The 72,089-nt window shown below is 34.8% G+C and overlaps 1 protein-coding gene across 1 annotated transcript; it reads right to left on the bottom strand.

The window, feature by feature from the left end:
- Window positions 1-41,432: 41,432 nt before the first annotated feature.
- On the bottom strand, window positions 41,433-42,911 carry LOC306638188 (dnaJ homolog subfamily B member 6-like). Its single transcript, XM_079101372.1, has one exon. The coding sequence runs from the start codon at window positions 42,824-42,826 to the stop codon at window positions 42,101-42,103; it is 726 nt and encodes a 241-aa protein (XP_078957498.1). The 5' UTR covers window positions 42,827-42,911; the 3' UTR covers window positions 41,433-42,100.
- Between the last annotated feature and the right edge of the window lie 29,178 nt (window positions 42,912-72,089).

The raw sequence follows: 72,089 nt of genomic DNA, 5'->3' as shown, positions 1-72,089 counted from the left end.
TTTATTCTTCACAAACAATGTCTCTGTATTTCAGTCTCAGAGTCATGTAAGACACTAAGAAAATACATTCTGATTTCCCTAAGACATGTACAAGATGATTATTTTTTATGGTTTTTCCAATAGTAGAATTACCTTGTATCATACTGCTTTATTTCACAAATACACTAAAATTAGTATTTGTTCTTAAGAACTTGATCAGTCTGTTATTTAAAATTCTGGTGATTATCTCATAACATTCAAAGTCAAAAATAATTATGATTACATGTGGACAAGATGATATTTCCCTCCAGGTCTGATTCCTACAGTTACATTTGTGATTCACAAATATATTTCCAATATTAGAATTGGAGTAGAAGATGCAGGCATTTCTTCCTTAGAAAATTTAATGATACTCTAACTTTTAATCATGAATAGCAGATGTGGGAGTGAAACATTTATCTCAAACAATAATAAACAATCAGGATCTAAACCTGGATCAAAAGGCACTAAAAATAACATCCTATTTTACTTATGAATCTACTTTCTAGAAATATATCATAGAGGAATATTCATTTATATAAAAGGACAAGGGTTAATAATGAAAGCATTTAATATTGAAATATTTATAATACCAACAGATATAGATTAACTAAATATGCAATTAGTGGGAAATGATTTTGGAAACATGATATACGTTATGTTTAATATCACTAAAGAGCTGAAAAGACATGTGTGGGGACAAACACCAAGAAAGGTCTGAACTGAGTAATTTTATGCTGTGAAGTACATAAGAAAAAAAGAAATAAGTAATTTTATAAGGATGATTCTTTAATGCGAAGCTGCATGTGAAGACAAATTTGCTATTATATGGTTTTGACAATGGAAACTGATAAAGATATACTTTAGTGCAATTGTAAGGAGCAGAAATCATTGTTATAATGTGTTATATTATGTAAATAACTCATGATCTGCATGCCAAATAACATATATTTATTGATTCAAATTGAAGTTAGGTAAGTTCTTGTCAGGTCAGAGGCAATTATTTTAATCCATATCCTTCTTAATTCTAGGAGACAAATCAACATTGTCATGAAAGTTAAGTGTTCAGTAAGCTTCCATCTTTTAGTTTTGATTTTGCAATGTCAGTTTCATAAATTCCAACTTTCTATGTCACATAAATAATTCTTGAAAGGAACATATGCTGCTTGTCTTACAAAGGTTCAACTGTCTGTTTCTGAAGCTTTTCTGTATAAAGCAAAGCTATGTAGCAAGTTATGTAATTATAGAAGTGGCATTTATGACTGCAGGCATTCAGTATAGTGTAATCATATCATGCAGGGTGATATATTAAATGTAAGGTTAGACAAAGGAGGCAGGCTATACTTAAAGTCAACAAGAGGCCATCAACCTAGGAAAAGAAACAGTGACTATGGCATGAATTATGAGAACCAATGATGTGAAATATTCTTTCAATCAACCATTAATAACTTGTGAAAATGTCATTAAAGGGATAATTTCAGAATGGCAATATTTATCAAGTACAGAGAAATTTGTATAGCATTCATCAGATTTGAAACAGAGCTGGTGTAGTTACATTGACTATTGTGAAAGAGCACTCAACCATAAAGGCTTTTACCACACCTGCCCCTATAGCCCCCCTTTTTATTTTTTAATTTGATATTTTGTCAAGGCGAGTACAGAATATAATTGACAACAGTGAGTTCTAACTCACTGTGAACTTGGTCATGACATTTAACCTAACAAGACTTAAATATTTTCATCTAGGAAACAAAAAGAATTAAAGAAATGTATTTTATCTTTTAATAGCTCATTTTAAAATTAGGATACCTCTTTTTATTCATACTTGTAGGATGCCTCTTGTTTTTCATTACCCTGGATAGTTTTTTTCTTATTCTTTTTGAGGCTTCATATATATACATTTTTCCATTTGTTTAGTAACTAACCATAAAATAGAATTAAAGACAGGGTGGAATATCAAAAGTGTTGCATAGGGGATACACCTGGATAGTCTGGATATTTAAGGCGAAATTAAAAAGAGTATTTTGAAGGGAAAAAAATGAAATTAAATGGCAGTTAGGACCTAAGAGGGTTTACACTGTGTATCAGAACCGAAGTTCCTAGAGGTTCCAGTCACATTCCAAAGCAGACCAGACGTACAAGCAATTAACATACATATTTCACAATGTACATAATAATTTGCTTCTGCCTACCACACCGTATAACATTGTCCCAACCACATAATGAGCCCAGACTACCTTGATTGGAAGTAGTCATTCTTTTCCTGTACTAAATGGAGATAACCTCACAAATTAATCTTTCTAGGAAGAGGAATATGACTCCCACTTTGTGCAACACAAAGAACACCTGTAGCTTCCATTGCCAGAAGTGTTTGGTTGGAAAGGATTTACTCCCTGATGCAATCTGAGGTCAATAGCTTCTCCAATTTATTTTAAAGATGGAATTTTCTATCTAGGGTTAGGGCTAGTTGAAAAATTGTGGGAGGGAATACAATGCTCCTACCTGAAAATAAATAAATAAGTAAATAGATATCAAAAAGTCCTAGATTCTGTACATGTTACATTATATGGCAAAGAAGAACTAAGAATGAGTTTTCAGACAGAATTAAGTCTGCTACTCAGCTGAACATATTATAGAGATTATCCCGTTGGGCCCAAGGTAATCACACGGACTTTTTGAATGTGAGAAAGATGGCATAAAGCTGTCAGATCATGTGACATGAAGCTGACTTCTCCCATTCCAATCCAGAAAGAAATGTTTCCCTGCTGACATTTTCATTTTAGCCCGTCAACATGTATTTTGGACTTCTGAACTATATAATGATAAAATAATCAATGTGCGTTGGCTTAAGCCATTGTGACTATGCTAATTTGTTATAGCAAGTTTAGGATACTAATATAAAAGACTAAAATTTTCTCAGAAAAAAAGTCAATTTACATTTGACAATTGCAGCAGGGAAAACAATTCTCTTCCTTATGTTTCTTGAGCAAAACCTGATTCTGCTGAAGCTGAATTTTCCCTGCATTCAAAGTGCTGAACTAAATCAGCATGGATTAACCTAATTGGAGACCTAGATAATATTAACTACCATGTCTATGGTTCTAACTGTAAAGAACTGTACTTGCATCTAAACTACATCAGAAATACATTTGAATACATACTGCCTCTCTTCTGATGCACTTACTCTGCATGGGATGTTCCTGGAGTCTCTCCTACTCCGTGTCTTAGATGTATTAGAATGAAGATGTCACGTGAAATTAGGTTGTGATGAGAATAAACATCACATCTCTTTTCCCATGGCAGTCATGGCTGCATCCTGGAAATTAGCAAAGCTATTGTCCCTTTGACACTGTTAAATAGAAATTCAGGGACTCCAAAATGGCAGAGTTGGGGTATAAGAAAAATGTCCCTGGAGGACAACACAGGGTGATGAGTCATGTCCCTGTTTACAATAAGTCCTCTATCTTAACAACTACCTCCACTGAAGACTTATTGCCTGTGATAACTCCTGCCACAGGTTTGGTATTTTTAAATGACCGATGCGGGTCAAGTGGAGAGTATACTAATTACATTTTCTAAAGTAACCAAAGGAGAAAGTTGGACACTATTATAATCTGGTATTTAAGCTAACCAATAGGAGCAAATGTGTTAAGGTCTTCAATCAGGTCCACATAGAATTTCTCACAGCTCCACATATAACAGAGCAATTTCCAGATACGGGAGCCTTGAGCTGCTCTCTTGCTTGGCCCACTCTGCTCTGCCTTATGGAGTGCTACCTTCTCCTTCACTGTACTTTGATGTTTTCCTATATGTCTTGCACAATTCTTTGGGGCACCGAGGATCTGGACCCCAAATGGACACTCCAAGGATAACAACACAGGGCATGAAAGAAGCCTAGGCTGAATCTAGGACCTGTGAATGAGTACTTCTCTTTGATCAGATCAGTGATATATAATTAAACACATAAGCAAGAATACTCTGACAGGTGCCCTTTAAAGACTAAGAAAAACACAAATAACTATGATAAAATATAAAGTAGAGTAAATTCATATGAAACAACAGGTAATGCAAGCTTAAATGATTGAGATAATGGATACCATTGCAAGCATTTTATAGAATCAGGTTCTCCTGTTATAAAGTTGCTATTTTGAGGACGGAAATAAGAAAGAAGCCCTCATTTTACATGTGAAGAACATAAAGTTCAAAGAGACCAAACATCTTGCCCCAGGTTATCTATTCACAAAGAATGGATCAGAGACTTGACACAGTCTTTTGATATCAAATCAAGTTCATTTTCTTATATTCTTGATGCGCACATTACTGACATGAATTCTTCACAGTAGAGTATTGCACAATGTTTTATGATTTGGGTGAAATTACTTGGAAATTTGGGACTTGAGAGTAAAACCAAACTATATTAGAATTCTTCATTCTTTCTTAGGAGTTCCATAGTTCTTTCAGTTCAAGCGGGATTCAGGCATGTAAAAAACAAACAAGGAATATTTGCTCTTTGAATACATACAAAATAACTACAACATAGTCTTTTGACTCAACTAATTATAGAAAAAGCTTTTTCTCCATGTTTCCCAGTCTGTTTTCTTCACAAATTTAGTCATGAAGGTGCTCTTTCTTATGTTTTATTCTTGTCCCTTTTTGCTGGATCATCATTGGACATTTAGAATGTCTGCTCAGAGTGCTCTTTCATAAATCAGCAGTCCTTCGACCTTTCAGATTTGGATTGATTAAACAGTGTCATTGTCTGAAACCTTTACTCAGTGATTATGTTATTATCTCTAATTTGGACAATTTGGATGACTATCCTTCTCCTTAAGTAACCTAGCATATTTATATATATATATATATATATATATATATATATATATATATAAATGCTGTAGGAAATATAACATGATTCAGAGAAGATTTTTCCATTTTTAGAACCAGAGAGATATATTGCTTGTAAGAAAACTTTTTCTTAATAAATAATAAAGAAAATAACTTCAATTTAACCATATTTTATCAAAGAGTTTGCTTTATACTAATATAAACTGTGCTTTACAGTATTTTGAGATTAAATTTTTCTCAGTTGACTGAAAAAAAAAAAAGAAAGACAAAGAAAACTTGCAGAACAAGTTCTAAGAATTAGATCATGATTCATGTATCTATTTTCTCTCACAGATCTGGAATGTTTAAATAAAGTTAATTGTATTCTTTTAGATATCGTTTTTGAAATGTTCTTACATTTTTGTTGGTTCAGGTGGTTAATTTTAGATAAGCATGGGAAAAATACTTCATCTCTCAAACATTTATTTTTTATCTTCCTTTATTATAGACCAACCTGAAATATCCTCCATTTAACACTAATTTTTGAATGATTTCAGTTTACTTTAAAAATATTTATTCAGAGTTCTCTTAAAAACATTGTTTGCTAATGCAAACCTATGCTTTGCATTTGTTTGATTATGAAATTGTGCTTATTTGTATCCTCTGAAATTAAAGATTTTCATCCAAAGAATATGAATAAAGAATGGCATATTCCATTTCATATGCCTTCAAGAGATTTCAAATCAAAATCAAAGTTGGGTATCCTTTCTTCAAACTGTCACTAAAACTGCATCTACATGAGGACAGTAATGTAACCACTGTTTACACAAAAGTAATCAGGACTTTCCCACTTTCAAATAAAAACTAATTTGAACAAGATAGTTCCAATGAGGAGAAATGTTCAATAGTCAAAGTTTAAGTTGTTTTGAAAGAATACTAGATGGATTTTTATAGTAAAATTAAAAACAGTGGAATAGCAAAAAGATGCAAATGACTGTCCCTGTTTTAAAAGTTCCTGGTTACCTTGCCATCAGTAACTGAGCACTTACATTTTGACTATCAAGTGCCTTGGTGTCCATTCCAAGCTGCAAAGCTGAGTATACTCTAAGTAAATTCACAGAATTCCAGATCAACAGAAAAAATGATACTGGAGATGGAAACTTCCTACCAGATGACAAAAGAAATAAAGTGGGGTCAAGGTTATACTTGGGATGAGAAAAGGGGGCATTTGCCCCTAAGGGAAAACAACATGGATTGGGAGAAAACTCAGGGTGGCAACTGAGCAGAGGCCAAGGACCTGGCTTTTTACTGAGGAGCTGGAGTGGGTTATCAGGGTCTGGTATGTTTCCATTGGCCCTGACTATGTTTTGTTTCATTTTATTTTGTTTTGTTTTATTTTAGAATTTCTTCTTTATGGATGATGCTTTGAGACATGCCCCTACACTTGGTCTCTGTGATCTATGTGGTCTATTTGATTAAGAATAGGAGGGAGAATAAAGGCACATTCTGTACACTGTTGAGCGTGGGTGGGGATAGGGAAAGATCTTAGTAGTTAGTAGTTTATGCATTAAGGCTGGAGAGTTTCTCTGCCCTTTTGTCCCTATCTCACAGTTTTCCAAGTGACCCAGATCTGGTTCAAGATTGTGTTGACAACTTTTGTGCAAAGGATAATTTATGAGAAGTCAAAATGCCTAACTTGATATCATTTTTAAGGAATAACATAGAACTTCAGATATCTTAAGGAATCTTTATACCTTATAGAACTTTAAAGTACTGACCCAAATTGCCTTAACTTCCCTCAAGGCATGACTAAATTTTTAGACAGGCTTCTAACATTCCTGAGGCCTCTGACTTCTCTTTTCTTGGAGCATTTAATTCAGGAAACATCATTTCTTTCTCTATTCGTTAGACATGAAAAAAGTTGCTTGCCGGATTTTCAACCCAGGGATGTCTTTCTCAAGGATGCTTTGGGCACCTTTCAAATGGTGATTAACAAGGAAATCTCCAAGTTTCTCTAGGAGAGAAGGAGCCTAACTTCAATTAGCCCTCACCGACGACCTAATCACAGAGAAAAAATATTTTCAAACTGAAGAGTGACTCAAGTTGTTCCACACAGCTTCCTCTACAATGTCCTCCAGAATTCTTCATCTAGCCCCCACCAGTGCTTAAAAACTCTATGGTCAGGTATTTCAGCAGCATCAAGTTCAGATTCAGGTACGGTACTTCTTTCCCATGATTGTAGCCTCGACTGAGAACTCCCTCCCTTGTTGAACACTCAGTCCTGTTTTTACTCTCATACTAACCTAAAATTTCTTTCAAATGTGTTCAATTTCCTGCTGTCACAATAATTTTTGTGAATAGTATTTTTAGGGAAATTAGCAAAGTCTTTTTGGCTCTTATTCTAACACAAATACACCCTGAGAGCCATGTGAATTAAAGAAACTTCTTGCATTTTAGTAGTGCTTTGAACCTCTCAGAGTGAGTTCATGTTTCAGAATAACACCATTTGACCAAAGAAGTTAAAAATCCCTCCAAGCCCACTTGCAATGCTGGGTGAAAAGATAGTTCTATACCCAGTCTGAGTCTAGTAAGATCAGGCAAAATTCATATTTTTTTTTAAAATTGGTCTTGGACTTGAGGAGTTCAAAGGTATTTCAGAGGTAAGAGATGAGCTACAAAAAATTCTCCCTGGGGGCAGCTTATTGATTACTTTTTTATTATTATTTAACCTACACTAAGGTGAAGTAAACTTCCTGACTAAATGAAAGAGTATGAAAAAATTGCCAATTTTTTTAAGTGAAGAAAATGTGACTGTTTACCTCTAAATATCTCTAGACAACCTTCATATATTCAAATAGCAGAAAATTTTCATCGAGAGGAAAATTTAAGCCAGAGATGGAACATAAATCCTATAAGCAAACAGTAAAGTGAATGGAGGTGGGGAGTGAGTAGCAGTGGTAATTAGAAAAGCAGTACTATTATAATGAAGAATGACTAATTTTTGAATCCTTTCAAAATCTCTCAGGATTTTTTTCATTTCTCCAACTCTAAAAAATCTTTTCCATCCAGATTTTTCAAATGTTATTGTAAGGATAGTAACCTAAGAAGTTGGTTACCAAACTCTTTCTGTGAAACATGTTGCATGAACAAATATACCTGTGTATTTGTTCTCTCACCTGGCTTTATTACTAAGGAAATAGACAAATAATATCAGGTGTGAGAAAGACATGCTGAGCAAATAAAAGGGAAGTCTAGTCATACTGAAATCACAGCCACAGTCTCAACTACTGTTTTATTTTATTATAAATGCCCTTTTCTTCTATTAAAATATGGGAGCTTATTATAAAACCATTATTTTACTTATGAAATTATACTAGAAAATTAATAACACATTCCACAAGTAAAAAAAAAAATGACTATTTTATTTTCTATTTCCAAGCAAGCTAGGTATTTTAAAATAAAGAATATTATTAATCTCATTTTCCTCTAAAAAATGCAAAGGTTGAAAATGTTTCTTCCCTTCTAATAGCCAACACTACCAACACCACTGTTACATGGAGAATAAACTTCAACAAATGTGACGTGACTGTATTTAGCTATACCAAAATAGCTCAGATAACTAACTTTCTAAAGAGAAAAGATTTATCTAGCTCACACCTTTGAAAGTTCAAAGTCCAAGAATGTGTGGGGGTGGGAGGACATTTTTTTGGCCTCTGGTGAGAGAAGATGGTGGCGTATTACAGTAGGAGTACTTGTCAATGTAAGCAGTCACATCTTGGACCACAGCAGAAAAAAGCAGACATGTGGGGTCTCACCATCTCTTTTAGGAGCACATCCCCAATGACCTAATGATATCCCAGTAGTTCCCATCTCTTAAGGTTTCTACCACCTCCCATTAGTGCAACTCTGAGGAACCTTGAACATATTGGCCTTAGGGGAGCATTCAGTGTTCAAACATATAGTGAGTGACCTTCACAGAAGATGAATAAGTGACTATTACTATCCAACATTCACAATTTGAAATATAATAGCCCCTATTTTTCTGGTAAAATCACTATACTTGACTTTATATTAAGGAGTTAAGTCAATTTCAGAAAATTAAATAGCATCACTGATTATGTTTAATTTAAAAGCAAACTCTCATTTCCATTCATTATTCTTTGTCACATGCTCAGTCTTAAAATGATAGAACTTTCTTAGTACTAAACTTGCCCTTTCCTTAGAGTTCATAGCAGGGAATGTGCTAACCTTTTCCTTAGAGTTGGTAGCAGGGGAAGTGATAATATTTGAAAGTAAGCAAAAACACATTCTAAGGAAAGCTTGGTAATCAAATTTAGTAAATATAAATAGGATGAAATGTGAATTAGTTCCTTAAATCTGCTCACCACTTAGCAGTTCCTTGAGTGACTAGGGCTAAGGACACCTAAAAGACTTCAAGCAAGGAATAAATTTCTTTCATGAGGTGGACACAAATCAATGATACATGGCCTAAGAATTTAACTTGAGCAATTAAAGTTTCACGAATGAGTTTGAGTCTAATTAAAAATGTATAGACAAGACCCACCCTCTTATTGGTAGGTGTCACCAAAATAGTCTTGAAGAGAGTAAATTAAACATACAGAAATATTTAGCTTAGAACAAACACCCTGGTGACTTTTTGCACTAAGGTTAGGGATGAGCTAGATCAATGCATAAATTAGTTGAACATTTGACTTCCACTAAGTTATTTATGTTGGACTACGAATTGAGAAAACCTTAGACTTAGGGCCCAGTTCTGCATATGAGTAACTATGAATCCTTGAAAGAGTCGTCTAATCTTTATAGGACTCAATTTCTTTCCTCTGTAACACAGAATCCATGATGGATAATCATTAGTACCTTTGCAGATTTACCATGCTGGTGGAATTTAAGCACAATGTCTTCATTGCAAGGTTGGAAACAAAAAAAGGAGATGTTGACTACAACTAATTATATATGACAAAGAACTTAATAAATGAGTTCGTTCCTTATTCATACTTCTTGGGAATTACAAGCCTTTATTTTTGGTACAGGAAAGGAAAGAGAAGTTGGTATGAGAGCTGTAAAAGTAATGTAAAAGTAATCATTTTTATAAAATAAATAACAAAGACTTATTAATAATGTCATACGAAAAAAAATTTTCAATTTATGTTGTAGTTATGTATTCATTATAGTCCACAATTGACAGAACTAGAATTGAAGGATATGGTTATCTACCTGTCCTCCTGCTCTATTACCTGGCCCTACCCACCAAAAAGGCCTGCCAAAAGTAACTCCTCCCATGACCTGGCTCTGATAAACTCTATAAAACCCAGACTCTCATAATGACCAACTGCCTTTTCTCCCCTGGAAGTTGTGCCCTTCCAATGCTGAATGCATCACTGGTCCATGTTGTCTGTTTCATTTTCTTTTTCTTTTTGTGTTCTCTTTCATTTGGTTCCCTAACTCTGAACAGGATATTTTTGGCATTCTTTTTGACCCTCCTCATGCCAACAAACCTCCAGTTTTTCTCCCTCTCCATGAGATCTCTGAATCGGGGGTCACTTTCGGCCATTTTGTTCCCACATGCTATATCAGTCTTCTCATTACAGAGGTAAGATCCCTTCTGGTCTCTCACAGAGGCACACTACCCGGGACCCTCATCTTTTTCTTTTCCAGACCCCTGTGGTCCTCCACCATTGAGATTGGAGAGAAGACATTCTCTCATTCTCCAGTGGAACTGTCCAGGTTGAAATGCAAAAGAACCAAAGTAAAGCTATTTTGTTCTGACCTGATTCCATTGTATACTTGCTTCTAATGTTTTCCTTTCAGACTCCTGAATCTGTTCTAAGTTTACAGTACAGTAGGACCTTCCTGCATCCCTGACACAGCCCAGACTACAAAAATGACTCAGAAATGTATAATCAAAACTTTTCTCTCGTGTAATCAAAATATCTGTCTCAACAAGGTCTTTTCTGACCTACATGTGCCTCAATTGCTCTTGTGTTTTTTGTGATTCTTTCCTTTATAAACTCTGTACTCCCAAAATTCAGGGCTGGGAGTTCTTTGAGGAGTTAGACAGGTCCCAGCCACCACTACCTGGCATGCTTTTTCCCTTTCAATTTGGCTCAGTATGCATGGTGGTTTGTAATTCTTGCATACTCCATAATGAGGTGACAGAAGATATCAGGGTATGCCCTGATCTCAACCACCACACCCTGGTCAAATCTCTCCAATATGGGAGCCACCAAGTTCATTCCACTGGACTCCCCCTTAGGTGACCTCATTGCTTATCAAAAAACCTGGGTTCCTACCCCTATCTGGCCACAATCTAAATTAGGCAATCTAGGTCCATGGCCTGAATTTGGAATTTTTGATCTTTGACCCCCCAAATCCTCCAAGATTTAGACAATTTCCTCCAACAAAATAGCAAATGGCCCAAGGTTCCCTACCTCCAAGGGTTTTATTTTTTTTTTTTACTTCCATTCAAAGCCCTCATTATGCCAACCTTACTCTGCTCTACAGTTCTCGTGGACACCCCACTCCATAAGCCCCCTAGATCAAGTCCTGACCTCTATCCCTCTTCTTCATTTACTGCCCCTAAAATAGCAGTGTGTCCAACCAGCTTTTGCCCAAAAGGTTGTCAGAGTGTATCTGTGCCACCCACAGTGAGGTGTATGTGTTGGGGAGAGTGGAGTCTGTGTTCCGATCAGTCTACCCCTGGCAGCAGCAGCTTATGTGGCTCAGTCCTGCTTCCCTGCTTCCCCTCCACAGGATCCCCTGTCCATGCCACGTGGCTCAGGCTACTCTGAAAGTTACTACAACCTGTACCCAACCAACCCAGATGGGCCTGCACCGTGGGAGGAAGTACATGTGCTGAACCACAACACCAAGATATGTGCCCCTGACTGAGACCCTCAGAGGCACCACAATATGTTCCTTCATCACATGTCAAAAGAGGTGGATTAGATTCCCCTTCACCCATGTGTTGGTCCTGACTTGCTTCAATTTCTTTCTGTGGGAAAAATTTGGTGGGTGGAACAGAGGAAGGCTTGAGATAACTGAAAGCAGCTGACTGAGGCCCCCCCGCCCATACCTCCCTTTGGTGCTGCATGAAGGTCTTTTTGTCCAGAATCTGACTCATATTCCTGATAACTCTGGTACCCAAAACATTCCTAAGACAGAAACCCAAACCATTTGCCCTACATCACGCCTCATAAGCTTGAAACAGCCAGAGCTATTTCATTCAACAACAGTTAAAATTATTTTTTCAGAGGGGAGAATGAGGCTGGGGGGACAAAAAGATAGTGTAAGTAATAAATGAGTGGGTCAGAAAGATGGGGGCTAATTGAGAAGGAAATAAAATATTAATCCTCAGGACACTTGCCTCTCCTCCACCTGTTAGCAGGGTAACCTGCCTCCAGGGAATTGCTCCTCCCTAGAAGGAGTTGTTAATGAATACATGCACCCTGGACCACTCCTTTCTTGCCTGTACCGTGGGTCAGCTTCATTCCCGCCATTGACTCACTTGACCCTTGGCCCACCTTTTGTCACTAGTCACATAAGTAGAGAGCATGCCAAATGCTGACCCCCACATGCTTTCTTTTCCAAGAAGAAATTTACTTGCAGTCCTGCCTGGACTCAGAGGACAGAATATGTCACATTCCTTAACAAATGACCTGTACACTGCAGGAGAAATGCAGGCCCAAAATAATGTTGATCAGAGGAACCATGTTTCCCTGAAGGAGGAGTCTTTTGTGACCAGATCCTGAAACTCTTGGAGAGTATCAAGATAGAGCTCCCCTAGCTTTAAAATTAGACTACCTTCATTTTTAAAATTAGACTACCTTATCTAGACTCTCATAAGACACATTTTCTCCTATACTCCCCTCATCTGGTGGGTCAAAGACCAGAAAAATGTGTCTCAGTTAATTAGAGTAAAACTACCCCTCATCAGTCCTAGTTTAGGGATCCAAATTATTTATTTTCTCTAGTGGAGATGTTACCCAGAATATTAACAGACTTTTCTCCCACTTCAAATCGAGGAGCATATTATGAAGTCAGTTGCTGTGAGTATAAGGATCCAAAAGGAAAAAGGGAACATGTAAGAAATTTTAAGGGCCCAACTAGCTGGAAAATGTCCTCCATTAAATTAAAATAGTTATCAAAAAGTTAGTATCCTCCCTTCTGAGTGAGGTCCCAGCCAGAGGTCATGGAAGGAAAGGCAAAACTGTTGATGCCTAGAGGCTCTGGGGTTGGAGAGCTGTCCCCTAGTCAAAGAAATAGTTTTCTTGGCATGGGGTACCCATATTTATGTTCTCTTTATTTTTGTTGAGAGGGAAGCTTCTTCCTCAACAGTAATAGTAGGGAATGACCTAATCACAGTTGAGATAAAGGAGATGCCTATCAATTTTTTGCATCAAACCTGGCCTGATTACCAACTGGGGAATAAAAATGGTTAAAATTCCCTAGCTTGGTGTGCAACTCAAACAACAGATTCCCTTGACTTCTGCCCAATCTCACCAAGGCTTTTATTGAAATGTAAATGGTGGAGACCTGCCCAGCTTACAGGACCTAGGGCAGGGTAGGGACAGAGAGGGGCAGGGGACAATGTGCTGCTTTAAATCTAAGCTGCTTGTCTTCTTTACCTTGATAATCTTTACCCCAATATTTCAGAGTTCTATCTTATTATTCAGTATCTGAACTGACTAATCTGAGTCAAAAAGTAAACTCCATGCTGCTTTACTAATTAATGACCATTTAATTTTTTTCCTAGTACTCTTTTTTTTTTTCTAATTCTATATTTTTGAGCTCCTAGTTTTATGGTGGATTCAAATTTTTATCCTGAGTACTTAGATTAACATGTTTTTTCTGATAAGTCCTGTTTTATCCAACTGGAGAGGGTTTTCTTGTTTTTGTTTTTGTTTTGTATTTCCATTCTACTTTGTTCAGGGGTCAATTTGCAAGTTTTAGCTCTAAATCCAATAGGTTTTAATAAATGTCTGTAGCATTACAGTGGAAATCTATCTACAAAAAGCTGCAAGATCTTTATTTTTTTGTCTGTTTTGTGTATGTGTGCACACCTTTGTATTGTCATGTCTACATATGTGCGTGTGTCCACATATCATTATGTGGCGTCAAAATTGGCATATAGATAAATAAGCACTCATAAATTAAAATTTAAAGGAAGAAATGGATGCAAATACCTTTAGTTCATGTGATTTAAAAAGTTCAATTTGAATTAGGTAAATAGAAAAAAATTAAAATATCTTTAAAATTACTAACAAGTTTTTCTAGGTGGTCAGATAATTAAAAGTGTTGATGTCTACAAAATATCTAAAATACAATATCCATTGTTTATAGAATTTTTCTTCAATGAGAAAGAGATGACTAATGCTGTTCAATATACTAGTCTTATATCTTGGTTTTTAGAGTTAAAAATAAGTATAATAGAATTGTCTTATGTTGAATTAATCATAAATGAATATGTTAGAGACATCTGATTATTTTATGAAGTTAAAATATTAGGTCATCAGCTACTAAATATAGCATCAAGTGCTCTTGACTTCTTAAGTTCCATAGAGTAATATCCTTAAACATTATTTGTGTTTTCATAAATTTGTAAATGCAAAAATGTCTAAAATTGCTTTGTTTGTGTCATTACTGAAAAGAAGGTTACTAAGAGTTAAAAGTTCTCGCAAGTATATTTCTATATATAGAGGGTCCAAAGGTTTCAGTTGTGTTTCAATTAGAGTGCTGTAAAAACATAAATTATTTCATCTTAATAGAATGAAATTATTTGTCTAAATTAAAAATTTACAAGGGTTGTTTCAGAGTGTAAATTAAGAAAAGGGGATCAACAGCTAGGAAAGAGAAAAAGAAGGTCCTAGGTATGGAGATATATCTAGTACAAGGAAAAAGGAAATATTTTTGCATAATAAAGATTTTGTGGTAAAGTTGTTATACATCTCAGTAAGTGATAGGAGGGTCTGTGTAAGTGAAGGGTAAATTTCAAAAAGTTTGTGTGTAACTAAATTAGTTATATATAAGTAATACAAACAGTTAAAGCTAGTCAAGGTTTTCTTTAAGGTTAAATATTAATGTACTTATATAAATCAAAGTTTAATCTACGGGTTGAAGTATTTCTTAGAACATTAATTACTCTTAACATGTCTGTTAAGTTTATTCTTTAGAGTAATGAGTCTTAAAGGAATTAGGGTTTGTACAACTCTGGGTAAAACAACAACTGTTGTTTTAGAGTATTACATTACATTACAGAGTCTAACTTGTCCCTTAAACTTGGTTAATATAAAAACATCAATGTCATCGCAGTTTCTTGGTATCTTTCAGGTATACAAGTCTTTAAAGTAGGAGGTTTAAAAGAGCATTTTATCATGCTGATGTTCTCTGAATTAAAGTTGTCTGTAATGGTAATTTTAGACTTATAAAAATAACAAATTTTATTGGAGATTTATTTATTTCATTTAGTGTTTTTTAACTGGACCTGTTATCAGTAAAATATATATAAAACTTTATGTTATTTTTTATACTGTTGTAGAAATTTAAATATATTTTTAAAAGATAATGAGAGCTTGATCTGTTTAAAGGTTAATATTGTGAAACATGATATTATATTAGAAAACATTCATATAGACTCAGGAAACAATATATGTAAACTTTGTAAAATGATATTTAACAAAGAGACAAAGATCAGCTTCAGAAATAGAACACTTTACCTAAGATTCTCCAAGAGCCCAACCTCACCTGAGTTAAGACTTGGCCTCCCACCTTACTCCATGGTAAGACAATTTCAAAGTGATAGATTTAAACTTATTTAAAGTTATGTTCAAAGGATAAATTATTGTTATAATGATTATATTTCTATGATATGCAGGTGCTATAATATTTAACTAAAAAAGTTTAAGATTATAAAAATTTTTGTTCTTAGTTCATAGTTATTATACAAATTTGATATATTTTATTATTGTTAATTTCATTTTGTATTATGTCAAGTTCAACTGTCATTTGTTAGTGTCTTACAGAAGTACAACTTTCAATATAACAACCTGAGTTAATTTGAGATAATTGGCCATCGTGTACATACAGACACGATGTAAGGCTAACTTCTAGTAATATTACAAACCCCAATTAAATAGAAGGGTAAATGACTGAAAAGCTAAAGACATTAAAGCCCCTTACTTTTACTTTAAGACTGGTGAGACTGACTTGCTGGAAGTTTAAGACCAGGACTTGGAGATTAAAGTTAAGGAAGTAAAAGGACCAAGAAAGAAAAAATAGCTAATATTTGGCTCTTTCCCTGAGTCAGCTTGAACCCAGAGAATAAGAAGACTTCTTTAAGAACTTTTTAATCTGGACTACAGGACCTCCTGATTAGGAGGATCACTGAGACCCTGGAGAATAAAAAGCTAACCAGTTTACATGCTGCAAAAGAGGAGGGTCATTAGAAGAGAGCGACACTCCTGACATTTCAAAGGGAAGTCATGTGATCAGCAAGACCTATCCAACAGATGGCACTAACAGAGCTAAGAGAGGCTGCTCAAAACTCCCAAGAGTTCCCACCCCAGGGAACTAGGTGAGTACTAACAATAGATAGAAAGAATTTTTCCTATCTATTGTAGATAGGAAATTTTTGTAGCATGGTCTTTCACACCTAGCAAAAGCAATTATAACCAAAGTACAGGCATACTTGGGAATTCAAAAGAAAAAACAATAGTTCTTTGAATGGAACTTAAGAGGTACACTTGTGTCAGCCCACAGCCCTGGTGCCCCCCACATTCTGAGGCATTTTGTATCTTGGTCTTCCTTACTCCTCAAATTGATATTTTACCTAACAACCAAAAGTTTGCCTATCCTGGATAACTGCACACACTGTACACAAGGGAGCCCTTCAATTTATCCCCTAACTCATAGTGCTAGACATATCCACTGGGATTGGCACAGGAGCAGTGGGATAGGAACCTTTATTCAATACTATACAGATTTGTCAGAACAGGTCATTGAAGATATCCAATAGGCCACTGATTTTGTACTGACTTGACAAAATCCATTGGATTTCCTGTCATTCTACAGAATCATCAAGGCCTAAATCTTCTTACTGCAGAACAAGGTGGTCTCTGCCTCTTCCTCAGGGAATAATGTTGCTTCTAAGTCAATTATTCAGGATTGGTAAGGGATAAATTTAAATAACTATAGGACCAGTTGGAACAACCGAGGTAAGATCTAACTGATTCCTGAAACAGAAGACTTCCTGGCTTCTCCCTCTTTTAACCCCTCTAATACTGATTTTTCTTGTAATAAGCTTTTTCCTTGCTTTGTTAACTTTATACAGAAGCAACTTCTGGACAAGATGACTCATCTAACCTCCCCAAAACACACAAAAGCAATTCTACTTCACTCACAACACGACTCTCCTGCGCCTCATAAGGAAGGAATCGCTCACAATGATGTCAAAGTTTCCTCCCTCTACACCCACCTCACACCAAAACCACCAGGACTACAGAGGAGCCTAAAATATCCTCCACCTCCTATTCTCTTCCAGATCTCTGAGGGAGAATCCCCCATTTCTCCCGTTTCCAGTAGGAAATAGCCAGATATGATGACATCACTCCAACTCATTATATCCCTTTCAGACTCTGGAATGAAGGATGCGGTTATCTACCTGTCATCCTTCCCCATCCTAAACTACTCTAATTACCTGTCCCTGAATAACAAAAGTAAGTCCTCCCATGACCTGACTCTGCTAAACCCTATAAAACCCAGACCCTCATGATGATCTGCTGCCATTTTTCCCCCAAAGGAGTGCCCTTCCATTGCTAAATAAAGCATTGCTTGTCCGTGAGGTCTGCCTCCATTTTCTTGTGTGTGTGTGTGTGTTCTTTTTCACATGCTTTGAAAAATCATCAATCTGAAATGGTAGGATAATGAGTAGATTTTAGTTTCTCAACACTATCACAAGAGGGAAGAGAGATCAGAACATGATGTGGGCTCACCTCCACTGAAATGCAGGCCAGGAAGTTTTTAAGAAGTGGGATGTGAAGATTTTAGGGCATGTGTGCTTACTAATGGGCTTTAATCTTAAGGAAAGTAAAAATTATTCTACCTACACAACACAGGATTACAGTTACAACTTGGAGAAAAGAACCTGCAAAATTAAGTTCCTGACTTCTCTATGCAAAGTGAGATACATGGGTGTTATCTTTCTTGATGATCATATTTCAAAGAAATATCTCAACTTTGCAAAGACACACCTGGGTAGTAGAATAGACAAAAAACTTTTTAAAATTTCTGTATCTCACAGGACAGAGAAAAAATGTATAATTACAAATTTTTCATAGTAAATGCTGTAAGAAAAGAGAGATCAGAAGCCTTGAGTTAGGAAGAATACTGTTTTAAAATGAGTCAGGATGAGAGATGGTTAAGGCTACCTTGTTCAGGTATAATCTGTGAAGAAATGGTCACATTCTGATGATGCACCACTCTTTTATCTGAAAATAGTATTTGATTCATGAGCCAACCAAAAGTATTTTAAATGATTTTAGTTGCATTTGTATCTTGTTTTGTACTTTAATATATTCACGTTAATTATGGGTACACTTCATACTATTTTTCCTTTTGCTTATAGTAGCTAAGAAGGAGTAAAAATTGGAGCTGAGAAAAAAATACCCCCAAATATGGCTACAATGGCATGCAGAGCCAGTTGACTAAAAGGCATAGAAAGGCCTCAGAAGCAGCCTCTGAACCAAGATCTACTTGACCTTCACCTGCCTTCCTGTTTCTCTGACTTCTTTCTTCCCTGAAACATCCTTTGGAAACTGAAATTCTTTTTTGTACCTCATATGAACTAGAACCCTTTTCCTCAAAGGCAGCCATAAACTATAGAAATATCACTCTACCTTTCCCTGTTGCCCTACCAAAGAGCAGGTCATGAGGATATCTCCTGACCTTTCTGCCAGAGGTCACAAGACCCACCCTCATCCAGAGTGGTTCTACTCCTAACCTAGGAGGAAGAAATGCTACAACTGGGGAACCAAGAAGAATCTGAACAGACAGGTCTTGCTAGGTCTCCTCACTCCATTTATTGCTATTCAATCATACCCATTTTGCCCAGTCACATTTCTAAACAATTGTCCCCATTTCATCCAAATTGTGTCTCTCACTCTTCATTCTGAAGATTCCTGTGTCATGTTTATGATTAAATAAATTTTCTTTTCTCTTGTTAAACTGTCTTTTGTTACAAGTGTGTCATCTGTTGCCTAATGGGGAGCAAATGAATCACCCCTCTCTAGACCTATATACAAAAATATTCACCCCATTGTTTTATATAAGAAGTGTTGTGGTTAAAAGAAGTCAATTCAGGGCTGGGGTTGGTGTTGTGGCTTAGTGTTTGCTTAGCATGTGTGAGGCCCTGAGTTCAATCCCTAGCACTGGAAAAAAATTTTCTATTTAATTTACTTTCTTCAGTCACATGTAGGAAATAGAATAAACATCTGACTCTTGTATATCGGTATACAATCCTATGTGGTCGGTTGATTCAATGTGTTACATGCTACTAGTGTGCTCCTATGTGGGTGTGCTGTGTATACAAACAGAGTGTAAACAATATATATTTCTATTTGATAAGAAACAAAACATTTGCTCAGAGGATAAAGCAACATAAAAATTGAAGATAAAAAATTGAAGATAATTGTGGAAGAAAGTTTTATACTTAATTTTTTTAAAGAAAGGATGATAAGAAGCATAATAGAAAAATAGGCTGTTTTTAATAAAGTTATAAAAATTTGTTTAAAATGCTGTAACATGCACATATCATGATGGAAAATACTATTGGATGTTTGAAAAGAGAAGGCTCATATTTATCTGGCCATCCACAGGGTTCATGAAAAGAGGACATGTTTTCTTTTTCTTCTAAATTAAAACCTCTAAGCACCAGCAGAGAACATCATTGAAGTTTATTTGAAACAGTTTTATACTTATTTTAAAATAATTCATGTTAATAATTCGATTTTTTTGAGTCATTCAGTTACTACAACTGCCAAACTTCTTCTTGTGATGTCCATGTTGTCAGTATTTGGGATGGTCAGGCAAAGAAATAATGATGAGTTTATTTATGACTAAAGGTATAAAAGAAAGGCATATGGGAACACCTTCATTCTCCATCCTAACAGGATTGTAAATTTCAGGCTGCCTTAAATAGAGATGCTGGACGTGCTAGAGAGGATCTGTCAGTATAATAGACAGGAGTTCTATAAACTTCCTCATCATTGGCAGTTTAACTTGCTCCAGCTCTGAAAATCCCCAGCTCCAAAGACAGCTCCATCTCTCTTGGAAGAGAAATCAAAGTCATGAAATGTGAACAAACAACTCACTACATAAAATTCATTTTACTTGCACTTCAAATAATATATTGACGGGTAATATAAGTGCTTTGAACTTTTGATCTACCAGTGATGGAACTACCAAATGAAAGAAAGATGAAAATGAAATAGTTTTATTTTAGGAAAGAAATTCATCAGAAGTACATTATTTCTTATCAATGTTGTTTTTTTTTTTTTAACAATAAAAGTTGAGCTGATCTACATTTAACAGAGGTTGTCTTTGAATAAAAGCAATAATTTTGAAATAAGTATTTTTCAAATTACATAAACTTTTTAAATTTCATTCAACTTAGTATGAAGGCATCAATGAACAACAACAACAACAACAAAAATAGACTTATTTGCCACTTAACTCTAACTGTTCCTGGATCAATTAAGAAATGAAATTATAATAAAATGCAGAAATATAGAGTAATATTTGTAAAAATAAGTAGTTTGGATTTGCTCTTGTATATTTTTTGCAGCTTATGAAAAATTGCACACTATAGATAACAAATATCAGTATCAATTTACACACATCCATACAGCCTAAGTGTTCCCCTGTTGATAAATCTGTTGTTCAAAGTAACAGCAATATTTGGGAAAGGTAGCCTACCTACTGTTTATAAATTGATTGTAACTATGTATGATCATTTACTAATAGGAATAAATAGAAAAATAAAATGGATTTTAATAATAGGGCCAATTCAACTACAATGAAGAAATTAACAAAATTTTTATATGAACAATAAAATAGGGTTGGGGTGGGGAAGGAAGGGAATGCTTTCCTAAATGATCTAGAGTACCTTCATAGTATTCCAAAATAACTGACAACTTGTGCAACATTGTCTTCATCATATATCCTTGTTTACCTGAGAATTGGCACTTTCTAAATATTTAGTTTTATACAAGAAGATTTATTTTTAAAGTTTTTTTTGGACTTTTAATCAAAACACATTTATTACGTGATTAATACACGTTTAGTGTTAAAATATTTCTCAAGTCTAAATAGTCAATGGTTGATTAAGCAATATTCTTTGATGAATGTAAAGAGGTGAAAAGTGTAATATTTCTCTGATTTTGTTAAACTCAAATATTAGATGATAAGCACAAACAATAGAACGCAACCAATTATTTTGTATGGCCACATTTAGATCTTTTAAATTTATTTCATTCAAATACTATTTTCCTTTAAGATTTGATAATAAGGCAACATTCTAGTATAATGTGCAATATATTTTTATTATATAGAATTAATTTTTTACACAAGTATATTCCATAATTACTTAGTGAATAAAGATCATTCTCCCTTCTCAGCAGCACACACAGTGCTCAATAACTCTATCATTGCTCATGTGAAAAATTGGATAGATTCTATAATGAGATCTTCCAGAAAAACTATCTCCATTATGTAAGCAAGTTATGAACTACTTTGAAGAAGCAGATCCTGAAAAGAGAGCAAAGAAAAAATTTGCATATTTTCTAGGCAAAAGTTTTCAAAAAACGTATCACATCTTACTCTACTCTGGCATACCTATATTCTTACATATGACCCACTGGGACTCACAGAGGGCTTCAAATTGCGTTAGAATAGAATCTAAAATTTTCATGTGTTTTGAGGTGCTATTGATAAAAACTTCAAATTTTTGAATTTTTTTCATAAATTACATGTTTATAAATTATGTTTTTCTTAAAAATTCACACAGATACACACATACAGTCACACAACACACAGAGAGAGAGAGAGAGAGAGAGAGAGATTCTTATTTATTTAACCCAGTTGAATTATTTAGTTAGTTTCTATAATGTTCTAAAATTTCTCATCACCATATGACAGCTAAAAAATGGATAAATGATCAGGGTAAGTATTTGGAAAAAAGTAGAATTTAGAGTTGAATCTTCATAAAGATAAAAATGTAATGCTGTGTCAAGTTCTGTAGACTACTTAGTAGAGTTAATTTAAGAGTTGGAAAATTGAGTGTAACATTAAACAAAACAAGGGTTTAGAAAAATATTGACAATAGAGAATTTTCAGCATAGGAGACACATGTGTTCAAATAAATTAAAGCCTGAGGAGGATTCATTAAATGTAAAAATGGTGTGCAAGGATAATGGGCTTGGATAAAAGTTGAAGAGTTTGATGAGAAAGAAAGTTAGAAAAATGAGGAAATAATTCAAATAAGAATCAATAGCCATACTGTAAATAAAAATGTGAGATATGTTCAAGCTATGCATAAAGGACTACTCTTTCTACTAATTTCCCTGAGACAAGGGAAAGTTTGTGGGCAGTATTCCAGAGTTCTACTCCCAATCCTGTTTCAATCATGGTAGCCCTATAGAGATTTTTAATTTTTATAATAAAAATTGAACTAATATTATTTTATTAGCATATACAAAGTTTATTCAATACTTGTTTAATTCAATTAGAATTTTAACAAATAAACAAACGAACAAAAAAAGAGGCAGAAAAAGCCATGAATTGAAAATGTCAGATTTTCATGTATTTGGAAAATATTGCAGAAATTCCTCACTAAAGAAACCTAATTTGTAAAGAATAAGTTGCTATAAGATTAATACTCAGTATGGATAAAATAGTTTAAATAATACTTAATTGTTTAAGGCAATATTGTTATTCTCTTTCTACATGTAGTATATATTTTAAAGTGTAGGTTAACTCTATCACTTCCTCTTCTATGCAAGCACTATGAGCTCCAATTTCCACTTCAAAACTGTGGTCTGAGAAAAAAGCATGGTAAAATTTTATGAATACTCTATATTTTGTTTTTTCTATCAAAGATATATTTTGTAAATTATAGCATAATTTAATGTGAATTTCTTCCTTAATTTTATGTATAAATTTCAGTGTTGTCAAATATAGGGGCATTCATGTATAACAGAGCTCCAGAAATTTTCTTTCTTGAAGGTCTGGAATTTTATATTCATTGAACAACTCCTCATATTCCCTTCCCCCTCAACATCTATTTTCTGTCTATAACTTCGATTGATTTAGAAGTTTCAGTGGAATCATGTACTATTTCTTTTTGTTATTGGTTTATTTTACTGGGTATAATGTTCTCAATGTTCATCCATAGAGCATTTGTCAGGATTTTCTTTTAACAAGGGTGAATAATATTCCATTGTGTGTGCATAACACATTTAATTTATCCATTCATTTATCAATGGACCCTTGGGTTGCTTCCACACTTTAGCTGTTGTGAATAATGCTGTTATTGTGAGCACAGTTGTTAAACTATCTCTTGGAGACTCTGCTCTCAGTTCTTTTCAGTATATTTATAGAAATAGAAATGCTGGCACATATTAACTCCATTTTTTATTTTTGGGGGATAGGCCAGACTGTTTTCCACGGTAGCTGTATACCATTTTATATTCCAATTACTTAACATCTTCACCAAGACTTGTTATGTTCTGGGTGTGTGTGTGTGTGTGTGCGCGCGTGCGTGTGTGTGTGTGTGTGTGTGTGTGTGTTTAATAATGGCTAATGGTTGGGAAGTGATATTTCATTGTGTTATTGTTTCAGTCTTTGTTGTCCAGTCAAACACTTATGTGTTAGGCAATGTAGGAATAGTTAAAGGTGAAAAGATGAGAGTATCGTAGCTCTAACTTCATCAGTGAATTAATCCATTTGGTAGATTAATAATTTGAATAGAATGCTGGGTGGTAACTGTAGGCAGGAATAGCTTGCCTGGAGGACATAAGCCACTAGAGATGTAGCCTGAACTCTACATCTACATCTACTCTGCCCTTGGTCCCTTTCCTTTCTCTCTCTCTCTGCTTCCCACTCCCATGGACAGAGGAGCTTTCCTCCCACACACCCTTCATCCATGATGTTATACCTCACTTAGGACCCAGAGCAACAGAGTCAGCTGACCATGGACTGAGACCTCTGAAACTGTGAGCCCAAAATAACTTTTGTTCCTCTAAGGTTTTGTTTATTTGTTTGTTTGTTTCCCATTTCTTTCAAAGTGAAAAAACAGTCAACTAACACCAACTAACACACAGTAAGACTTTGATTCATGATTTGTAACGGGAAGCATCTTTTCAAGTGATTGTTTGCCAATTAGATATTGGCTTTGGGGAAATGTCTGTTCATACCTTCTCGCACTTTTTTTTTTTCCTTCTCACACTCTTGAATTGAGTTGTTCATGGTTTTTACTGTTGTTGAATCTAGGAGTTACCTATGTATTTTGGATATTAATCCCTTGCCACATCTGTGATTTACAAATCTTTTCTCCAGTTCTGTGGGCTGCATTTTTACTGTTAATAGTTTTTGACATATAAATTTGTGATAACTTTCATGAAGTCCAATTTGCCTGTTTTTACTTTTGCTGGCTTGCTTCTGAAGTCATAATCAAGAAATCATTGCCAGATACAAAGCTACAGGAAGTTTTTGTCCTTTGTTTTCTCTAATATTTTTATAGTTTTAGTTCTTACGTTTAGGTCATGGGCACATTTTGAGTTAATTATTGTATACGAAGTCATGTGAGGATCTAACTTTCTTCTTTTGTATAAAAATATCCAGTTTCTCTAGAACTATATGCTGAAAAGGCTATCTTTTCCCTATTAATGGTTTTGACATCCTTCTTGAAAAACATTTTATTAGTGTGTAAATGTTTATAATTGTTAAATCTTCTTGCTGTTTCAAGCATTTTGTTAATATGTAATATTTTGCCTTTTCTCTTACATGCTTTTATAATTTAAAGTTATTTTTCTCTGATATCAGTATAGTCACCCCTGCAACTTTCTTCCAGTTATTCCTTCTAGGAAGTAGAACATTCCATCCTTTTGCTTTCAATTCATCTGTGCCTTTAGGTCTAAAGTGAGTCTCTCTGAGATAGCCAGTTGGATTATGGTTTTTATTAAATCCATTTCATCAATCTTTATCAATTGATTGTAGAGATTAATACATTTGCATCTTATATTAGTCTTCTCAAGCTTCTATAACAAAATATGATAGCCCTAGTGACTAAACAAAATAAGTTTCTTTCTCACAGTTCTGGTGTCTCAGGGTAAGTTGGTAGTTGATTCTGTTCGTGGTGAGGGCCCTTTTCTTGATTTCAGATGGCAATCTTGCTGTGTTATGCCAGGGCAGACATAGAAGGGAAACATTCTGTGTTCTATTATTAAAGCACAAATCTTATAATGAGGACTCCACCTTTGTTATCTCCCATAAGCCTAATTACCTCCCAAAGACCTCATTTCAGATATCATCATATTATTATTAGGGATTAATGTTTGAACATATAAATTTTGTGGGACACATTCAAGTCACAACACATTCAAAATAACTATGTTCATCTGTCAGCATACATAGGGGATTTGTTCTAGGACTCATGCTAATGCCAGAATATTCAAGTCCCTAAATATTTGGGCACAGTATTTTCAGCAAATTAACATCCTCCCATATACTTTAAATAAACTCTACATTACTTATTGTAACTAATACAATGTAAATGTGTAAATGGTCATTATACTTTATCTGTTATGGTTTGAATGACAAAAAGGCTCATGTGTGGGACAATGAAAGAATGTTCCAAGATGAAATGATTAAATTGCCAGAACTGAAGAATAATTTGCAGGGTTTGACTGGAGGAAGTTCACTGGGGTATACCTTTGGAGTTATTCCTGACTGTTGCTCTCTCTGTCTCCCTCTCCCCCCTCCCCCCACACTCTCTTTCTCTCTCTCTGCTTCCTGGCTATCATAAACTAAGCAGCTTCCTCTACCACCCTCTTCTGCCATGAGGTTCTGCTTTACCTCGGGCCCAAGATAGCCAGTTGACCATGGATTAAACCTTTGAAACTGTGAGCCAAAATAAACCTTTCCTCCTCTAAGTTGTTCTTGTCAGGTCTTTGTGTCATGGTGACAAAAAGCTGTCTAGAACAATATTGTTTAGAGCAGAATGACAAGAAACTGTACATTTTTAGTATAGAAGCAATTGTTTAAAAATATTTTGGATCCACTGTTGGTAGAATCTATAGATATAAAACACACAAGGTACACCTGACTATACTGATAGGCAGAAAGTTGCTTCTGTCATTTTGTTTTCAATATGTCTTATGGCATTTTTATCCCTGATTTTCTACATTACCATCTTATTGTAGTGTTTGATATTTTTCTAGTGAAATTAATTTTTTTTCCTAATTTTCTCCTTGGTGTATTCTTCAGCTATTTTCTTTGTAGTTGTCATGGGAATTACATTTAACATCCTAATGTTTTAATTCATTAATTTGAATTTTTACCAGATTTACTTCAATAGCTACAAAACTGCCTTTTATTGGCTTTGTTCTCACCTCTTTGAATTGTTTATCTCTCTCTCTCTCTCTCACACACACACACACACACACATACACACACACACACACACACACACACACATATAAGATGCTGGTCCTTTAAATCCTTTGCATATCCTTTCAACCAGAAGGGAGGAGTTTATATCACTTTGGGGAGGTGAAACAAAAGTAGATTCCACCTCCTTGTCTCCAATTGTGTGATGAACCATAGCTTAGCTATATCTTTCTCTTGTTTTCACCAAGCTATAATCATCTGTACTATAGTCTGTTTAGAGGCTCAACTAAGGAATGATCTACTTCCATGCTCCTTCAGGATGTCTAGGATTTTGGCAGAATTCATCTCTTTGTGGCTTTAGGACTCAGGTCCACGTTTTCTACCTGGCAGTCAACTGGATGTTCTGCAGGCCCATAGTTTCTTGCTACATTACCTCCTCCTGAAACACATCAAAGCATGAGTGTCTTTTTCTGCAAAGACAGCAAGAGAATCTTTCCCCAGTCTTCTAAGAAGAAACTTCATAAGCCGAAATGTTATAATAGAGTCACATCCCATACCCTTTAACACACAAGATGATCAACAGAGTGGTATTTCATGATCACTGTCTTCTTGGTATTGGTTAAAAGCAAGTCACAGGTTCTGCCTGCACTCACAGGAAGGAAGTTACAAAAGAGGACATGAATTGCCGTGGGGGCTCTTGGCACAACAGCCACAAGAAGTAGCCTGATTTTAATATATCAATAAATTTCATCTATGGCAAGAAAATATTTTCTTACATGATTTTATTATTCCAATCAAATTTTAATGAAGTTCAGAAGTACTTCTGTTTTCTCCAGGTTAAGTCCTTAAAAAAAAAACCAAAAAACTCTAAAGAACAATAGTTCTACCTTGAAGCTTTGAAGTAAATAAGCATAAAAATTGCCATAGGCTGAAAAAAAGTATTTGAAATCTGCACTACAATTTATTACATTCCACATAAGCCAAACTTAATTATACCTCCATGCATAAATCATGGTAGTTTTTATATTAAAGTGGTCATTCTACTGTCTCAGTGACAAAAACCTCAGAATCGAGGACCTGCTATATTTTTAGAAGTTTTTAAGTCAGTAGGACAAAATCTTGCTGATCTGAGTTTTTAACAAGGTCATTAATGAAATTTTTCTGCTTGAGGCAGAGATTCACTAATTTAAGTCTGATGTTACAGAGTTATAAGAAAAATGACATATTTGAGAAGCTTCTATGACAAAAGTTATTTCCCTTTTATGCTTTTCTGGAGATAAATGATAGCTCTGCATATTAACAATTCAAAAAAAAAGGAATCTGAATGCTACTTTAATCTACATTTCTCCTAGTCTTTTTTATGGAAAATAAATCAACACAGTCATTTAAATCATTTTTATTACATCATAATATTTGATGATGCTAAATCAATAATATTTATAAAGATCCAAATATTAAGTATCAAAATTCAACTGTGAGTAATGCAAAACAAAAAGAACTATTTTGAAAATGAAAAGTTATGCCTGTAAACTGTCACATTGTGGGCATATCACCAAAAATTAGGTTGACTTTTTTTTTTTTTACTTTGTCTTACTACATGTTTTAAAGATATACCTTAACAATGAGTTTAACATAAGTCTTTCTTTAATTGTATAAAAGAAAATATTCAATTTCCTTTGAATTGTGGAATATTTTCACCAAAAAGTCAAAACTTAAAATCTTATGTATGTATAAAACTATTTAGTGCTGACATTCAAACTATTCAAAATTTGGGTTCATTTAACATATGCTATTTTAAGAATGCAGGCTCATCTGGAATTTTGAAATGCATGTTTCAAAACTGTGACATGTTCTTGTACTATTTACCATGAATACCTTTATATTACCTAATTGTCATGGAACCTCTCTAGTTCTCTCTTTTTTTCTCTGTTGTTTTTATCACTAATAATAGATTTTAAATTTTACTTAAGCAGTGTGGTTAAAGAAGTCTTCTGTGTCTATTGATACAGATTAGATGCTTTATAGAACAGAGTGTTAATCAGATTCCAGTAGAATGGTAAAGAATGAGCTTTTTTCATATCTCTTAACTAAGCTTTCTGATAAAGGACTTCATTATAATAACCCCCAAAACTCCTGTTGTATATTGGGTTAACAGTAACACCCTTTCTCCCTTCCTTTCTTTTCACTAGTAACAGAGGTCCACTTTTTTTCTCAATGTCTGGCACTGCCCAATACATCCCACCAGAAGGTCAGGTGCATTCTGTTTTGACTCAAGCCATCAAACTGATCTGCAGATTATGCCATTCCTCTTGTTAATTATTGCTAAGGATTTCACACAAGACACAATTCAAACTGATGGCAAAGACCACAGGTTAATTGCCTCTGGCAATCATCTTCCTTTCCCTTCTGAGAAACCATCCAGAAACATCCCACTATTTCTTCTTCTGGTATGTTGTGTAAAAATGAGCCTAGGAATCCCGAAGTCATCTTGGGTTCAGCCTGGTCCCAAAGAGAATTAGAGAAAAAAAGAAACTGAAGAGTAAGTAGAAAGTTCCTTAGTTGTCCCTATCCTTACGTCTCAGATTTTGGAGCAAATAAAAGGTGTTATCATTCAAGAGCTTTGTATTTTTTCAAATATTGGTCGTTGCAAGCCTGTTTTATGTATATTTCTCCTGCCAGCTTTCCCACTGTAAATTTTGACATGATAAAATATTTTAATTAGTTATTTTCTTGGAAAAAATAACCAAATACTTATATTTGTTGATGTACATAACACACACACACATGTACATGTACTTCTTCATTGCTTTTTCTTATAGTGAGTTGTAGGTGTCATCATGAAAGGCAACTTCAACAGACAGCACTTATGGTGAGGAGGAAAAAGGAAGAAAATGTTGCTCATAGCAAGGGTACCAGATCAAATAAACGGAACATCATAAAGGGATGTGAGGTATACGGAGAACAGTGCACAGTCCACATAGTTCACAGTTCCATTCCACACATCATGCAAGGTAATCAGTTCTCTCTCAAAATGAGTTTCCCTGTGGTGAACTCTGGACTGAAAACATTTTAGATAACTTAATTTGAAAAATATTATTTGACATATCAGGCTAAATAGAAGTATAGATTATTGGTGTTATTTTATCCTGATTACTCAAGTAATCACAACATTCTTTTGCTATCTACACATGAAAATTGGTTTATTTAAGACACCCACACAAACACAAAATTTTTGGTAAAATAATCATGGCAGACTGAATAATGGCCTCTAAATATGTCCAGATGCTGATACTCAAAACCTGTGAAAATTACTTTAACTGTTAAAGAGACCTTGCAGAAGTAGTTTAATTAAGGATCTTGAGATGAAGAATCCTAAATTTCTGGGTAACCTTAACGTAATCACAGTGTCTTTAAAGAGGGAGGCAGATTTGACCACAAAAGAGGAAGTACATAATGAGAAGAAAGGAAGTCTGAAGTTCTGATGGGAAGAGGTCCTGAATCAAGAAATGCAAGTGACTGCCAGACAAGATTCTCCTGTGAAACCCCCAAAGGGAACCCATCCTGTCCACATTGATTGTGGCCTAGTGATGCTGATTTCAGACTTCTGGGCTCCAAAACTGTATGGAAACAAATTTGCATTTTCTTAAGCTGTCAAGTCCACTGTAATTCTGTTAACAGTATCTATACTATAGTCTACATGTCTTTTCCTACAATGCCAGATAAAATAATAGATCAGATTTGTTCAAAAAAGAAAGAGAAAATGACTTAACAACTGAAAGTAAATCTACCAAAAAGATACAGAAGGGAAAGAAAATTAGGGGCATTAGAGAAATATCACTGAATAGTATATTACTTTGTTTTATCCATATCTTTTTACAGCATTCATTATCTTATTCCCAGACATGCACTCCTACCTGTCTAAACTTTCTTTTCATAGTATCTTCTCCAAGTAGTGAGAATCCATCCAATTACCACATTATTGGGACTACTAACCATAATTCACCACTTATTATTGCAAATTATCTGATTACAAAGTTTTGGCAATGGTAGATTTTAATGAAATACCTAAATATTGCTTATCTGAATAGTCATTTTTATTTCTTGCCATATAGAGAAAATTAGAATGCCACTGACACATGCTTTGTATATAGTAGATTTATATTTTTTAAAACAAAATTGTATATACCATTGTTATAGTTGGGATGTGAGGTATCCCCCAAAAGCTCACGTGTGAGACAATGCAAGAAGGTTGGAGAAAAAAGGACTGGGTTATAGCCTCAACCTAACCAGTGAATTGGTCCCTGATGGGATTAACTGAGTGGTAACTGGAGGCAGTTGTGTTATGACTTTGGAGTATATATAGTGGTTCAATGGGGGCATGGCTAAGGCGTCTGTATTTGAATCTGACAAGTGGTGTCTTTCTCCTTCTGCTTCCTGATCTCATGTGAGGTGCTTCCCTCTGTCACACACTCCGCCATGCTATTCAGCCACACATCGGGCCCCAAGGAATGGAGCGGGCCTTCTATGGACTAAGACCTCTAAAACTGTGAGCCCTCAAGTAAACTTTTCCTCCTTTAAAATTTTTCTGGTCAGATCTTTTAGTCACAGCAGTGAAAAAAGCTGACTAAAATGGCAAGATCTGAGCCAGTATGCATTCATGCTCAGAAGAAAATGTTGCCTTTTGGTTTATTTTAACCATTTGATCTTCGACACTGTTTAAAAAAAAAAAACTTTAATACTTCAATTCTCTCATTTATAAAACAGTGAAAATAGTTCTCATGTTTCCACTTTTCCTGTACAGTGATTGCTTAGCATCAAGTAAGGGCTGCATGAATTACAATTGTTATTACTGCACTGTACAATAACAAAAACAACAACAAATTCAGCTGTTTTCATTTATTTCTAGTTTAGAAATAGCAAACGTGTTAACAATTCTTCAGCATATTAGTTGCTTTTTCACACATATATTGCAGTTTTTGAAGAAGAAAGAAATAAATAGGAAATAATATTTTTTAGAAAATCTTTTTTTAGTTAAAAATAAATTTAATTAAAATAAAATCTTAAATGTCTCTTTTTAAAATGGTCTAAAGCATCCTTGTAATATGCTGTGAAAATTATAGGAAGAAACTTATTATTCAAACAATATTCTACTTTTGGACCAAAATCTACAGCCAAATAGAAAAGATAGAAGTATCACAGACACAAATTTTAAAACAATGCTTATAATCTGTTTTAAATTGACCTAAATATTAATGTGTTTTGCTGTTGGCATGGGCAAGTTTTGTGCTAACTCAAATTGTAAGTACCACGTTAATTAGTAGCTTCAGATAGGAAAGAATATAGTAACTTAGTCTATTTTCTTTAGACATATTACAAGTGAATTTAAAAACCACTTAAAGCAGCATTATCAGTGCATCATTTTATTAACAATTCAATTGTGCTCTCATTTGACATTCTTGCTAAAGTCTGGATTTGTAATCTTGCCTTCTTCCTTCCAAATAATGACTGTACCAGACTGGGTAATTAACTTAAATTAAACACACCAGACTGGATTTTGCTGTCAAGAACTTATTCTGAAGCTCCACAGAAACCACAGTTAGTTTTCTATGAATATATAAGAATAGAATTTCATTCTTCATGATTAAAGAGATTTTGTCAGTAGTTTTATTATAAAGAAATATTGGGTCAAATACAGATTATCTCTCAGTATCCATGGGAGATTGGTTATAGGACCATTGTAAGTACCAAGATGTTCAAGTCCCCTATATTAAATTTCGTAGAATTGGCATATAACCTAGACGCATCCTCCCATATACTTTACATCAGCTCTAGATATAATACTGAATACAATGTAAATGCTATGTAAACAGTTGTTATACTGTAGTGCCTGGGGAATAATGACAATAAAATATACACACACACATTCACTGCAGATCCAATTTAACGTGTTCCAAATAATTTCCATCTAAAATCAGTTGAATCCATACATATGGAATTCACACACATGGAGTGTTGGAAGCCGTATATGGATTACGGGTTTGTTCAAGCCACTAAGGCAGGGAAGCTGCTTCTCTGGGAAATCCTGGGTGAAATTCCCTCTTCAAGAAAGCCCAGATCAGGCCAGTGCCCTGTCTTAGCTCACAGCTTTAGGATCAAACAGCCTCCCAGATATGGGCATAAACTGCCAAACACCAAACAACCTGTTTACTGCAAGACCCCTGCCACACCAAGAAATAAGCACCAAAATAAGACTTCTCCCACACTGAAACCTTATCCCTGCCTTTGATGTACTTCCCCTTAAGTAAAGAATTGGGGCCTTTTCGTTCATTCAGTTCCAGTTTCTATCAGGGCTGTAAGACCCATCAGGCAACCTGATTCCTAAATCTAATCTCTGACTCTGTCTTTATTTCTTCTGATTATTTCAGCACCTCTTGAGCTGAAACCTGCTCTGCCAGGGTGGTGGATATTCCATCAAAGGAGGGCCTATTTTGTTTTTGATTTAGCTCAGGTATATCTATAATATTTAGATTTCTTAACTATTTCAGATTCAGCTTTCCTACATGAAATTGACTTAAATATCACAAAATCACTAAAACCAAAAATGTATTTTTATACTGATTTTGACACTTGCCTGGCCATTGCTTGGAATGAGTAAGACTTTCTTTCATTTTCATTGTATGGAGAAATACATATAGGATATTTATTAACTTTCTATACTAGATATAATTATGTAAATGACAGCTTCTTATGATTAAGGAACTCAAAGAGTAGTGCAAGTGCCGTTTATTATTGGTACAGATAACAAAGATAACTTTTTTATTTTTGTGGACCAAAAATATATATATATATATTTAAGAAAGAATTTCAACAATTCCACAGATGTTTTTCCCAATTTTCAGTGGACACTGTCAGGAGTGAGGGTAGGACCCTACAGAAGATAGTGATAAACTACCCGTATACTGCTGCCAAATGCCATCTAATTGTAATGAACAGGGAAGCTCTCCCTCAAATGTCAATATATGTTGACCAGAGAGGATCTATATATCACCTTTATTTAATAGGATATGTATCTCTGAATAAACTTAAGAGTATAAGTTTGAAGCACAAAGCTCAAACTTCAGGTAAGTCAGAACTCCTTGGCTATACTTTTTTTTTAATGTAATTTATGTGACTATAGGGTCTTCATGTCTCTCTTTACTCAAAAATGCATTTTAAAATAGTTCTATATACTAGCCAGGGGAGGAGTCAGGGCTTGAGCCACATTCCATAATCTGTAGCATCAGTAGCATTTCTCTGGTCTTGAATCCTGCAATCAATCGCTCATAGACCGTGACACCTATGAGCTGTACTGCTGAAGGACAGGACATGAGTTTGATTTTTATTGTTTGACCTTCACTAGGGAAACAGGGTTTTGTTTGCTTAGCACACTTTGCTTTTCCAAAATTGTTTTCCACTGGACTGTTTGAAATGACCGTATGAAACTATTTATCCACTCCCTGTTCATTCTAATGATTACCTAGTTAGAAAGAAGTATATTTTACTAGGTCCTGTGTTCCAACTATCTCGATGTTGCTGATATAATGAATTACACAGTTAATCAAACATTGAAATCTTAAGTTTATAAGACACAAAGATCTAAAATCGAATGCACTCTACAATTAATGTCGTTCTCTTGTTGGCTATTTTAAATTAAGATGAGTAGAACATTTTTCACAGCAATTGTCAAAACACCCTCTCACCCCCCCACACACACTGTTTTCTCAAATAGCAATGTCTACAATTATGGTATCATTTGTTATGCATGATATAATAGCCTGCAAATATAAAGAGGTATTATCATTACTTTTGTCCTTTGTTCTTTCAGGCCAGAATATTGCATACTTCTTTACTTTGACATTTATTGTTTTTAGATTGGTAATAGAATGGCTTGTGTTGCTCGTTATCTTGAATGATGATAATATTCGAGGTTGGGGTGTCTGTGTTTCCAGTTAAGTAAAGTAAAGGCTTCATATAATTTAACAAAGGTTATTACTGGGCAATTACCCAGCATACAGATCAAGTCCACTAAAGTTCAGTCATGGTCAGTCTTAAATAGCATATTTGGTATGGTTTCTAGGATATCTAATCAGTTAGTATTTATATATACTTTCTGGTGCTAGTTTATGAACGTTTACCCTGGCTGTTTTATAGTAACAATTATATTGACATAATTTGCCTGTAATAATAGATAAAATGCAAACTTATTAGGTTTTGAATTATAAAATTTTATTTTAGTTAGTAAAATATGTATACATTAGTCTCTTACAAAATTAATGTTCTATACTCTATTCTAACATAAAATTGTTGATTTTCTATTTGTTCTCTATTAGCATTTCCAAGTCCAGTGCAGCTAGAAGCCAAACATTCCCCAAATCCACAAAGTTCAAATGAAAAATAAGAAAAGATGTTGTTCATAAAGAAAAGATTTTTTTTTGCTACAGGAAGTCTAAGCTGGTCATGTCTATAAAATTAGAATTATCTTTGACATAGCACTCACAAATGATATGTGCAGGAAAAAAAGGACTAAATCTTTTAACACCTGGAGAAAATAATCAATAGCTTTTATATTAGGGATTCAAATAAATCTAAATTTAAAAACTAACACATATTCAAATCTGTTAACCAAGGGAACAAAACGACATGGAGTCAGTCACCTGTCTTTTAATAGTCAGTTTGTAGAAGTAGGGCACACTATTTTCATGGATTCTTATCCCAATATTATTACTTTAATTATTGTGAAAGTAGTTTAAAGGTGTCATTATACATAGGAGTATAAGAAAATCATAGAAAATCCCACAGCCAAACATATGAAAATAAGGAAGGGATGCTTGGTGTCATTTAAAACCTCGGCTCTGGGGTCAAAGATATCTGCCAATGTAACCAAATATCAATAAGAAATATTTAAATTTATAATAACTAAGAATAAAATATTACATTACAAGTAAGCCTATAATTTTAGTAGGAAATTATCCATTTAAGATGTTTTATTTGTTCATTGTTAGATGTTTTGTTAAAATTACTATTTCAGTTCACTATAAAATGTTTTCTTCTCAGTATCTGTACTAAAATATAATATTATATAAGTTGCTATTATTGAAATGGAAACATTTCTCACATTCAATTAAACAATTTGCCTTATATAATACATGTAAAATTCCTTATTCTCTCCCAAGAGAATGTTACTGAAAAAAGAATATTTGAAAGATGATAAATCACTTTGGTTCAATTCAATACATATTTACTGTGGTCACGATGACCTAAGTGTTATTATAACTGATCACAATTTTAATCAAGATATTGAACCACATGTATCAGAAGTGTCAAACTTTTAGACTGCAGTTCAAGTTTTAATTTAAAAAAACTATTTCATGTGTTTGCCAGTAAATTTTGAATAGCCAAGTCTGTGACTTGCTTTTCTTAAGCAATGTCTTATAACGATTGAGATTTAGTGTACCAAACAGCTATGTATTTTGTGCAATAGTAGTTAAGACTTAATTACTATAGAACAAAAATATTTAAGACACACTAATGGAAAAAACTGTATATCAGTTTAAGTTAAGTTGCGAGCCATCTGGATCGCTGTGTCTTCTTTACTGTGCTTTCAGCCAATGTAAATAGAAAATGTTTTTCATGGCATGACTCTAGATCACATCTTGTGAAGCATTGTGCTAATGGAAAATATTCTGGAATTTGAACTCTATGATATATCCAGTAGTAGTTTAGATTCTTCAGGTAAAAGCAGAGAAACCAGTGTTGCAACAACTATTTATACATTCATTAAAATATCTATTAAACAAATATTAATACAAAAAAAGTATTTACTGAGACAAAAATGAATTATAGATAGCCACTTTATTTGTCCACAGATTTGTTTGTTGTTAACAGATTTGTAAGGTATATAAAATAAATATGCATATTAAATTACATTAGCACAAGAGTAAAAATTTAAAAGAGCTTATTCAGTTATCTATTGCTACAGAATAGCTTATCCTAAAATTTCCCTTAAAGTAGTACACATTAACTATGTCAGTTTCTATGAGTCAGTAGTAGGGGCACAGTTTAACTTACCCCTTTACTCCCTGGTCTCTCATAAGCCTGAGGCCAAGATTTCTGTCAAGAATGGAGTTTCTTCTGAAGGTTGATAGGGAGAAAGGTCTTTCAATATCACTTACCTCGTTATTGGCAGGATTTGATTTCTTGGTGCTTCTTGGATTGAGGGTTAAGTTTCTAACTGGTTTTTGGCTGGAATCTGCCCTGAGTTTTGTAATACGGGAAACTTTCTAGCACAGCAACTTGTTTTATCAAGGTCAATGAGAAAGAGAGAAACAGAGACAGAGATAGAGAAACAGAATGGAAAGATGCAAGACGAAAGCAATCATTCCTTACATCTAAGTGTATTGGTCGGCTTTTCATCCCTGTAACATAATATGAGAGGCAAATTACTTATGAAGAAAAGATGTACATAGTTCACAGTTTTGGATGTTCAAAGGCACCTGCTCAGTTCTGGTGAGAAATGTTCAGCTATGTCACATAGAGGCAGGTAGAAATCCCAGGAGCACAAGCAGGAGCAAGTGATCACATCTCAACACAGGAGGTAGAAAAGACTCAGGGTCCAAGCTCAGGCTTTTATGACAACTGGATCTTGAAATAACTTATTCTGGAAGGCCAGTATTCCCTTCTGAGGATGGCATCCTCCATGAACTAAGAATCTTTCTTTAGGCCCCACCTCTTAGAGGCTTTTTTCTTTTATAATAGCACTATCATGGGAACCAAGCCCCTAACTTGTGGGTCCTTCTGGGGACAGACTATATAACTCATAGCAATAAGGAAATTTATCTGAATCAAACTTCTGGGAGGATAAAATGGCAAAACAATAAAAATAAAACAAACTCATGAACTAGTGTCTGAATTTAAAAAAAAAAAAAATTGGCAATTACAATGAACTTTGAAGACCAATGACTCATTTTTCTAAGACTCTGTGTTGTAAAGGTTGAGCTGCTTGGCCTTGGCTATTCTTATCATCACTCTGAGGTAATAATTTTCTATTTGAACTTCAACTGGCAGCAAAAGTGAAGTCTTTCTATGCTCTGAGACAGCTTTGCTGTATTTAAACTTTTTTAAAAAATTCAATATAAAATGTGATAGTTGATACTCAGAGGTGGGTGGAGGTATGTAAGGAAAAACATTAGCACCTGAAAGTATATGTACAGCACTAAAATCTGCATATTGACAAGAGTGAGGGAAAGGATTTTTCAAAACACTACATAATTTAGACTACTACTGTTGCATTTTGTTCCTGTCGTTATATTTTGCAAGGTATATATTTGTAATGCATCAAGTAAAATTAAGTAGTGCTATAGTTTAGATCTTGAATATACTCCAAAGGCCCCTGTATTAAAGGCATAGTCCCTACTAAAGTGTATTGGGAGATGGTTGAACTTTTAAGAAGTAGAGCCTAGTTGGAGGTCTGGAGGTCTTTGCAGAAATGCCTCTGAATGGGATTGTGGGACCCTGGACCTACCCTTTTGTCCCCTGGCCACAATGTGGGACATTATTCTTCACCATGAAATCCCACCATGAGGTGTTGCCTACCAAAAGCAGTTGGGTCAGCAAATCATGGATTGAAACCTCTAAAAATTGTGAATTAAAATAAACCTTTTCTCTTTATAAGTTGTGTGAGACATTTATTATAGTAATAGAAAGATAAACAAGAATAGTTGAGATTTAGAAGCTGTGTGACTCATCATAATTCAGAAGAAAAAATATTGGAATAGTTGAGGTAGAGGAATATAGGCAACTAAAAGAAAGAAGTGCTGGCCATCAAAAGGAGAATTTACAGAATCAGATGTTTTAGCATTGTACTTAGGCCAGTTGAAAAATAAATGGCAATGACAAGTGAAATGAGTCATTGGAAAAAAGGAAATTAAAGAGAAACTTTGGGTTATGGTAATAGAGTTAGGATGAGAAAATTAAGCGATGTGGAGTGGATTGAGTGGAGGATAAGAATACATTGATTCTTTTGAGACTTTTTGTAGCCATGACAAGTTTATCTAAAGTGGTCTTGTTTCCTTGTTGCTATTAACTGTATGGAGACACTTAGTATAGGTTTGTTGCTTGTGTTGGAGTATGTTCTATATTCTACTTTCACTAAGAATATTTAATTTCTTATTCCTCTAATAGAAATCTGCTTGATCCAGGTACCACACACACACACACACACACACACACACACACACACATGCATACACATATGTATGTGCATATACATACATATATATGTATATGCATATATGTTATATATACATATAAATTTTGAAAACTTGAACCATCTAAAACATGCTGAATATATTCTTGGTGTTGAAATTTATTGAATATAAAAGAATAGAAAAAGACTATAGAAGACATTATCAGAAACATCTCACCTTACATTTTCTACATTTATTTATTTATTTTTCTTCTAATAGTTGTATATGACAGCAGAATGCATTTTATCTCATTGTACACAAATGAATTTCTCTGGTTGTACATGATGCAGAATCACAACATTTTTGCATTCATACCTGTACATAGGGTAATAATGTTCATCTCATTCTACCATCTTTCCCATCTCCATGCTCCCTCCCCTCCCCTCCCCTCACTCCACTCTATCCAATCCAAAGTTCCTCCATTTTTCCCTTGTCCTTCCTTGATTATAGATCACCATCCACCTATCAGAGAAAACATTTAGCCTATGGTTTTTTGGTTTTGGCTTACTTTGCTTTGAATGATAGTCTCCAACTCCATTCATTTACCTGCAAATGCCATAATTTCATTCTTCTTTAAGACTGAGTAATATTCCATTGCAAATATATATATATATATATATATATATATATATATATATAACAGTTTCTTTATCCATTCATCTATTGAAGGACATCTAGGTTGGTTCCACAGTTTAGCTATTGTGAATTGAGCTGCTATAAACATTGATGTGTCTGAATCACTTTAGTATACTGATTTTAAGTCCTTTGGGTATAGACTGAGTGGGATAACTGGGTCAAATGGTGGTTCCATTCCACATTTTCTAAGGAATTTCCATGTTGCTTTCCAGAGTGGCTGTATCAATTTGCAGTCCCACAAGCAATGAATGAGTGTACCTTTTCCCCACATCTCACCAACACTTATGGTTGCTTGTATTCTTGATAATTGCCTTTCTGACTAGAGTGAGATGATATCTTACAGTAGTTTTGATTTTCATTTCTTTTATTGCTAGAGATGTTGAACATTTTTTCATATATTTTTTGATTGATTGTATATCTTCTGTAAATTGTCTGCTCAGTTCCTTAGCCCATTTATTAATTGGGTTATTTCTTTCTTCGGTGTTAAGTTTTTGAGTTCTTTATATATCCTGGAGATTAGTGCTGTATCTGAAGTGCTTGTGGTAAAGATTTTCTACCATTCTGTAGGCTCTCTCTTCATGTTATTGTTTTCTTTGCTGAGAAGAATCTTTTTCAGTTTGAATCCATCCCCTTTATTGATTCTTGATTTTATTTCTTTTGCTCTAGGAGTCTTGTTAAGAAGGTCAGGTCCTAAGCCCACATGATGACAATTTGGGCTTGCTTTTTCTTCTGTTAGGTTCAGGGTCCCTGATCTAACAAAGTAAAGGGATACGAATATGAAAAGGAGAACTCAAACTATCATTACTTACTAATGACCTGACTCTATACTTAGAGGATCCAAAAAATTCCACCAGAAAACTTCCAGAACTAATAAATGAATTCAGCAAAGTAGCAGGATAACAAATCAACAACCATAAATCAAATGCATTTCTGTATATCAGTGATGAATTCTCTGAAAGAGAAATTAGAAAAACTACCCCATTCATAATAGGTTTAAATAAACTTTTGGGAAAATCCTAAAAAAAGAAGTGAAAGACCTCTACAATGAAAAAAACAGAACACTAACAAAAGAAATTAAAGAAGACCTTAGAAGATGGAAAGGTCTTCCTTATTCTTGAGTAGTCAGAATTAATATTGTCAAAATGGCCATACTACTAAAAGTGTTATACAGATTTAATGCAATTCCAATTAAAATCCCAATGACATTCCTCATAGAAATAGAAAAAACAATCGTGAAATTCATTTGGAGAAATAAGAGATCCAGAATAGCCAAAGCAATCCTTAGCAAGAAGAGAGAAGCAGAAGGAATCACAATACATTTATTTTGTGTGTGTGTGTGTTGGCTGTGTTGTAATGGGAGACAAAAAGAGTAGTAAGAGATGGTTTTAAAGACTTTTAACATCTCAAAGGAAGTCCTCTCTTTTTTATCAATTTTGAAGCAAGGTATAAATTCTGTTGAATATTGAAGTTCACTAACCCGATTCAATAACCTAGAATTTTTAGCTGAAATATCTGTCTTCATCTCAGTTATTGCAAGATCACCATCAAATTATTATTTTTAAGAGATAATTTTGTCTTGGAATCTGCAGAATCCTGATATATTTTCTATATTCCTCAGGCCTCTCAGTTTGACCTACTGATTTCATTTGTCATATTTTGCTTTGGGAATTTTCTTTCCCGTTCACATATTAAGCAGTCTTAGTGTTCTGAATTATCTGAATTTATTATCTCTAGCTTTGCTTTCTTACCTGCATTTCAAACACATCTATTTAACCACCTTCTGGACTTTTCCACCTTTCTCTGCTAGGGGCATAGTGAACTCAAAGTGTCAAATGTGAATACATTCTCTTCTCTTGACTTGATCTAGTTTATTTTGTATCTCAGTGTTATCTTCCCTCAGGCACTAAAACATTTTTTAGACAGTAGTCTTGACATCACCTTTCTTCCCTCAGTCACATGCCTGATCTCAATATTCTGTACATTTTTTTTAAATGCACCAAACACATTCACATTTATTTTCTTTTCTTTTTTTTTAAAGCAAATGACAAAGACCCAGTTTACCAGCTTTTTTAAACCTAAGCTTAACATTACATATTTAAACAATTGTCAAAACTTTACTAAGTTGCCAGCATTCATGCACAACTAGAAAACATCCTTAAGTTTATATTAAACCAGAAATGTATTACCATTAATGCATTAATATCTTTCATTACTAAATACTGGGGGGGAAAAAAAAAACAAATTATTTCTAATTCATCCTGGCAATGTTAGCTCACAGCAGGCTGACACTACTTGGCTCACATGTCAAACACAATGGAAAGCAGATCCATGCTGGTCTTAGAATACAATCTTGTCCTAGCACTACTCAAAGTCAAGGCTCATCTTGGATTACGTTTAATAAAAAAGCAAAGTGCACACAGAGATTACAACAATTTTAAAGACAAAAAAAAAAAAAAAAAATGGTCCTATTGTGTGGTCCCAACAATAAACTCAAAAGTCTATGACAAATAGGGGCTCCGATGAACTGTTTATAAATACTTTAGATTAGGTACAATTATACTGAAAGTCGAGTTCGTCTGAAATCTTCAAAAAAATGTTCCTGTTAATCCTCAAATGGTGCTTGTTATACTTTAACATTTCTGTTAAATGCGTGCGTTGAATTACTTGTTATCCAAGCGTAGCAGCTGCTCCTTACCATTTATTGTTAAGGACTTTAACTGGCCGTCTTCTTCAACCTCTACTCTTTCTTGACCACTCTCGACAATTCTTTTTGTAGTGATTTTTCTGCCATTTACTATTTTGGTAGAAGTTGATATAGATTTGAAGTTACCCATCCCGCTGCCACCAAATGATGTAGAAGAGAATGAAGTAAGGCCACCGTGACCTAGTGACCCAAATGAAGTAAATCCTGTATCAAATGAAGAAAATCCACCTCCAAATGATGGAAATCCACTGAAAGCAGAGAAAAATGAGCCTGCACCTCGGTTTCTGCTTCCTCGGGGACCCCTTCGGTTCCCAAAAAAGTCTTCAAATGGGTCTTCAAAGAAGTCGAACGAAAACGGGTCCCTTCCACCAAAAAATTCCCTGAAGACATCATCTGGGTTCCGGAACGTGAAGCCAAACTCAAAAGGACTGTCAAAATGACTTCCACCTCCACCTCCACCATTTAAGCCTTCTTTGCCATACTTGTCATAGATGTCCCGTTTTTTAGCATCTGATAACACCTCATACGCCTCAGCTACTTGTTTGAATTTTCTCTCTGCTTCTTCTTTATTCTCAGGATTTTTGTCTGGATGCCATTTTAGTGCCAGTTTCCGATATGCCTTTTTGATATCCTCGGGAGAGGCGTGTCTCTGCACGCCTAGAACTTCACAGTAATCCACCATGTTTTAACAGATTGTTGGAACAAGTCCGAGGACGCGGCGGACGGGACGGGGTGGGCGGCCGGGTGCTCGCGTCCGGCACGGCTGCGCTGGTGGCGGCGGCAGCGGCTCCTCGCGCTTTCCTTTCTCTGTACATTTTTTGAATTATTCTGCTTTAGTTCTCATTTTCTAGTTTCGCTACCACCACCCTAGTTTATTTTCCTATTCATTCCTGGTCTTACTACTAAAAACTCTTTAGCTGGCGTATCTATTTCAAGATTTGTCTTCCTCAATCCTTTCTATATCTGGCCTTTAAAATGAATCTTTTAATTTCAAATTAGCTTGTATCACTTCTATGACTAATATGTTCAAAGATTCTTTCTCCCCTACAGAAGAAAGGACAGGGAACTAATCATCATTTTCAAGTAACTTGTTATACCTCACCTCTTATTTCTTACTAGTCTTTCCTCCACATCTTCTACTCCAAGCTAAACATGTACCTTACATCCCTACCTTCATATCCCCTCCTCCTAGAAATTGTTTTCATCTTTCTAATCCATCTTTGATCTGGTTAACTCTTTTTAGCCCTCATACCTCAGATTGAATCACAGTGGGAAATGTTCTCGCCGTCTCCTCCCACACTTCCAGGCTTGACTGGGTATCCTTTTCCACATCTACAAAGACTGATGTATTATAGAAGTAAATGCCTTACTGAAGTAAATGTATCTATCTGCTTGTCTTCCTCAAACAGACTCTAAACACTTTGAGAGTAGAGAACATGATATTATTTTATTTTAAATAAAAACAGTTCCTTGCATGGTATCTGGTGCCTATAATTATTTGATAATTAAGTAATAAATGTTGGATGAAAGAATACACCAATGAGTAAATTCAAGAGCAGAAGTGATAATATATATCATTTTTGAAGGCTTGGTTGGATAGACAGTAATTATAGGCTGAAAACATTGCAAATGAGTCCCACAACTCTAAGATTGTATCTATAACCATAATGTGTTTTTTTGAATTTTCCTCTTTACAGTGACTCAGTGTAGCAGATTGTGTGTGTGAGTGTGCACCCAAAATACCAACAGACAGATGTATCTTCAACGATATATGAGCACCTCCATTTAACTTTTAGATAATGAAATGAACTTTACTGTACCTAAGTGTCTGCCTTAATCTAGGAGTTAAGTGTTCTATCTTTCACACTGTGTTCTTTTGATGCAAAATCTTGCTTTTTCGGTTACAAGTAAAACGATCATGAGCAATTTACTTATCTTTTAAGTATATTAGCTTTCTTTTAAATAAATAAATATACCTTGACTTAAAGTTGTTGTGATTAAAGATTATTCAAACCAAAATATCTGTTTTATTTTTTGAATACTAAAAATTCTCTAGTAGAGTCAAATAACATTCAGAATAGTGCCTGACACCTTACAATCAGCTTATAAATGCTAACATGTATCATTATTACTATACTGATTAAATGGATTTGATGATTCAAAATATTTATCATTCAAATAAATTACTATGTTGTGGTATGTCTTTGGGTTTTTGCAAGTATGAAGAATTACAAACTCCTGATCTAAGTCTTTCTAGATTTTCTTATTTATTTTTAATTGATGTATTTGTATTCCCACAATTCTGATTGCTTGCTGTTTTTAAAGGATCCAAAATTCTAATTTTTTTTTGTCCTTGAATATATTAAGGTCCACACATAGTTAATATAGTTGAGTGTATGATGCTTAATGAAAAAGAAAAGGGGGGGGCAAATAATGGGGAAGTAATTAATGAATTTGAGATACCCCACCCTACCTATATTTTCACTTCAAGTAATTCAAGAGTCTGATAATATTGACAGAGGTAATAATGAATTAATAACATTATAATGTGATTTTTAAATCCATGCCCACCTAAATTTATGCTTTATTTTCAGGTATTATAAATAAATATACAAACTTAAATACATATATATGTATATATGTATATATATACAATTAGTTATGGTTATATCCTTACAACTCTCTGAATTACTGAATGTCAAATTTAACAAGTTGAAATAGAAACATTTATAAGAAAATCAAGTTCACTTCTATTTCTTCAGGTATTGACTTGTCCCAAGAATTGTTCAATCTATTTCTGGAAATTTTATTGATTCACCTGGTATTTTATTCTTTTCCAAATTGGACAGGATGTCAAGGCAGCAGCTTTGTGGTGTTCCATGCCTGAGAACTCTCTCCTAGTAGCCAGCTACCATGGGAACCTGCTTGGCAGGTGCAATCTAACTTCACAGTAATTTCATCTCCTTTCTTCCTACTTCTGCCAACCTTTGACTGTTAACAGCCATCTCAATAGTGAACAAGAGAAGCAGAAAAAAAAAAAACTGAAATGGATGCTTCATTTAATGGCTTATTAGTTTTATCAGTAAAGGCTTCTTCTTTAAAGTACAACTAGAATTTGTGTCCTACTTTATAATCTTTACTAACATTTTTGCAATTAGCATTATTTGGTGAGTTTGTCATCGAAAAAATCCAACAATGAAACTGCTTAAGTATGTTTGAAAAAAATCTTACTTTTTTCTTTGTATATCAGAAAATAACAGTTAGATAGTTTCATATACTTTATTTTCAATCATTTTTAATACATTGTGCAATCTATAAAAATAAAGAGAAAATAAGCTAGTAGTTGAAACCAGTTTTTGTTTTATTTTTTTACAATGGTTCAGATTATTTCTCATTTTATTACTTTCATTAATGTTATCTGAAATGTTTAAGACTAAAATCAAAGCATAATTTATTCCATGGTAATTTATTTTGAAGTTACCACTTTTGAGATGGGTTTAGGGGAGGAGAGCTGAAAAATGAGCCCTTCCATAAGTTATGCTCTCTTTTTATTATTTTTTTCTTTCTTTTTCTCTTCTTAATGCTTAATTTGTGCCTGTATATTTCTATGACACAACAAATCAATATATGGAGGAGAAAATACAGTCAGCTGATCATGTTTTTGGCCACGCGATGTTTGTCACCTCGCCCTCATAGGTGTTTCTTCCTTGTATGACCTCATTCTTCTGGTGGGTAGTTGACAAAATCAATAAGTAAATATGGGCAGAAATTACATGTTTTTCTTACAGTTTTAGATTCCTTCCACGTATTGTTTTGCAGCCCCCATAAACTTGTAACACATTTGAAAATAAATTTTAATCATGTTTTAGGGCCACACACATTAAAATAACACAATTCAAATGATTACATGTTTTTGTCCCACATCATTCTCTAAATGTATATACTTTTTGACTTGCAAATTATCAACAAAGTTTTGTATTTTAGTGTATCAAGTAAATGTAAGAATATGATTTTAAAGGGCATAGTAAGCTTTAAAGGAAGTGACTGAATTATATTGATATATTGGGATGATTTTTGTGACCATATTACAAAGTTTGAGTGGTAAAAAAAGATGGTGGTAGGGTAATATTTAGGTCACAAAAATATTGACCTATATTCTCACTTGTACAAAGCTGATTTCAAAGAGGAGAGTAAATAGTGATCATCAGAGGATACGAAGGATAGTGTAAGGGGAAAGAAGAGGAGTTTGGATAGTGGATGCCAAAATTCAATAAAGAGGACTAAGTCCTAGCGTTCTCTACAGTACACAATGGGGTGACCTTGTACAACAATTTATTCTATGTCTTGTAAGGAGCTAGAATATAAGAATTGGAAGATTCCTAGCACAAAATATGATCACAGTTTAAGGAGATGGAAACTCTAAAACCCTGATTTTTATCATTACGCTTGACATGTATCAAATTACCACACTGTCTTCATAAATACATATCAAATGAAATTTTGTAATAAAAAAGTAATACATCTACAAAACAGAAAAAATTTAGATTACAAACATTAACAAATGTAGTTCATCAGATTAAATAATCAACTTGTGTTACATGAATCCATAAAATAAAATAAAAATTAATTATGTTTTACTCAATATAGTAAGGTTGGAAATATGCAATAATATTCAATGCCATATAAACAAATAGAATGCACTCTGAATTAAATTTCATTGTTTCGACTAGAGCCTTAATACCTCATCAGGTGTTTAATTTAAATTTAAATCTAAGTCAAATGTGAATGAAATAATTTAACAGTTTTTAATGTTCAAATTTGTTGTGTCATACTGTCATTATTAATCTATTTTTTATCAGCTCCAATCTGCAGTACTTTGCTTTCTCATGCTGAAACTGAGAGCTACACAAATGTCGGTCTTTGCCAGTTGAATTTCTGTCTTATTCTGCCAATAAGGGACACTGGAAACAGACTGAAGAACAGGGGAAGGGAGAAGAAATTTTATGTATTTTTGCTTTGAGGAAGCAATCGTAACTTTTGCAGACATTCAGCAGTCCCTCACAACCTCCAGCAGCTTTTGCCAACTAGTCTCTTAGGGCCCATAAGTTTCCTGGGATGATGAGGTCACACCACACTAATTAGTTTGAACTCCAGTTCCTTTCTTCCCCAGCCCTAAGTGAAGAAGCTCCTTTCTGTAGTTAACAATTCTGGGCATTATAAAAACCTGTAAGAGCCTCTGTGATATTTGATTTCTCCAGCAATTTTGTAAATAATTGTCTATATTAATTGTCTCTCTATTCAGGAGACTTTGAGATATCCAATATTGATCTCTACTGAGGAGTCACTATCATAAGAATCCATTTTTGTAATTCTGCCTCACATATGTTCTTTATTTTTATTTTTATTTCAGTTATTTATTATACGTAAAATAATTAGAATTATATTAAACATTATTCCTGCTTCTTTAGATCTTTTCCTTCATTACTTCATTCTAGTATATTTTTACTCAGTTGGATTTTAAATATTATTATTTTCAATGATGTAATCAGTACTTATAATTCACCATTCAAAATAAAAGGTAGTAAAGATTGTGCACTGGCTAATTTTTTGTTGTTGTTTAATAATGGTGACAGGTCAGTTGGATAACCATCAGGGGGAAAATGTATCTTGACTCTTGTTTCACATTTCACGTAATGACACATGTAGTTGTAACAGAAATCAGCAACTCATTATGTGATTTTGGAAGAGAAAACTATTCTGTAAATAAGAGAGAACAATAATCATAAAGGAAATTTTTTTAAGTTAAACTGTTTTAAAACTAGGAAGTTTTATTACTAAAAGTATCATTAATAGTTAATTGGGTGAATAGACAACAAAGAGAGTAAAATGAAGTGTTTGTAATACATAAATGTGACAAAAGATTCATATCCAGAAATGGACAAAAAAATCAACAAAAAAAGACAGAAACCCAGTAGAAAATGGGAAGATGTACACATACAATTCTCAAAATAATATAGAAAATATTTTCAGACTTACTCAACACCCAGCTATTCACCAGGCGGGTGATTTTGCTCACTGCCAGAGAAACATTCAGGGTGCTGTGGCTGCCTGGATCTGTCAGGGACAATGCAGCTGCCAGGGGACAGAGGGTGTTTAAAACAAAAAAGGCATATCAAATAGGCAATTAAGTGATATTCATTAGATAACTGTGAGACTAGCTATAATGGAAAAAAAAGATACAAAATAGCAAATGCTGGCACAGATATGGAATATAATAGTAGAACATGGTAGTGTTAATTGCTACAAGGATTTTGGAAAATTCTTTAGCAGAATCTACTAAAGTTGAACATGTGTACCAGACCCTATGACCCAGTAGTTGTTCTCCTAGAAATATACCTAAATGTATACAGTGTTCAACAAGAGACAAGTATTATTGTGATTTGTCCTAGTGATACTTGTAGAAGCCTCAAATTGGGTGTTATTTAAAGGCCTATTTCCAGAAGAAGGCTGAATGAATTGAGATGTATTCACAAAATGAAACTATATGGAAGAAAGAATTAACTCTCCCAGCTACATCTTAAAAATATGGATAAAAAAATCACAAAGCTATTGTGCAAAATAAATGACACTGGAATACATACTGTGTAGTCTTGGTTTCACAAATTACAAAAAAACAAGCAAAAAGTAATCTAGTATGTGAGTAGTCAGGATAAGGGGTTACCCCTGACAGGAGAGGAGATAATAAATGAAGAAAAACAGAAGGGAGAATAATAGATTGCTCTTTTTGTCTTTTTATTTGTATTATGTACCTAATAATTGTTTATATTTCTAAATACAATGTGATATTTTGATTCGTTCATCTTTTCTTTGTGGTGTGTACAAATTCCACTCTTCTGACTACTTTGAGATATATAGTCCGTATTGTTAATCATATCAATGCTTCTGTGCCATGAAACACTAGAAATTACTACTGCTATCCTATAACACCGTGACTAACGTCTCCTCCTCTCTTTTCCCTGTCTTTGGTAGTCACTACTCTACTCTTAACTTCCATGACATCAGTTATTTTAGACCCCACTTGTGAGTGAGACCTGTGTTTACCTTTCTGTGCCTGACTTACTTCACTTAACATAATGACATCCAGGTCCATCCTGTCATGGAGGACAAGATTTTATTCCTTCTGGTGGCTGAATGCTATTCCATTTTATATGTGTACCACATTCCCTATGTACTATAATGTTCTGTTTCTTGAACTGAATGGTTCAGTGTGTGCTCAGTTTGTGAAAACTCGCTGGGATATATACATTTGTGAAGAGCGGACTTTTAAAAAAATATTTTAGACTTCAATATGAAGTTGAATGAAAACAAAAAGGATAAAGAAAGAAAGAAAAAGAAAGCTAACACTTGGAGCAAACTCTGTCTTACCATGTGCATCCCTCAGCCTATTTTCCTGCCTCTCAGCAATGAGATATTCAGGCTTCTATTTCATCACTCAGTTTTATGGAGTTTTAATGTATGTCTGTATATTCATAGGTAGCAATCTTAGGAATACATGGAGTCATTTATTTTTTAAGCTTTAGAAAAGTATAATTGATTTTATTTTTTAAATGTTTTTGTTAGTGCATTGTAGTTATATGTATAAGTGGGGTTTATTTCTACATAATCATACATGCATGGAACACAATTTGTTCCATTTCTGTTAAAGGTTTTAAATATGCTTCATGTAATGGTCATTGATGTTCACTTTTTTCTATTTGTTTTTGTATTGTTGAGACACAGAATTGAGCATACCACATCCAGCTGTACAGTGTGCACAGGTCCATGTGCACAGGTGCTTGTGTGTGCTTATTCAATCTAGATAATTAGATTACTTCTGAGCGAAGCTTGATCCCTGTACTTTGCTCTATAATGTGTTATGCATATTTTTCAATTATGTTATTAAAAATATCTTGTTCCAATGGGAAATGTAATATACTTTCAACTTCTGTTCAAGCATTGTTATATATCATTATCAATTAAAGAAATGAAGTAGTTGTTTCAATTTTAAAAAGCTAGACTTAGTTCAATTAGCAATACTTTTCCATTAAACATAGTTAATATAAACAGACTGAATAAGAATTCATTTCGTAGGCCATAATTCTGAAGACCTTCATTGATTTTATAATCATTGCACACATTGAAGGGCATAATTTGACTTGTGGTTTATATGAATCCAACCAATAACAAATATGTTGAATGGGGTTTTAGTATATGCAAAAATTTAAACTAAGTTTTAAATAAATCTTAGCCACCAGTGGTGCTTCATTTGACTACTCTGAGCACATGCTGATGTGTTCAGAGCACCACTTCTGAATAATAAATGCAACTTTCTTTGTATTACCTTCTTAGTCACATGATGATAATAATAGGCTATAATGATCATTAAAGTGAAATATCTCTATGTCTTAGAGGAGAAAAGGAAGAGTTACCATAAGCAGTAGAATGCAAAATTCACAGATGGGAAAGTGATATATTTTAATCAGCCTTTGACATAATGGGTTTGGAATGAGGGCCTAGTATCACAGTAAAGTTCATTATTCCCAGGGTAACATTTTCAAGGCTGACTGGAGGTGGAAATATTTTCATTTGTTAGGAAATTGTATTCCTTGGAAAAATCTTTATACCTATGGAAGAAGAAAACATATCTACCCCATGAAACCTTGTCTGAAATATTGTATTCATGAGGAAATGTCTCCATGAAACATTTTATTTCATAGACTTTCATTTTATGTGAATTTCAAGTAGAAAAAATTCATAATTAAAGGTACAGTCATCTTCACTTTGTCAATAAAAACTTTTAACTTCCAAGTGAACAACAACAACAAAAACTAAAATTAATACGAAAGAGAGTGTTTCTCTTTTCTTAAGTCTATTCATACGTGTACTAACAGATAGGAATAGCTCCTATTTATGTGTGTTCTTTTAGGAAATTGCTATCAAGCTATTCCTGAAAATCCCTATCACATAATTTACTAAAGAATGAAGGTGAGAAATTTTACTAGTTTTGTTAAAAGTTTCCTAAGCAGGTTTTTCCTTCCTCTGTTTTGTATCCCATTGATAATTGGTTCTTTTACAAAGGAGGAAAGTTATTAAAATATGTATCTTTGAATTATAGTTCAGTTTTCTTCTGACAAATATGCAGATATTATTCCAATAAATGTGAATTGAAGTGTAGCCAGAGGCCTGTTCACTAGCTAATGTGTTAGAGGTGTCCAAGAGTCTTTCATGTTTTTCACTGGAGTCAAATCTTTTAAACTAGAACCCTATCTTCAGAATGAGGGTGATATGTGCCATAATGATGCATTAATAACCATTTTATTTATCATGTTAGCATGTGGTCAATTTTCATACTGATTTTTTCTCTTAGATGGCAATTATCTACATAACCTCACACAATCCTGAAGGAAACTCCATTTAGAATTCTGATAGGTTGCAAAGGAACCGATTAATAAATCAAATTTACCAGAATTGGAGATGTGACCTGTTATCCAAAATTGCTGATGCTTCAATTATACAAGTGAGCATAGGGAATAGACAAAGCCAGAAGGAGTCTGAGACCACCTGTGCAATCCATCCTGCCTCATCAGGATGCACATGGCTCAGATTAAAATAAGGAAACTCTAAGTGTGTAAATACATTATTTACACAGAAGGGAGCTATTTTATCAAGAAACCTCTTTATTTCTTACTCAGGTACTGCCATAGCTTATGTGATATTTTTAAGAAAATTATGATCTATAATTGCATAAATTCCAGGTTTGTTTATAATTAGGAATGCTAGATTGTCTAAGTCCATCGTGCTAAAAGTATTACACAGCAAAGAATCCCCTGGTTAACAAATACCACTAATTTTCAAAATAGTCTCTTTCTCGTGAGTTTAGAAGAGGGTTTGAAGACTCTCTTTCCTTTTTTCTGAGAGCATCTCCCCTGTGGAGGAGAGGATGTATGAATGTCCGCTGCCCATCATCTTCCCTAAACATTGAGACACAGATGAGAACCTAGAAGTAGTGGAAACTGGTGGTAAAAATAAAGTTTGTCTCAGAGATAAAACACAAAATGAGGGATAACAGTTTGGAAAAGAGAAAGGAACATACAGGAAAGTGTTTACCTAGTTCTCAAATCCATCTCTATCTACTTTAATATTTGCAGAAGAAATCTCATTACTCTGTCACCTCACGGTGAAGACCTTCTCAGCGATTCAGCCATATATTTTGGTTTCATTATTGCAATTGATCTAATTTGTTTTGTTGTTTTCTTACTGAATATTACTCAGGATTTCAAACCACACACCAGGGAACTAAAAAACATACTGGGCATGTAAACATTATACAGAATGAATAAATGTCATTATCTTTTGCTGGGTCGTCAACCACTGAACCAAGCCGAGAAGACTGGGAACATTGTGCTCCTTTGAGAAATGAATATATATCAAGTTTAATTCCTTTGAAAAATAAAAGTATTAAACAAAAATTATACAAGTATAATATACAGTTATGCTTAAAACCATAAAGAAGTAGGTATCCTACATAGTATTAAAATTGTATCAAAATTAAAAAATTAAAATTAAAAGCAAAATTAAAGCAGCACAGAAAAATCATTGTTGAGTACAATGTCATTCTCAAATTGCCCCTAAGAGCAAAAGTCTGGTGTATGAAAGAGAAATACAATCAGTTGTCACAAGATTGCTCTATTTTCACAGACCATCTACATAAATTTGCATCATGTTCCAAGTGCTTTTCTGAAGAAGTTGCCAAATATGAATTATCCCCACCTTTTCTCAAAAACATATCAGAGACATATTATTGAATGTTAAGGCATCAGGGAATTCGATACTGCAGATCTTTGAAAAAGTAGGAAGCATGTGAAATACCTTTTATTTGCAACATTTCCAAGTTGTAAAATTGTATGTTCGATGTATTTAATAAATGACTCAGTTAATAGTCTTATTATTCCACATTTAATAGTCGTATGATCCCATATTCAAGTTAGGCAGTGTATTGAACTTCACTGCTAAGGAATTGTAGGATTTTTAATACGACCACTATTGAGAGAGCCTCTTTGACTCCTCCATCTGGAGTGTACTTGCTTCTTATTATAGGTGCAATCTTCTTATTTAAAGCTTTTCTAAACCTTTCCTTCTCATGACATTCTGTCAGATCGAACCTGGCCACCGTAGTCTTTCTTGATCCAGGATTTTCCATAAACTGGATAGCTGTTCTAAGATCAGATGTTCTTACGTGCAATCACATAAATAAAATCCATGGTTAATTTCCTCTAAAACCAAGTACTGAAACACAGGGTCCCCAAGCAAGATGAGAGCTCTACATTTTGTGGAAAGATTTGAAAATTAATGACAGAAAGAAAGAACGCACCTAAGATCTAAATATCCATCCTTTACAGGGAAGGAAAGGAAAGCAGGGATAATAGCCTTACTTTAAATCATTTTTATAAGACCATTGAACATTGAATAATAAGCTTTTAAGTAATCAAACCTGCCTCAATAAATTGATATTAATTAATGACGATGAAGGAAATAATCAGAAAGTAAGCAAAACTTCACCTTGAAATAAACACAGTTAATAAGGAATTTGTAATGAAATAAGGATTTCTTATAAAGTCCATCTTCTCAGGTTGAAAATTAAAACACACTATTAAAAATGAGTATCACTGCACTGGGGCTCCGGCGGCTGCCCAGGGGAAGAGTGGCGAGGAGAGCTGTGTGGACTCAGGACATCGGGGCCTGCCCTGAGGAGGAGGAGGAGGAACGTGGCCACTTGGATTCGGAGTGACTGCACCAGAGCTACAGGAGGTTGCCAGAGGAGGGGCTGCGTGGCGAGCTGTTTGGACTCAGAACGACACTTCTGAACACCGGGGCCTGCCCTGAGGACGAGGAGGAGGAAGAGGAGCGCAGCCGCTTGGATTCGGGTGACTACACCAGAGCTACAGGCGGTTGCCAGAGAAGGGGCTGCGTGGCGAGCTGTTTGGACTCAGACCACTTCTGAACCCCGGGGCCTGCCCGGAGGAGTAGGAGGAGGAGGAGGAGGAGCACGGCGGGTCGTTTGGACTCGCAGTGACTGCATTAGTGCGCCAGGCGGCTGCTCAGAGGAGAAGGCGAGTGGTGAGTTGTTTGGACTTAAAGTGACAGCTTCTAAACACAGGGGGGCTGCCTGGAGGAGAAGCGTGGTGGGACGCTTAGTCTTGAGTGGCCACACCAGAGCTCCGGGCGGTTGCCCAGAGGACCCGTGCTGCGGGTCACGTGGACTCAGAGCCACTCAGAGCGACCGCTCCTGAACACCCCGGGGGTTATCTGGAGAAGGAGGAGGAACGGGGAGGGTCACTTCGACTCGGAGTGATTGATTGCCCAGGGCTACGGGTGGTTGGTGGAGGTGGAGGCACGCAGTGAGTTTCTTGGACTCCTAGTGACCCCACCGGAATACTGGGCGGCTGTCTGGAGGAAGAGGCCTGTGGCGGGTCTCTGGGATTCAGAGCGATTGTACAGGGCCCCAGGTGGCTGATCAGAGGAGGGGCCGCATAGCCAGGCGATTAGGTGCAGAGCAGGGTCCCAGGATCTAGGAGGCTTCTTGGTGGAAGAGCCGCACAGAGACAGGCTTAGGGCGGAGCAAAGGTTCCAGGCCTGTGGGCAGATTCTCTGAGGAAGGGCAGCCTAAGGAGAGTCATCTGCAAAGGGTGAAGCTCCCAGGCCCAGGAGGTAGGGCCGGGCCCCTGGGAACTTTGCAGAGGAAGGCAGCCCAGCCCAGGCGGTAGCTGTAAATTGAGGGGAACCTCTAGGAGGGAACTGACCAGCGAGACCTCCCCACCGGGTGAGTCTTCCCTGCTGGGTGAGGTTTCCCCACAAGGACGGTAAAACCAGAGACTCAGGCCCAAACAGGCGTTGCCTCAGCCCACAGCCTAGGTCCCCTTTGGATGACCATTGGTCAACAAGTGGAGGCACCTCTGCCCACTAGCAGGGATTATACCCCACCTGAAGGCCACGACTCCTAGAGAGGCAGCTTCCTTGTGGAGCACCGCATTATCAACTTCCTCCAAGACTGCAGACTACTGAAGGCTAAGGGGGGATATATATAGAAATCTTCAGGGACATTGTAAGTCAATAGAGGAAATCTGCAATATCTCAGCGGTCCTCTGATACCTGAACAATATGAGAAAACAAGGAAAGAAAATGCTGCAAACAAATCTAGATGTTACATCAATAAAACCCAGTGACAGCATGGCAGAAGAAAAGACAGAAAAGGAGTTCAGAATGTACATAATTAAAATGATCAGAGAGGCAAACGATGAGATGAAAGAGCAAATGCACACACTGAATGATGAGATGAAAGAGCAAATGCAAGCATTGATTGATCGCAACAATCGACAGTTAAAAGAGCAAATACAGGAAGCAAAAGATCATTTCAATAAAGAGTTAGAGATATTGAAAAAAAACCAAACAGAAATCCTTGACATGAAGGAAACAATAAACCAAATTAAGAACTCCATAGAAAGCATATCCAATAGGATAGAACACCTGGAAGACAGAACATCAGACATTGAAGACAAAATATTTAACCTTGAAGACAAAGTTGAACAAACAGAGAAGATGGTAAGAAATCATGAACAGAATCTACAAGAACTATAGGATATCATGAAAAGGCCAAATTTAAGAATTATTGGGATTGAGGAAGGCCTAGAGAAACAAGCCAAATGAATGAACAATTTATTCAATGAAATAATATCAGAAAATTTCCCAAATCTGAAGAATGAAATGGAAAATCAAGTTCAAGAGGCTTATGGGACTCCAAATACACAAAATTACAACAGACCCACACCAAGGCACATTATAATGAAAATACCGAACATACAAAATAAAGACAGAATTTTAAAGGCTGTGAGAGAAAAGAACCAAATTACATTCAGGGGGAAACCAATACGGATATCAGCAGATTTTTCAATCCAGACCCTAAAAGCTAGAAGGGCCTGGAACAACATTTTTCAAGCCCTGAAAGAAAATGGATGCCAGCCAAGAATCTTATACCCAGCAAAACTTACCTTCAAATTTGACGATGAAATAAAATCCTTCCATGAGAAACAAAAGCTAAAAGAATTTACAAAAAGAAAGCCAGCATTACAGAACATTCTCAACAAAATATTCCATGAGGAAGAGATGAAAAACAAAGAAGCAAATCAGCAAAGGGAGGAATTATCCTAAAGGAATTGTCAAATAAAGGAGGAAACAAGTTGTGTCAAACAAATAAATAAACAAAATTTTAAAAATGAACCAAATGACCGGGAAACCAAATCATATCTCTATAATAACTCTGAATGTTAATGGCCTGAATTCATCAATCAAAAGACATAGACTGGCAGATTGGATTAAAAAGAAAGATCCAACAATATGTTGCCTGCAAGAGACTCACCTCATAGAAAAAGATACCCATAGACTAAAGGTGAAAGGATGGGGAAAAACATACCATGCACATGGACTCAGCAAAAAAGCTGGAGTATCCATCCTCATTTCAGATAATGTGGACTTCAAGCCAAAGTTAGTCAGAAGGGATAAAGAAGGTCATTTCATACTGCTTAAGGGAAGCATAAATCAGCAAGATATAACAATCATAAACATCTATGCCCCAAACAGTGGCTCATCTATGTATGTCAAACAAATCCTTCTCAATTTCAGAAACCAAATAGACCATAACACAATAATACTAGGTGATTTTAACACGCCTCTGTCACCACTGGACAGATCTTCCAGACAAAAATTGAACAAAGAAACCATAGATCTCAATAACACAATCAATAATTTAGACTTAACGGACATTTATAGAATATACCATCCAACCAAGAGCGAATACACTTTCTTTTCAGCAGCACATGGATCCTTCTCTAAAATAGACCATATATTATGCCACAAAGCTAATGTTAGCAAATACAAGAAGATAGAGACACTAGCATGTATTCTATCAGATCCTAATGGATTGAAGTTAGAAATAAATGAAAGAGTAAAACACAGAAACTATTCCAACATCTGGAGATTAAACAATATGCTATTATATGATGAATGGATAACAGAAGATATTAGGAAGGAAATTAAAAAATTCTTAGAGGTAAATGAGAACAAAGAAACATCATATCAAAATCTCTGGGACACTATGAAAGCAGTACTTAGAGGGAAATTTATTTCATGGAGCGCATTTAATAAAAGCAGTAAAACTCAACAAATAAACAACCTAACACTACAGCTCAAAGCCCTAGAAAAAGAAGAACAGAACAGCACCAAAAGTAGTAGAAGACAGGAAATAGTTAAACTCAGAGCTGAAATCAACGAAATTGAAACAAAAGAAACAATACAAAAAATTGACAAAATAAATAGTTGGTTCTTCGAAAAAATAAATAAAATTGATAAACCTTTAGCCACACTAACAAAGAGAAGACGAGAGAAAACCCAAATCACTAAAATTCGAAATGAACAAGGAAATATCACAACAGACAGGATTGAAATACAAAACATAATTAGAAGCTATTTTGAAAATCTATACTCCAACAAAATAGAAAATTTTGAAGGCATCATCAGGTTTCTAGAGGCATATGAATTACCTAAACTGAACGAGGAGGACATAAACAATTTAAATAGACCAATTTCAAGTACTGAAATAGAAGAAGTCATCAAAAGCCTACCAACAAAGAAAAGTCCGGGACCAGATGGGTTCTCAGCCGAGTTCTACAAAACCTTTAAAGAAGAGCTCATTCCAATACTTCTCAAAGTATTCCATAAAATAGAAGAGGAGGGACCCCTCCCAAACTCATTCTATGAAGCCAATATCACACTGATACCTAAACCAGACAGAGACTCATCAAGGAAAGAAAATTTCAGACCAATATCCTTAATGAACATCGATGCAAAAATTCTCAACAAAATTTTAGCAAATCGCATACAAAAACATATTAAAAAGATAGTGCACCATGATCAAGTTGGTTTCATCCCAGGGATGCAAGGTTGGTTCAACATCAGGAAATCAATAAACGTAATTCACCACATTAATAGACTTAAAGTCAAGAATCACATGATTATTTCAATAGATGCAGAAAAAGCATTTGATAAAATACAGCACCCCTTCATGCTCAAAACACTAGAAAAAATAGGGATAGTGGGAACATTCCTTAACATTGTAAAGGCCATTTATGCTAAGCCCATGGCTAATATCATTCTAAATGGTGAAAAACTGAAAGCATTCCCCCTAAAAACTGGAACAAGGCAGGGATACCCTCTTTCACCACTTCTATTTAACATCGTTCTTGAGACTCTGGCCAGAGCAATTAGAGAAACCAAAGAGATTAAAGGGATACGAATTGGAAAAGAAGAACTCAAACTATCCCTGTTCGCTGATGACATGATTATATATTTAGAGGAACCTGGAAATTCCACCAGAAAACTCTTAGAACTCATAAGTGATTTCAGTAAAGTAGCAGGTTACAAGATCAATGCCCATAAATCCAACGCATTTTTATACATAAGTGATGAATCTTCAGAAAGAGAAATTAGGAAAACTACCCCATTCACAATAACCTCGAAAAAAATAAAATACTTGGGAATCAATCTCACAAAAGAGGTGAAAGACCTCTACAATGAGAACTATACAACACTAAAGAAAGAAATTAAAGAACACCTTAGAAGATGGAAAGATCTTCCATGTTCTTGGATAGGAAGAATTAATATTGTCAAAATGGCCATACTACCTAAAGTGCTATACAAATTCAATGCAATTCCAATTAAAATCCCAATGACGTACCTTACAGAAATAGAGCAAGCAATTATGAAATTCATCTGGAAGAATACGAAACCCAGAATAGCTAAAGCAAACCTTAGCAGGAAGAGTGAAACAGGGGGTATTGCAATACCAGATCTTCAACTCTACTACAAAGCAATAGTAACAAAAACCGCATGGTATTGATACCAAAATAGAAAGGTAGATCAATGGCATAGAATAGAGGACACGGACACAAACCCAAATAAATACAATTTTCTCATACTAGACAAAGGTGCCAAAAATATGCAATGGAGAAAAGATAGCCTCTTCAACAAATGGTGCTGGGAGAATTGGAAATCCATATGCAACAGAATGAAACTAAACCCATATTTCTCACCATGCACGAAACTAAACTCAAAATGGATTAAGGACCTCGGAATCAGACCAGAGACCCTGCAGATTATAGAAGAAAAAGTAGGTCCAAATCTTCACCTTGTTGGTCTAGGATCAGACTTCCTTAACAGGACTCCCATAGCACAAGAAATAAAAGCTAGAATCAACCACTGGGATAGATTCAAACTAAAAAGCTTTCTCTCAGCAAAGGAAACTATCAGCAATGCGAACAAAGAGCCTACAGAATGGGAGAATATCTTTGCCAATCATACTTCAGATAGAGCACTAATCTCCAGAATCTATAAAGAACTCAAAAAACTTTACTCCAAGAATTCAAATAATCCAGTCGACAAATGGGCTAAGGAAATGAATAGACACTTCACAGAAGAAGATCTACAAGCAATCAACAAACATATGGAAAAATGTTCAACATCTCTAGTAATAAGAGAAATGCAAATCAAAACCACCTTAAGATTCCATCTCACCCCAATTAGAATGGCGATTATCAAGAATATGAGCAACAACAGGTGTTGGCGAGGATGTGGGGAGAAAGGTACACTCATACATTGCTGGTGGGGCTGCAAATTAGTGCAACCACTCTAGAAAGCAGTGTGGAGATTCCTTAGAAAACTTGGAATGGAACCACCATTTGACCCAGCTATCCCACTCCTTGGCCTATACCCAAAGGACTTAAAATCAGCATACTACAGAGACACAACCACATCAATGTTCATAGCTGCTCAATTCACAATAGCCAGACTGTGGAACCAACCTAGATGCCCTTCAATTGATGAGTGGATAAAGAAACTGTGGTATACATATACAATGGAATATTACTCAGCCATAAAGAATGGTAAAATTATGGCATTTGCATCAAATGGATGAAATTGGAGAATATCATGCTAAGTGAGATAAGCCAATCTCAAAAAGCCAAAGGACGAATGATATCGCTAATAAGTGGAGGATGACACATAATGGGGGGGAGGGAAGGGTTAGTGTCAGGGTTAGAGTTAGGGTTAGGGAGGGGGGCAAGTATGGAGGAAGGAAGTATTGTATAGAGGGTAAAGAGGGGTGGGAGGGGTAGGGGGAAGGGAAAAAATAACAGAATGAATCAAACAACATTACTGTATGTGGATTTATGATTACACAAATGGTATGCCTTTACGCCATGTACAAACAGAGAAACAACATGTATCCCATTTGTTTACAATAAAAAAATTTAAAAAAAAATGAGTATCACTTATTTTTACAATCACCCTTCTAGTCCCTGACATTGTCAACAGCTCTTAATGTACTATTTCCGTGTCCATATATTAGTCTGAAATAGTCTCCTGTAGAATGTGAAATATGCATGCAGAATGGCTTTTGGGGAAGCGATAAACACCTGAGAGGGCGAGAGGGAAGCAGGATTGAATAAGAAAGTGATTATTCTGTAAAGAATCTGCCACAAAGTTCTTAGTACTATGGGCACCTTTGAACTTAGAAAGCACATTTTGAGTTGCCTGACCCTTTAGTCCTTCAGTCAAGAAACCTGACTTTGGTACCACCATTTTGACTAGTCTGATACAAGTTCACCTAAAGAGAGGGCTCAACCTTGGGTGAAATGGCTCTCTGAGACCTTTAAATCTATCTGGAAAGAGACTCAACAATGAAATGTCAGCAACAATATTTTGGAGCAGCCGCAGAAACCAAAGCTTTGTTCCTGAAAGTGTGTGTGTGTTGTGGGGAAGGGAGAAATTGTAGAAAGCATAGCATTCACTCCACTCCTTCACCTAAACAAACAATAAAAACAAAAATCCTTCAGAAAACCCAGTTACTGTAAACAAGGATTCATTTTCACAATAAGTAGTTATATGAAAATTATTAGCGAAACATGCATACTTCAGTTATATAATGGAATCTTTTGGAACATATTCAAAGACATTTTCCTATTATTGTGTTTTAATGGAGATTTTTATTTCCATTTTAAAATTATAAAAAGTCAAACCTATTTTGATATCTAATACCAAGTCAGAGTTTTTTTTTGTTTTTTGTTTCATATCAGATTTAATTCAAGGAACTTTGTGCAAACCAGATTGTCTTTCATAATTTGAGGGAGTCTCATCTAATCAATCGAACCCATGAATTGGAAAAAAACAAAGGATTTCCCAAGGAAGAGAGAATTCTCCCAAAGACTGACTACATTGTTCGCTTTTCCTGATGGCCGATTCTGCAGATTTGGACTTGTCATCCATCATAATTATGTAAGCCAAAGACTTACAATATCTATCTATCTATCTACCTACCATCTATCTCTGTTTAGACACACACACACACACACACACACACACACACACACACACACACACACACAACAACATACCAAGTCTGTTTCTCAGGAAAATCCTGATTAAAATACCAAGATTAACATCCATTGATAAAAGTAAGGAACTCCTCACAGTGATTTTCACATAATTATAAGTTTTATCTCATTTTTTGACTTAATTTTCTATTTTTACATTATAAATATATATTCCTACATAACTAAAATAGAATGTAGCACAAGGATATTTTAAATTTCTTTTGTTGTCTCATGGAATAATAGGTCCTCAATAAAATTATACCAAAATTACATGTCTGTGACTAGAGTTAAATGAAAGAAGACACTGTCAGAAAATGACTAGAGAATAACTCAAACTTTATTTTATCCCTCTCCTTAATTATCTTTCCCAAAGATGAATATAAGTTCATTCGTGAACCATATAGCCTTTCTACTTCATTTAAACCAATATTTATTGTACATTTACTATTTTGCAGATTCCATCCTAGGGACTGAAGTAACAATTATACCTTGACTTTGTGGAACTTATACTGAAGCGAATTCTAGGGAGAAGATAACTTTCACCTTCGATCTTATTCTAAGTGTAACTGTGAGCTAAAACTATTTAACTTCATCATTAATGTCTTTATAAGTTAAATCTGTTTAACTTCAAAGGTTATCTCTGGAGATCAGTTTCTTGGTCCTTGGTCTTTTGCCTTAACAGGAGAACCCATATATCACAATGGTATATCAGAAATTTTAACATTATATGTACAGAGACCAATTCAAACTAGTTAGTTCTACAGAAGTTGTGCTCAGTAATTTCTGTGTCCAAGGGCTCTCCAGAAGACTCTGATGCATGCTAAAATTTGAGAAACAATAACTACTTTAGTCATCAAAAAATGAGTTATCTAAGTGATGACTGGAGTTAAGACTGTAATCATAAAAATAATCTGCTAATCCAAAACAAACCTGGAAAATATTTTGGAAAAATATGAACAGATGGACCATGTGACACCCACCTACAAAAAGTATGCAAACCTTATGAATTTAGATATAATTTATAGTCAATAATTTTGTGAATTTTGTGTTTGATTGTTTTATATTATTTTAAAAGGAATAAAAGTTGACATGTATTCATTTCTCAAGGGAGCAGAATGTCCCTAATAAACTCAACTCATTTTTTTACTTGCTAACTTGCAAAATATGAAATATAAATCTATATAAACAATGTTTCTGTTTCCATTATGCTTTTAGTACATTGATGTATGATTTGAAACTCTGATTAAATATTCATCTAAAAAACAACAGAGTAAATTAGAGCCATTGTCATAATGAAACCAAAATAAGCCACTGGAAAGGTCTTTGCTGTGAGGTGAATGAATCATATTCATGTTTTTACAAGTCAGCTGAAGGAAGCAAAGCTAGTGATACAAAGAGAAATAGTTCGCTTAAAAGATACATGTTAAAATAAGAGATATATATTTGGAAAAGAGAAAGGAACATATATAGAAAAGTGCCCACTTCTCAAATCCATGTATATATCCCAATACTTGTTTAAAATTTTCAAAGTTAGAGCACAATGCTATGACTTCCATTCTCTCCTTTTGTTATTCTTCTCTCAAAAACAACATCTAAAAACAGCACAACTACAAAATCTCTGGTTGTTGTAAATAAAAATGCTTAGATTTCAAAATTATTACTTCTAATAAGACCTTAAGTAAGGTCTAATAAGACCTTAATAATATTTTCAAAAGAAGAAAATAAAATCATCTTTCTTTTTCTTCATCTTATTCTCAGTAGGACAAAACTAATTCTCAGTGCAATTGACATGTCACTGATGAAGGAAAGGGTCAAGTGACCAGGAAGTGTGAAAAGAAAAACACACTGACAAATATTTCAAGATATTTTCTTATTCCAAAAAATAAAATAGTTTTCAATATAATTTAAAATGAAATTGAGATTCAGACTAAACCAATGATTCTTATTAGACATAATTCAAATGAAATGTATATGTCTCTTTTAGTCTCATACAACTGCTAAACAATATCTCTGCCATCATTTTCTTGCATAATTAACCCAAGGAAGGATTTTAACATTTAACTGTACATAATTTCATCAATTTAGATTCGGCTTAAGATCACGTTTTTTGTGATTGCTATGAGTTCTAATGTGGACATTATATTAGGACTTCTGTAGAAAAGTACCACAAGGAGGTGACTTAAATGACAAAATTTATTGTCTCACAGTTCTGGAGGCTGGAAGTGAGAGACTAAGGTCTCCATAGGATTGATTCCTTCTGAGAACTGTGGTGGAGAAATATCCTAGCTTCCAGTACTTTCTTGGCAGTCTCTTTTCTGCTGCCTCAGGAGACCTCTATCTTCATCTTCACCTGGTGGTCTTCCTGTTTGTATGTGCTGTGTGTGTGTGTCCAAATTTCCCCTCTGAAGAACACCACACATATGGAATTGGGACCCATCCTATTCCAGCAATATCTCAACTAGTTATATCTGCAATGACCCTTTTTCCAAATGAGGCAATTTAACCCTAGAATTTGAGTGTCTACGGGTTAAGACCCAGCATATGAATTGAAAGGGAATACAATTCAACCTGTTATGGACACTAACCATATTCTGTTTCTCTATCTTTTGATGGCTTATCCTTGCAACATGAATAAAATCCAATTTCTCCATATATCCAAAACACTTCTATCTGACTCTGACCTACACAGTGTCTTACAACTGCAAGCTCTTTGTGTTCAATTTATACCTCTCCTTTAATTTTTCTAATATAATGATCTCAGCATCATAATAGTTTCACACTTGTTATGTATTCTCTGCCTGAAACACTCTCCACAACAACCTTCTCCTTATTTAGCTAAAATACTTAGCCTCTAAACACATATTAAATCATCACCCCAGGCAAATGTTCCCTATGCCTACACTTAGCACTTATGTGAAATAGCACTTCCATATGGTCCTGTAGCTTCTCTGTAAATGTTATGACATACTTGTGGTAGTTTATTTTCTGTCTTCTCTTACAAGATTGTAAGTTTTATGAGAGCAGGAAATATGTCAGTTCAATGATCAATGTATTTGTAATGTGTGGTATCTTTTCATTTGGCACTTGTTAATGCTCAAAAATTAATTGCTTGAACATGACAAGATTTATGTAAGCCAATGCACACCCTACAATGAAGTTGTTCAACCAGTTGCTAATCATTGTACAATGGTATAATGATAACATTATTTTTCTCCCTTTGGCTCAATAAATATCTTGAATTCAATTGACATTGATGAATGTCAATGCCTAGCACATTTCTCTAGTCTACCAAAATAATGCTCTTGGGGAAAAAAAAAAAGAGAAAAGAAAAAAAGTTAAAAAGAAAGAAAACTGAAGGTAAACACAGCTAATCTTAAGTGAACCAACATTAACTCCTGATGCTCATGGTTTTCATTTCAAATGCTTATGAATAAGAGAAAAAGAAATAATGTGAGAAATGTCCCATCTATGTTAAATATGCCATTCTTTATTTTACATTATAATATACTTTTGAAAACTTAAGCTGTACATTTCAAATTTGTAAGATATTTCAAGTAGAACAAAAAGCAGTTTAAAGGTAATTCTAATTTAACAGTTCCCTCAAGGTCAGGAAATTTAACTAATTTTAAAAAATTAGTTGCTATCATAAAATCTGAGCTGCAAAATTAATAATTTAGCTGTGTCGAGCATTCTGCCATTTTTTAGGATAGTGCTCTGGCCCCTTCTGGAGTAAGAGTTCAATTAGCCTAGAAGTTGCCACTTGTATTCTGTGTTCCCTTCAGCCCTGGCACACTAAGTGTGTGGACGGCTCTGCGTAGCACCTCTCGGGCCTTCTTCCAGTCACAGCTCTGCCCTTCCTTCCCCTCCTCTGTGCTTCAGACACACTGACTTTCCTGCTTTCCTTTGCATGCGACAGGTCTAATCCTCCCTCAGTGCTGCTGTCCTTGTTTTTCCCCACTCAGCACAACACCCCCCCGCCCCCCAACGCAGATATCTACATAGTTTGTAGCTTTCTACGCAAACAGCATGTTTAAATGGAGGCTTCCTTGCTGACACTTGCAAAAGCCACTTGATAGTATGCTGCCTTGGTTTGGTTCATTGTGGTTTTCACCATGTTTATTCTCTATTCACTCCAGGCTTCTCCCCTTACTGTTGTTACTGATTTAAGCTTGGTGCCTAGAACAATGGCCCACATGCCACAGCAGGCACTTAATGAGCATTGGTTAAATGAATATGTGAAATATAAATGAATAAATAAATGCAAATATTGAGTGTTTCCATTGTTGCATCAAGTTATCCCAAGTCCACCAGAAGGCTCAGTTAAATAATGTTCATTTCCTGGATCAAAACAGAATGGCCATAAACTTAATTTTCCAAAATAATGCAAATTAAATATCTTTTAAGAAACTAGCAGTTTCCAATATTGTGGAAACTTACTCAACCTCTTACTAATGGCAGTTTCGTATTATCTATACAACTGTCAGCAAGAACTTCGTAATTGAATTAATTCTTCTATCTTAGCATGGCTTCAGAAAATTGGAAAAAGTGGTAGAATTTGTGAGTGGTCAAATAAAAATTGGATTTATTTTTGGAGACTTAAAAATTACTTTTTCCCACTTAAGCGTGTACACACAGAGCCTTCAATGATATTAAAGTAGTTATTCCTTTATAATGTGAAACATATAGTTTTAAAAGTCTGTCTTTCCACAGAAGATAGGTTATCAATAAATCCTTTTCTATGAGTGTCTCTGTTTTCAAGACCTAAAATAAAGTATTCTTGAAAGTTTTGGTAAGATATCAACCAATTTAAAACCAGGGGCACAAAGTCATCTTTATAAGCCATAATTATTCATGAGTACTTGTGCTGGCCCCAGAAGATTCCTTGTTGCTTCATTAAAACCATAAATGACCAATATATGTCTCTTATCTACAAGGGTGATGCAAAAAAAAAAAAAAAAAAAAAAAAACACACATTTGGTAACTAGCTAGCAGACTCATTTCAGTTAATATTTTACATGAGGAAGTTAATTTCAATTAATTATAAAGTTAGGTTTAATTCACAGCAAATATTAATATGCTAATATTAATTGCATTATGTGCATTTAGTCCCCTTTTTAAAAATTGTCAGTCATAATTACATAGGGAGTGGTAATTAATATTTTAGGTCTATACATCTTCTCTAATCTGATTCTTATAAAAATAGACACTTTGTCTCCTTGTTAGGGTTGAAACTAATATTGCAAATAATGTGCACCTAAGAGTCAGAATTCACAGAGAACCTTTTTATTTCTCACCCCAACCCATATTTTTTCTTTATCATTGACTGTATGCAGAGTTGTCTAATCAACTGATTTTAATGTTTCTGAACTCAGTATCAAATTGATGTTTATTATAAACTATAAAAATATTAAAATGGAGTGCTTCATGACAAATGTTAATAATTGGAGTTTCAGAATATTGGCTGTTATAAGATATATGTCTTGCCAAATTTAAACTGCTATTCTAATTTGCATGTATGGATTTCTTTCCTCATACCCCTATAAGCTTGAAACATGTAGTGTTGAACAGTTTTTATTTGTTTGTTTGTTTGTTTGTTGCAGTGCTGGGGATTGAACCCAGGGCCTTGTGCTTGCAAGGCAAGCACTCTACCAACTGAGCTATCTCCCCAGCCCAGTGTTGAACAGTTTGAGTATATTTTGTAAAGAACCACTAGAAAGGAATTTGGAGGTTTCCAACATAAAGAAATGATAAATGCTTAAGGAGCTTGAAATGCTAATTATCATTTTTTCATCTGTGAACATTATGTATATCTATCAAATTATCACACTGTACTCTATAAATAAGGATAAAAAATACTCAGGAGGCTGAAGTAGAAGGATCACAAGTTCTAGCCCACCTCAGAAAAATAGTGAAACCCTACCTCAAAATAAAAAATCAAAATGACTAGTAATATAACTCAGTGGTAGAACACCTTTGAGTTCAGTCCACAGTATTCCCCCCTCAAAAAGAGTACGATAACTTTAAATAAAAAAGAGAAAAATAGTGTTGGAAACAAGAAAACTAAATCAGGATTCAAGAGCTACACAAATTTCCTATTTTTTCCCTCAACCTTTTTAACTCTTACATTACTGCCAGTTTTCTAACTTGGAATAGATCTGAATGAAATTCAATCTTATTCTCTCTTTTCCCAATAAAATCTTGAACTCTGGCTGAAATACATGCAAATCACCTTGCTATCCGAAAAATTATTCTGCTTCCCTTTTCATTCATTGTTTTCCCTAGAATACTCAACATTATTTTTTAAAAAGATCAGCTTCTAATTCTCATTTTCTTAAACCTAAAGTTTCTTTTCTAGTCTAAGGCTGCTTTGGAATACCATCAGAAGCCATAGAAAATTGGAAAGTAAAAGTAAAAAAATATATATACATAAATACAATGCTAGCCAAAATTGGAAACAGAGCTGTTTCCAGAAACAATGAATCACTTTGATTCAAAAATTATTTAAGAAATGAGTAGTTGCTATTCTTTTTGGAATTATACAATTATAAATTAGTAAACTTTAAGAATTTCAGAAATTTCTTATTTTTTTTTTTTATTGTAAACAAATGGGATACATGTTGTTTCTCTGTTTGTACATGGCGTAAAGGCATACCATTTGTGTAATCATAAATTTACATAGAGCAATGTTGTTTGATTCATTCTGTTATTTTTTCCCTTCCCCCCACCCCTCCCACCCCTCTTTACCCTCTATACAGTAGTTCCTTCCTCCATACTTGCCCCCCTCCCTAACCCTAACTCTAACCCTTCCCTCCCCCCCATTATGTGTCATCCTCCACTTATCAGCGATATCATTCGTCCTTTGGCTTTTTGAGATCGGCCTATCTCACTTAGCATGATATTCTCCAATTTCATCCATTTGCCTGCAAATGTCATAATTTTATCATTCTTTATGGCTGAGTAATATTCCATTGTATATATATACCACAGCTTCTTTATCCACTCATCAATTGAAGGGCATCTAGGTTGGTTCCACAGTCTGGCTATTGTGAATTGAGCAGCTATGAACATTGATGTGGCTGTATCTCTGTAGTATGCAGATTTTAAGTCCTTTGGGTATAGGCCAAGGAGTGGGATAGCTGGGTCAAATGGTGGTTCCATTCCAAGTTTTCTAAGGAATCTCCACACTGCTTTCCAGAGTGGCTGCACTAATTTTCAGCCCCACCAGCAGTGTATCAGTGTACCTTTCTCCCCACATCCTCGCCAACACCTGTTGTTGCTCGTATTCTTGATAATCGCCATTCTAATTGGGGTGAGATGGAATCTTAGGGTGGTTTTGATTTGCATTTCTCTTATTACTAGAGATGTTGAACATTTTTCCATATGTTTGTTAATTGCTTGTAGATCTTCTTCTGTGAAGTGTCTATTCATTTCCTTAGCCCATTTGTTGACTGGACTATTTGAATTCTTGGAGTAGAGTTTTTTGAGTTCTTTATAGATTCTGGAGATTAGTGCTCTATCTGAAGTATGATTGGCAAAGATATTCTCCCACTCTGTAGGCTCTTTCTTCGCATTGCTGATAGTTTCCTAGCTGAGACAAAGCTTTTTAGTTTGAATCTATCCCAGTGGTTGATTCTAGCTTTTATTTCTTGTGCTATGGGTGTCCTGTTAAGGAAGTCTGGTCCTAGACCAACAAGGTGAAGATTTGGACCTACTTTTTCTTCTATAATCTGCAGGGTCTCTAGTCTGATTCCGAGGTCCTTAATCCATTTTGAGTTTAGTTTCGTGCATGGTGAGAGATATGGGTTTAGTTTCATTCTGTTGCATATGGATTTCCAATTCTCCCAGCACCATTTGTTGAAGAGGCTATCTTTTCTACATTGCATATTTTTGGCACCTTTGTCTAGTATGAGAAAATTGTATTTATTTGGGTTTGTGTCCGTGTCCTCTATTCTGTACCATTGATCTACCTTTCTATTTTGGTACCATTACCATGCCGTTTTTGTTACTATTGCTTTGTAGTAGAGTTGAAGATCTGGTATTGCAATACCCCCTGTTTCACTCTTCCTGCTAAGGATTGCTTTAGCTATTCTGGGTTTCTTATTCTTCCAGATGCATTTCATAATTGCTTGCTCTATTTCTGTAAGGTACACAATTGGGATTTTAATTGGAATTGCATTGAATTTGTATAGCACTTTAGGTAGTATGGCCATTTTGACAATATTAATTCTTCCTATCCAAGAACATGGAAGATCTTTCCATCTTCTAAGGTGTTCTTTAATTTCTTTCTTTAGTGTTGTATAGTTCTCATTGTAGAGGTCTTTCACCTCTTTTGTGAGATTGATTCCCAAGTATTTTATTTTTTTCGAGGCTATTGTGAATGGGGTAGTTTTCCTAATTTCTCTTTCTGAAGATTCATCACTTTTGTATAAAAATGCGTTGGATTTATGGGCATTGATCTTGTAACCTGCTACTTTACTGAAATCACTTATGAGTTCTAAGAGTTTTCTGGTGGAATTTCCAGGTTCCTCTAAATATATAATCATGTCATCAGCGAACAGGGATAGTTTGAGTTCTTCTTTTCCAATTCGTATCCCTTTAATTTCTTTCGTTTGTCTAATTGCTCTGGCCAGAGTCTCAAGAACGATGTTGAATAGAAGTGGTGAAAGAGGGCATCCCTGCCTTGTTCCAGTTTTTAGGGGGAATGCTTTCAGTTTTTCACCATTTAGAATGATATTAGCCATGGGCTTAGCATAAATGGCCTTTACAATGTTAAGGAATGTTCCCACTATCCCTATTTTTTCTAGTGTTTTGAGCATGAAGGGGTGCTGTATTTTATCAAATGCTTTTTCTGCATCTATTGAAATAATCATGTGATTCTTGACTTTAAGTCTATTGATATGGTGAATTACGTTTATTGATTTCCTGATGTTGAACCAACCTTGCATCACTGGGATGAAACCCACTTGATCATGGTGTACTATCTTTTTAATATGTTTTTGTATGCGATTTGCTAAAATTTTGTTGAGAATTTTTGCGTCGATGTTCATTAAGGATATTGGTCTGAAATTTTCTTTCCTTGATGAGTCTCTGTCTGGTTTAGGTATCAGTGTGATATTGGCTTCATAGAATGAGTTTGGGAGGGTTCCCTCCTCTTCTATTTTATGGAATACTTTGAGAAGTATTGGAATGAGCTCTTCCTTAAAGGTTTTGTAGAACTCGGCTGAGAACCCATCTGGTCCCGGACTTTTCTTTGTTGGTAGGCTTTTGATGACTTCTTCTATTTCAGTACTTGAAATTGGTCTATTTAAATTGTTTATGTCCTCTTCATTCAGTTTAGGCAATTCATATGTCTCTAGAAACCTGTTGATGTCTTCGAGGTTTTCTATTTTGTTGGAGTATAGATTTTCAAAAGCTTCTAATTATGTTTTGTATTTCCATCCTGTCTGTTGTGATATTTCCTTGTTCATTCCGAATTTTAGTGATTTGGGTTTTCTCTCGCCTTCTCTTTGTTAGTGTGGCTAAAGGTTTATCAATTTTGTTTATTTTTTCGAAGAACCAACTATTTATTTTGTCAATTTTTTGTATTGTTTCTTTTGTTTCAATTTCGTTGATTTCAGCTCTGAGTTTAACTATTTCCTGTCTTCTACTACTTTTGGTGCTGTTCTGTTCTTCTTTTTCTAGGGCTTTGAGCTGTAGTGTTAGGTTGTTTATTTGTTGAGTTTTACTGCTTTTATTAAATGCGCTCCATGAAATAAATTTCCCTCTAAGTACTGCTTTCATAGTGTCCCAGAGATTTTGATATGATGTTTCTTTGTTCTCATTTACCTCTAAGAATTTTTTAATTTCCTTCCTAATATCTTCTGTTATCCATTCATCATATAATAGCATATTGTTTAATCTCCAGATGTTGGAATAGTTTCTGTGTTTTACTCTTTCATTTATTTCTAACTTCAATCCATTAGGATCTGATAGAATACATGCTAGTGTCTCTATCTTCTTGTATTTGCTAACATTAGCTTTGTGGCATAATATATGGTCTATTTTAGAGAAGGATCCATGTGCTGCTGAAAAGAAAGTGTATTCACTCTTGGTTGGATGGTATATTCTATAAATGTCCGTTAAGTCTAAATTATTGATTGTGTTATTGAGATCTATGGTTTCTTTGTTCAATTTTTGTCTGGAAGATCTGTCCAGTGGTGAGAGCGGCGTGTTAAAATCACCTAGTATTATTGTGTTGTGGTCTATTTGGTTTCTGAAATTGAGAAGGATTTGTTTGACATACATAGATGAGCCACTGTTTGGGGCATAGATGTTTATGATTGTTATATCTTGCTGATTTATGCTTCCCTTAAGCAGTATGAAATGACCTTCTTTATCCCTTCTGACTAACTTTGGCTTGAAGTCCACATTATCGGAAATGAGGATGGA

The sequence above is a fragment of the Sciurus vulgaris genome, assembly GCF_902686455.1.
Source record: "Sciurus vulgaris genome assembly, chromosome: 10".
In the NCBI taxonomy this organism is placed as follows: Eukaryota; Metazoa; Chordata; class Mammalia; order Rodentia; family Sciuridae; genus Sciurus; species Sciurus vulgaris.
This window is presented reverse-complemented; position numbering and strand designations above follow the sequence as displayed.

Bases quoted from the DNA above. Each gene is read 5' to 3' on its own strand.
- LOC306638188 (XM_079101372.1), bottom strand. From the start codon at position 42,826: ATGGTGGATTACTGTGAAGTTCTAGGCGTGCAGAGACACGCCTCTCCC.